The sequence below is a fragment of the Coptis chinensis genome, chromosome 5 (genome assembly GCF_015680905.1).
Source record: "Coptis chinensis isolate HL-2020 chromosome 5, ASM1568090v1, whole genome shotgun sequence".
Classification (NCBI taxonomy): domain Eukaryota; kingdom Viridiplantae; phylum Streptophyta; class Magnoliopsida; order Ranunculales; family Ranunculaceae; genus Coptis; species Coptis chinensis.
The window spans coordinates 64,679,358-64,751,446 of record NC_141460.1 but is presented as its reverse complement, the minus strand read 5'-3'; the positions used below and the strand labels follow the sequence as shown (position 1 = coordinate 64,751,446).

General features: G+C 38.8%; 2 protein-coding genes and 2 long non-coding RNA genes across 4 annotated transcripts in view; 2 read left to right on the top strand and 2 right to left on the bottom strand.

The window, feature by feature from the left end:
• LOC147498339 (uncharacterized) overlaps positions 1–8,571 on the bottom strand; it is a 9,289-nt gene extending 718 nt beyond the window's left edge. The window contains exons 1-5 of the long non-coding RNA XR_015195440.1: positions 8,406–8,571; positions 7,047–7,142; positions 6,867–6,935; positions 1,189–1,239; positions 1–202 (exon numbers count right to left, since the gene is read on the bottom strand). The exon at positions 1–202 is cut by the window's left edge and continues 718 nt beyond it. This is a non-coding gene — a long non-coding RNA (uncharacterized LOC147498339). The remainder of the gene's footprint in view (positions 203–1,188; positions 1,240–6,866; positions 6,936–7,046; positions 7,143–8,405) is intronic.
• A 13,949-nt stretch (positions 8,572–22,520) lies between these two features.
• Positions 22,521–40,160, top strand: LOC147498338 (uncharacterized). Its single transcript, XM_086563212.1, has 4 exons — positions 22,521–22,933; positions 23,031–23,802; positions 32,196–32,435; positions 40,119–40,160. The coding sequence occupies exons 1-4, from the start codon at positions 22,521–22,523 to the stop codon at positions 40,158–40,160; spliced, it is 1,467 nt and encodes a 488-aa protein (XP_086419338.1).
• Positions 40,161–40,922: 762 nt separating this feature from the next.
• Positions 40,923–41,497, top strand: LOC147498337 (uncharacterized). Its single transcript, XR_015195234.1, has 3 exons — positions 40,923–40,994; positions 41,070–41,141; positions 41,224–41,497. It is a non-coding gene; the product is annotated as an uncharacterized LOC147498337 (long non-coding RNA).
• Positions 41,498–48,971: 7,474 nt separating this feature from the next.
• On the bottom strand, positions 48,972–50,816 carry LOC147498336 (uncharacterized). Its single transcript, XM_086563211.1, has one exon. It carries the CDS (start codon positions 50,814–50,816, stop codon positions 48,972–48,974), a length of 1,845 nt encoding a protein of 614 aa, XP_086419337.1.
• Positions 50,817–72,089: the final 21,273 nt, after the last annotated feature.

Below are 72,089 nucleotides of genomic sequence, written 5' to 3'. Positions count from 1 at the left end.
CTTACCCATCGTCTCGTTCGGACCATTGACCATCATTATTCCCATGCTTTTATCAATATAACTCTCATTGATTTCAGAGACGTTTTCTGCTGAGACCGATTTCATCATCTTTTCGTTGAGACTAATTTCATCATCTTTTCTTATGATGATTCCTTCACGCATATGAATCTTCAAAGAATCACGCACACAAGAACAACTAGCCCTAGCATTTCCAGAGAGATAAGAGATAAGAGAACGAAGATAACAATAAAACAATCATTGAATACCAAAGACACGTGGCATCTTTAATTATTACAAAACTCAGGACGTGATATAGACCAACTAAGCAAAACCTAAACTACACAGAGACAGAAAAATCCTACAAAAATTTTGGCAGAGTTTCCTCTCAGATTTTCGACATTTCATAAATTTAAATCTGTCATAACCTTCAAATCCAATAAAACTACACCCAACTACTAAAAGAAATATCGATTAGCAGAACCGCTACTTAACCATCTCGACTAGTGCCAGTTAAGTCAAGTAACCAATCCTCGAATCAAAAATATCCTACAAAAATTTCGGCAGAATTTCCTCTGTATTTTCAACATTTCATAAACTTAAATCCTGTCATAACTTGGAAATCCAATAAAACTACACCCAACTACTAAAAGATATACTGATTCGTAGAACCGGCTACTTAACCATCTCGACTAGTGCCAGTTAAGTCAAGTAACCAACCCTCGAATCAAATATCGACAAATTCAAGCTAACTAGAGGAAGGAACAGCTTGGTTCAACTCACCTCAGGGCTCAAAGTAGAGGAATAAAATTTCAAAATTGTTACGACTTTCTACTTATGCTAATTTCCACAATTCCAAACGCATATGAAATGATAAACTAGCTAGATTAAGAATTGAAGAAAGCAAATCAAATAAGTGAATAACATTCTTTGGAAAGGTAATTCTTTCAAGACAAGCTATAGATTTTAAGAAACAAACCTATAGATTTCAAGATAACTACTCTTAGAAGTTAAAATAAGGTTGATAAGCTAATAGAATCCTTAAGGGATAAACAAGTAACAGGGGCATCAATCAAGAGCAAACATGCACTGTGCAATTACTAAAATTAGGATAACTACAAATTATAAGACCTTTGGTTACAGGTTGTGAACAGAGTCATAATTACACAACGAGTAAGCATCTTCACTCACCTCTTAGCTCGAGAAACATAAGCTAGTATGAACTTGCAGCAGTTTACTTCTCTGAGGCGAAAAAGTTGGTTCACAGTATCAAAAAGTGGAGAGATGCTATGTTGTTGAAAGCGTACAGTGCGTCAAGAAATTCAAAAAGATGCAATTGTAACTAAGAAATAAGCAAGGCCAACACTACATTAAGAAGAAAACATATGAAATTGAAGGATATAAATATCAGCTCCAAGAACCGGATCAAATCCCCCGGATAATCGATCTGAAATTTGTTTTATATGATTGTCATCTCCTATTCTAGCTTCTCTTGCTGCCAATCCTAAGTACAAGTGTCCATCAAAGACAAAGCTTATCAATATAGCTTCTTTTTTTGTTACTAGACACTTTCGGCTTAATTAAAACAAATAAAACCCCATAGGAAGATTATTGTTTTCTCCTTACGAGGAACAATTACTACGCATTCAGTTTCGCATGGAGCTCTACATTTTTCTTCAAGATCTAAGTGGCTCACCAAAAACATAACAATTACAACTAATCCATAGACATAAAGAACTCACAAAACAGATGATATATTTTGTACTATGACTCAAACTTTATTCAAAACCAACGAGAGAGGCCGACACTCCAAACCATTAAACATGATAAAACTCGGATACCAATACAAAAATACTTTAACTTTATTCCAAACCAACAGAGGGTCGACACTCCAAACCATTACAAAGAAGACTCTTGGGAATGATTTGCGACCTTCTTGTATGCCTTTGACACCATGTAATGCCGATTCAAAAAGAAAATCATTACAATCTGGTTCCAAGTGAGGGTTTGGCTGAACCAATTCTTAAAGTTTTTCCATTACAAGTCATACGGTTGATCCAAGTTCTTGCCACACAATTGAAGGTAACCAATAATCGGATACCGGTTTCCTCAACAACGGGTCGACTCGGAGGTTCCCATACAGTTCCCCATGCAGGTGGAGGCATGTCCACACTATGGTCCGAGAATGACTGAACATCTTCCATACTTTGGTCCCTTTCATTCCGTCCTCCATAAGAATGACGAGGAGGTGCATATTGTTCTGAAGGTAGCACAAATGTAGATTCAGTAGAATACTCGCGAGATGGAGCATTCCAATCTCCATAAGACTGAGGGGACGCATATTGTTCCGAAGAAGTAGCATAGGTGGAAGTAGTAGAGTATGCTTGAGGATCATTCCAATTCCCATAATATTGAGAACGTGAATATTCTTCTGGAGGATTCGCATATGAAGAGTCTGTAGAATATTCAACCATATTTGAACCAGTAGAAGAATATCCATAAGGCTGATCGTAAGAAAACAATCCACCAAATTGGCCCGCCAACGAGTCCACAGACATCTCGACCCCAGTAGATGACCCTTGCCCATAAAAACAATTGCTGGAGTCCGTGCTTCGGTAGGATCTGCTCTCCTTTGTCGACCTTTTCTTTGATGAGATCCTCGTCATGGAGGAAGCACCATGGTCGAGTCTTGAGTTGCATGGTCAAACCCATCCTCTTCATTAAAAGTATATTCCTCTATTATCACGCAAGACCGTGAGGAACCACCAGTTGCTTGTTGAGACCCAACAACAGTGCATCCACCCTACCACTTGGTGGTGGGATTTGTGAGGACCCACCCCTTGATTGTTGTGGAGGATCCACCCCTTGGCTGCGCGATTGAGGACCCACCCTCGATCTGTGACTTTGGTGTCACCCGTTGTGACCCAACACCACCACCAATGGAAACTCTAGGTTGTTGTGACTGAACCCCATCATTACCATCAAAACACGGAGGACCACCACCACCACCTACTCGACTCGGACCACGCCATCTCCACGACCACCACCACCTCCTCGACTTGGACCCAGCGGGCACGAACCCGAGCATGATCATCATCAAAACCAGAGGAGGACCACCACCACCTACCGACTCGGACCACTACCATCTCCACGACCACCACCACCTCCTCGACTAGGACCAGCGGCGCGAACTTGAGCATGATGATGATCATCATCATCGCTATATCGTTATCGTTATCGTCATCAACAACATTGTAAGCATTATCGTGCTCCCCATCACTAGGCATTCTCCATGCATCGGGATCATAATATGTTTCACCATCAAGTTGAGTGTCATTAGGAGATTGAAGCTGCTTCAAAGTTATCCCGGGATTGGGATTCGACGGGTTCCCAATTTCCATCTATTGGCACACCAGATTGCTCTCGCAATGTATGAATTAGGGCGACCGCTTTCATCTAATAATGCCTCGGGGTTCTCTCACGTCATCGATCCAATCAAAAATAGGACCGATCCGAGTCATTATCGGTACAATGATGTGAGGTCCAAGATCTTCTTTCTTCTTGAATTGGTTCTTTAGTTGGACATGCTTGCTTTTCGGTCGAAGGTTGTAGTGGACAAAGACTTCGATCCTCCAGTGACTCGGTTCTCGAGTTACAACGTTTCGCCGAGTGTATGAATCCAAACGTGCTCCAATTCCTCTCACATCCAGATGATGAGGTAGTTTGTGAGAGGATCCGTATAGCTAACGTTTTCAAGTGGTCGACATAACCGTCTTCAACATTCATCCACCAATCAGCTGCGTCAATGACAAACAATGTAGACCATATTATATAATTTTGTATGGACTAAAACTAAAATAGGTCAGTTACAAGTTCGTAGTGGGTTAACAATGAAACTAACCCGGCATGACTTTGGTTCTTCCATATACAAGAATTGGCGCAGAGAATACCCCATAAGCCTCTCGATAAGCTTTACATTCATTTAAGCAAGCCAATTGATCCGATAGGTTTGGGATCAATTGGTTAATGAGGTATGCGATTGCTTGAGAGGAACTCCCCATTGTATGCAACACTTTCACTATCGGCCGTAAATTACGGCGGGATTAAGGTAGTGTGCTACAAGCAAATTTGTAGCATATTAGCTTACAACGATTCTACGGTACAATTAAATAAACCTCGAAGTTAACAAAAATATTACCCACTTTGTGTAATGGGTGCCCCAATTGGTTGTTCCACCTCCTCTTAATGATTCCAACAATCCATTCAGCGGCGAATCTTCCTCGAACTTGCTCAATTGTTATTTCTACCCATCTCATTGTAAAAAATGGCATGGTCGGTTTATCATCCCTATCCACCTTTCCAATAAAACCACAATAGGTTCTAATACATACTACAATCCCTTCACATTCATTCGCCAAAATTCTCGGTCGTTTATAATATCCTCGACCATCATCATCCGGACCGTAGGATTATCATTCTTGATTTCAAGATATCCTTGGAAGTAAACATTGACCGAGCTTGTTCTTTTTCTTGACAAACTTTTCAATGCCATGTAATTCTTGGCAAATCTAGTTGGACCCATTTCGGACTAAGTCTCCACCACACACTTCCCTCATAAGGGAAACAACTTCGAGTGGTTATAAATGAAAGACGTGATATCCTTCACCGATCAAGGATTGCTTTTCGTCGGCGGGCTCGAGAAAATTCTTTCAAGATAAGGTCTATAGAATGAGCCGCGCATGGGGTCCAGAAAAGGTTATACCCTATTGTACATGAAGTAGTTTAGTAGACAGTTCATACAAAAAACCTATTTGCAAAAGGAATCTAAAATGGGAGAATAAAACTTATTTGTAAGTATACCATTTTCTCTTGCAAGCATCTCTCCAGCTTTCTTAAAATTCGCCCCGTTGTCCGTTACAATCTGAACAACATTCTCCTTGCCAACCTTGTCAACAACACGTCTCATGTGTTTCAGTAAGTGGCGGTGATCTTTCTTGTGTTTTCGATAGATCAATGGATCTAATCAAAAGTCATGAGCCCATCACAATACACCATGAAGTTCATCAAGCACCGTCGCGTTGGACCGATCCCAGAATCACACATAACGGTGACACCATATGTAGACCATTTTATTTTCATATGGTCAATATACAATTTTGCACTCTGCCTTAAGCCTCTGCAACTCTGAATTTTGTAGTTGATACCTGAAGGAGGGGTCACTCCAAGACCGGCGCGACATGCCTCATCGAACATCGGCTTGTAATACGGGTTGTTGGCCACTGCATTTGGAGACAAGTTTCCCCAAAGTACAAATCTAGCCACAACTGTTCTAAACACCCCAGCTTTTGACTTACCAGCTGGCGTCATCTGGTGGACAGATGGTTGATTAACATCAGGCCTTCTCGGCGAATCGACATCAATAAGCTCGGGATGCCTAGTGCTCTTCGAACGGGAGAAGAGAGACATAAGACCTTTGCCTTTGCGAGAGCTTGTGCTTGCAACATTGGTGTTCTCTCTGGTTGGAGCCTTCTTATCCCACGAGCCCGTCTCGCAGAACCTCTGGTACTCATCCCTAGATTGTTGCCGTGCTATCTCGAACTCGTTGTCATCCTCGTCTGAGTCTTCTCCAGGAGGGTGTGCATGCATGGCAGCTCTATAATGTTCTTCAGCTATCTTTTTTCCATTTCTCTTCTCAATTCCGGACTCAATTATTTGTCGGAACATGTCTCGAATTACCTTTCCACACTTTAAACATTTCTCAACATTTTTGTTCCCTCCGCCAAGATGTACTTTCAGCCTTGTAATGCCACCTCCAGCTAAAATCTTATCACAGTATTTGCACTGTGTCCCCTTTTTATTTCGAGGGATCTGGATAAGCGTGGTCCCACCCGATATCAAATCCCTTTGGCATTTCTATCCTCATTTATCACAAACGAATAATTTAATATATACATCAAACCAAAACATAATTAAATTTGATGATTCCTATTTAAAAATACATGGATCAAGTATGTGGTCCTATAACTCAAATCCAATGTTGCCTTAAGCGTAATCGGCGTTTTTTCTACATTTAATTATAATAGTCAAGCATCCAAATATTAATAATATCAAACAATTACTGTCAAGTTCAAACCGGCATCCGGCTTGTGATCGAATTAACCAATCTTTAAACAAGTAGGAACTCTCGGATGGAGGTGCCGTGTTCTGGAACCAAACTGTACTTTGAGTGATATCAAGAATATTCTAATGCTAACGTGTACTTTTATTGATATTCCAATGTTGTCTTAACGTGGAGGGCTTTTCCAACATCTAATTCTAATATTCATGCCTCTACCAATGCTAATCATATCTTCCCCTGTACTTAGAAATAACGGTATAAATCATTTAGACAATTTTACCATTGCATTATATTTTTAACACTAACTTGCTTGTTTATAAAACAAAAGAGTTAAAAATATTTTGACAAAGTTTCCTTTGTTTATTCAACTTTTGACCACTGTATTATGCCTAAAACACTCATATAGTAAAATAAGAAGAAAAAAATAAAAAAAAGACAACAAAAGACAAACATAAATTCTATAACTATCGGTTCATCAATAGAATCTGAATACCAAGTTAAATTACATTAGCTTTTCAAATTAATTTAAAGTCATGTAAAATAAAATATAAAAACATATAACCCGCATTAATTTGATAATTAAACCAAGAATAAATCCTAACACTACCCTAATATACAAACCAAATGACTTTACCATGGCACACAACCAAAACATATCCCTTATATGCATACAAACACCCACAATTTCAGTTGTTGCAAAAAATAACAAACAAAAAATAAAATTAGTATACGAAATGGGTAGAAGTTTTACCTCAAGAGAATCAGAAGCCAACTCCACTACTACGAATCAAACTCCACTACTGCAAATCAAACTCCACTACTGCACCAACAATGAACAGGTTATTTGAATTATTCTTACTAATAAATGCTCGACTTTCTTACTCAAAATACTAGAAAAATTGATATTTCTTTGGAAAAAAAAGTTTAATGCCCTAGTGCTAACAACCAAAAGTGGGAGAAGAACAAACCATCGAGACAACACGACGTACCTAGAGCACAACAACTAAGTTTTTTCAGGCGGCTTATGCTGCAAAATAGAAAAACAAGCAACCACTGAGAACATACTTATACAAAAGACAAGGAAGAGTTCACGGAAGAGTTTGCTCTACCCTACAAGGACCAAAGATGGGTACAATCCTCTTCTAGATGACTTCAAGAAGACAAAATATTTTATGATATACATAACTCAAATATAAAACCACCACTTAACATCACATTCTAAAAAAAATTCGGCAGAGTTTCCTTTGTATTTTCAACATTTCATAAATTAAAACCCGTCATAACCTGAAAATCATATAATATACTTCCATAACATATATTAAAACCTCATACCTCGTAAACCCAAGTACCCAACTACTCAAATATATATTGATTCAGTAGAACCTACTTAACCATCTCGACCAATGCGGTTAAGTCAAGTAACCAATCCTCGAATCAAAAGAATACTATAAATTATATACAAAAATTAAAATAAAAACAACATATACATCATTTCCACTTATATCATTGTTATACATAAGGGGTGTAGGCGGATATCAAAAAAATTCGACTCGATTTGCATTCAGATTGAAAAAATCGGATATTAATTTTAAGACTCAAGACTTTTGGACTCAAGAGTCAAGATTCATCCAACACACTCAATCAATCACAGAAAACCAAGTACCCTTAAGAGATGTAAGATCCTACTGCATTAAGGGTTTTGCTAGAAATCATGGAACTAATCTGAAAAGGAAATACATAAAATATATCTTCCCTCAAAAAAAAGAAAAATATATGATCAATATATGTCATGAAGAAATAGGCCTCAACTTTCCAAGTACAAAAGTGTACATAAGACGAGTGAAGTGGGGGATTGCCAGGACCTGCAAGTGAGGACTATGTGTATCATTGTCGCACTAAAGGCTAAATCCATTTAAAAGTGTACATGGATTCTACACAGTGAGTCGATGAGGCGAAAAGATCACATTCGGCATAGTTCCCCCCTCCTTTATTTTCTGATCAAGAATTACACAACGTTCTTGTTTAAGTACAACTATACCTACACATACTAAGTAGACCAAAAGTCCTACCACCACCACCCCCACCCCCACCAAATAGAGCATATATATGCAAACGCCAAGCAATAATAGAGACATGAGGTAATCATTTGGCTTGGTCATCACCCAATGCTTCACCCATTCGTCCATGTTAGAAAATGGCATGTTTTACACGTTTATAAATGTATTACGTAAACACTCAATGAAATGCCTAAAAAACACAAATAAGCACTTGTCATTTGTGCAAATTTCACCTTGACCATGTCATTTCAGAAAGTGACCAGCTCCCCTAATCACTTTAGTAGTAGTGAAACATTCTCGGTGCCTACAAAGTGTGGATATGGTTGTCATGGTTCGCCGACATCAACTCCTTGAATGCCAAGACTTTTATTGTGCCAAGAACATCCGGGTCCATCAAATCTGTCCAAATAACATGAACATGTTGTCATGCGCTTGTGAGGCCATACCTACCAAAATATAATGAAAATAACCAAAAAAGGAGAGGCACTAAAAGGTGTATATAAATTGTTTTGTAACCTGGTCCATTTCACAACCCTTATCGATAAGTGAGATTCATTTAAATCTCTCAAATACCATTGTACACCAATTATCGGTTTGTGAAACCGATTCCCTCCTTCCCAAACACCCCATCCTTCTACACCCAAACCAAAGCAAACAATGAAGAACATAAGCCCAGTTGTCATGATATCACACAACTAATCCTACAGTACAGTCAAGATAATGAAAATAAACATGGAAGGACTCTCAAATCACCTCCTTCAATATCATCAAACCGAATTCCAAAACAATTAAACATAATCTGAATATTAATATCTCAAAAGAAAGCTAATTAGATCAAAAGAAACATTATAATAGTACCTTTTTTAGAGGGAAAAGACCTTGCCAACTCACTAAACTCTACGACAATTTCGACTAAATACTGTGCACTCCGTCTCGGACGAGCGATCAAAGATATCCTTGGGGTATCACGGGCTTAATTAGCAAGGAACGATATCCACATGGCTATGTACAAAAGAAAAATAACCAAAGAATTCCTTTGCAGACATTGAAGAGCAAATACCAACTTAAGTAACTATTCAATTGACAAACTCAAAGGGCCATGATACTAAGTAGTAAGTACTGCCCTCATCGTCATGTGAGAACCTGCAGGTCTTGTGCGGGACTGAACTGCTGTCGACTAAACTCAGTCATGGGCGGAACCTAACCAATGTCGACTACACTCGGTCTTCCTCCGGAACCTAACAGCTTGTCGAACTAAACTCCTAGTGCAACGTCGGTTCGTCACCCTATCTATATTGGTCAAGGTGCCTTTCAAGCATACCCGAGGGGTATCATAGTTGCCCGTCTTAAAGATGAGCGTAACCTAGCTCTATTACCAGTTTGTAAGGACCCACTCCATCACCATGTCGCCATTTTGGTAGGGGCTGGATTATGTTAGGTAAATAACTAAATATGGGTCATGAGTCAAATTAAGCACTTAAAAAATAATACTAATGCTAATCGGTGATTGAAAGGAGAACATTGATCAAGCTTTCAGTGATTTAAAGTCAATCAACTTAACAATCAACTTAACTCAACTCAAATGCTTATACAATAGACCTCCTTTAAAACACATTTCACGGTATAGTAATGGTCACAATTTCATCCGGAAACAAGTTATTCTAATCAATAATTCTCGACACTTTTATTTGATGCTAAGCCATACCTTGGCAACACATTGAATATTCATCACCCAGAGCATCCGATCGGTCGTGTAGTCCTCAACCTTGTTCCTACCACTCGTTCCTACCATCAAAATTCGCAAGTTCGCAAGCTCTTGTGCGAGAGTGGAGAAGAAGGAGATTTTGTAGCCATCAAAATTTCGCAAGCTCGTGGGAGAGGTAGAGTAGCTCGCGGGGAGAGGAGGAGTAGCCTTTATTAATTTTGTTCGTGGGTTTGCAATTGTTCGTCGGTTTGCAATAATTCTCTCCTTTCAGCACCAATTATCTCTGATAATATCGGCATTAAAGCATATCGTCGATATATCACGATATATCAACAAATATCGTCGATAAATACATTGGTATTTATCCTAATTAGTATCGCGATATTTATATATCCATCTCTGAAATTTCGATATTTATCGCGATATATCGCGATATATCGCGATATTTTGTACTATGCATTAGACTACCACAAAAAGCAGTTGAAAGAGGATTGCTTTACTGCAAATTCTGCCTGATAGGAAGGTTAGAGTTCCAGAAAATAAAGCTAGAGGAAGTGAAAACAATAGCTCAGGAGAAATGGCACCCGCAAGGGGATTGGAAAATCGTTCCTTTGGGCAAGGGGTTCTTCATGATACTCCTAATTTGTGAAGATGACTTGAAAAAAATTTGGGGTGGAGGCCCCTGGAAGTTTGGCGACCAAATTCTGCGACTTTCGAGATGGACGCCTGACTTTGATCCAGCAATACATCGAACTTCCACAGCAGCAGTTTGGGTGAAATTCCCAAAGCTTGGACAACAATATTGGGACTATGAAATTCTGATGTCCATAGCAAGAGGTCTTGGGAACCCAGTAGGTGTTGACAAGCATACGCTAAACCGAGACTTCGGCTTCTTTGCGTCAGTTTTGGTGGAAATCGATCTCGCCAAGCCTATCCCTGGAAAAATATTAGTGGAGGAGGGGGAAGGAAAATCTTTCTTCTAGGAGGTGGAAGTGGAGAAATTGCCGAAATTCTGCTCCCACTGCAAAGTAGTAGGACATATCATTGCGGAATGCACGGTGATGAGAAGGATAAGGGGTGGAGAAAACAGAGGCAGGAATGCTGCATCCAAGCCAGATGATCAATTGCCTGAGAGTAATAACGGCAAGGAAGCAGCAGAGACTGATCAACCGGCATGGCAGAGGAAAAAAAACAAAAGAAATAGAAGGAAGAAGAATACTACTACCCAAGCCCCGAATGCAGGAGTGAGTGGCACCAAGGATGCCCTTGGGAATTTGATAGAGGCTTACGCAACAGAGTCGGGGGAAATCTTTCAGGACTCTATTTCGGAACTAGAAGAGATCACACAGAACACAGCTGAGATGGAGGTAAAGGACACAGTGGACGCTGTTTCTAATCGAAATTCTGGAACGCTTGGCTCAGTGGAGAATGCTAGGAAGTCAATAGTGGCAGTTAGTAATGGTGATCAAGCTATTGTCTCCGAAAGAGCAGATGACCAAGTTGGGGGCAATCTTCAGGAAGGTGAGCACACTGGCTGTGGGATACGCTCATATGACGATGGCCACTCGCTACAATTGGTTGTTGCAGCAGTGACCGACCCCATTGCGTCACTCAAGTCAACCACAAATACTCTCAGAGCTCTTAACAAAGCAGACTCGCTATTGGCAGCGTCTTGTTGGGCGGACATGGCTGAGAGGAGTAAGAACCCGAGAGCTGAGAATGAAGGAACATGGAGGACACAAAAGAAGAAGGCAACAAAGTCCAAGTGGATGGAGCAGGACCTCCCACCTCCATCTACAAGGGCCAGACTAGCCTCCATACCTCAATAATGAATATAAGCTATTGGAACATCAGGGGAGTGAAACAGGAAAAATCAATCACTTACCGAAGGATGTCATAAATCATAAACCAGACATTATATGTCCGGGCGGAACCTCATGTCTCCGCCTTCTAGGGGCCTTCGAAGTTTCTTTTGCAGGTTGGGGTTCAATGAGGACTTTGTACATAATAATATTCTCAATATGATAGGGAATCTATGGGTTTTTTGGAGGAAGGGAATTGTAATAAATCTGGTTGATATGTCGCATCAACATATCTCTATTAAAACTGGTGATCTCCTTATATCGTTGGTTCATGCCAGATCAGCTTATGTGCAAAGACGAGCACTATGGGACGAGTTGTCGCAGCTGGGTTTGAATGTGGAAGCTTGGGCAGTGGCAGGGGACTTTAATGTGGTTACTTCGAATGAAGAAAGAAAAGGGGGAAGGCTTCCTTGTCAAATAGCAGTAAATGAGTTTGTTGAGTTTATAAATGGGAATGCGCTGATAGATACTACAAGTCTAGGCTTCAAGTTTTCATGGTCAAACAAAAGACACGGAGATAAAAGAATGGTACAGAAAATTGATCGCATTTTGGTTAATCAGAAATGGATAGATGCAGCCACAGAATGGCGAAGTAAGATCCTACAACGGAGGATTTCGGATCACTCCCCTATTGTAGGATGGTTCACCGCTATTCCTAAGCCTCACAATATCCCTTTCAGGTTCAAGAAACATTGGATAAAGCATGAGAGTCTCAAAGAGGTCGTCAAACAGAGCTGGGAAGAACGCCTCAAGGATGCGCCTATCAGAAAAGTCATGAAAAAACTCAAAAGGTTGAAGGAAGTCCTAAAAACATGGAGCTGGGAAACTTTCGGGGATTTGAGCAAAAAGAAAAAGAGAGTGACAGAGGATCTGGAAAGGATAATGAAGGAGCAAGAGGAAGACCCTTTTAATGTCCAGCTTCAGGAAAGGGAACGGAATAAAGAAGAGGAATTAAATGGCATTTTGGACACAGAAGCGGCACAATGGCGGCAAAAAGCTAGAGTTAGTGAGGCCTTTGAAGGGGACAGGAACACAGCTTATTTCCATGCGCTTCACAAGCTGCGAATGAATAAAGCCTTGATCCTGGAAATTCAGAAAGGCGATGGAACCATACTTAAGCAACAACAAGACATAAAGCAGCACATAGTCTCAGTGTTTGAAGCCAAGTACAAGCCGCAAGCAGTCATACCCAATGTTGGACTGATGGAACTCATACCGAAGCTTGTGACTGACGAGGAGAATGCAAATCTCTCAGAAATCCCTACCATCACAGAGATCAAGCATGCTATTTTTAACATGGACGCTAATAGCTCACCAGGTCCGGATGGATTTCAAGGTGCATTTTACCAAACTTTTTGGGATATAGTGGGACTGGATGTCAGCAAAGCCATTATCTTTTTCTTCAAAGACAACAAGCTGCCGCAGGGTATGAACTCAAACTTTTTGGTGCTCCTACCAAAGGTATCTAATGCCAAAGCTGTAAATCATTATAGACCTATATGTTTGAGTAATTTCCTTTTTAAGATTATTACAAAAATCTTGTCTATAAGGGTTAATCTAATGGCAACCAAGTTGATCAGTTGTGAACAGCTCGGCTTCATCAAAGGCAGGAATAGCTCCACGGGCATCTGTTTAGCGTCAGAAATGATGAATGAGCTTGAGCACCATCGAAGGGGAGGTAACATTGGGCTGAAGCTGGACATAGCGCAGGCGTTCGACACTCTTAGCTGGGAGTTCCTTGCCGAGGTTATGAAGAGATTTGGCTTCTCCAAAAAGTGGTGTGCTTGGATTGAGACAATTCTCAGCAGTGCAAAGCTATCGGTTATGATAAACGGAGGACCATGTGGGTTCTTTGTAGCTGGAAGAGGGTTGAGGCAGGGGGATCCCCTGTCCCCGTTCCTTTTCGACTTGGCGGAAGATGTCCTCAGTAGGAGAATAAATCACTGTTTTCAGGTTGGCCTCGTGAAGCAGATGGTGACCATCGGAGATACTCCTGGGCCTACTCATATTCTTTTTGCGGATGATCTCTTCCTGTTTGCAAATGGTGACATCCGAGGGCTCAGAAGACTGAAGGAGGCACTTTCAGAGTATCAAAGACGCGAACTTGGCCAATTTTTAACACCGCGAAAAGCAAAATCTTTCTGGGGAATATGGCAGGTGTTAAGAAAAGGAAAATAGAGGAACTCTTGGATATCAAAGAAGGAGAGCTCCCGGAAACTTATCTTGGTGTCCCGCTTTTTAAAGGCAGAGTTACAAGTAGATGTATCCAACCTCTAGTCGATAGAATCAAACGGAAAGCTTCTGGGTGGGCAGGCAGGTTGCTATCTTTTCAAGGGAGAGTGATCATGGTACAGGCTATCCTCTCAAGTATACCGATACACAACATGTCGGTGTATAAATGGCCCAAGAAAAGCATCAAGGACGGAGAAGCGGCCATAAGGAATTTTATATGGTCAGGGGACCCTATGAAGAGACGAATGATCACTCTTAAGTGGGAAAGTGTTTGTAAACCCAAGGATGAAGGGGGGCTTGGAATACGAAGGTTGGAGGAGCTGAACAAGGCGTTACTCAGCAAGTTAGCATGGTGCTTCTTAAATAAACAAAATGATTGGAGTATCTTCATGAGCAGGAAATTCACTAAAAAGGATGGAAGCTACCTCACTTACCACAAACCTTCATCGGTTTGGCCAGGTCTTCGAGGTGCACTGCAGGATGTACAACCTCTCACTGGATAGATCATCGGCAAAGGCGACAAGGTGGATCTATGGAGAGATAATTGGGCAGGGCAATCGGTCATGGGGCTGCTCACCGAGGTGAATTGGTCTGGTTTCAAGGCAAAGGTCGCAGATGTTATAGAAGACAATAAATGGAAGTTCCCAGAGGCAGTAGCTGAAGTATTATTCATGCGTCTGGGCATATACTTGTCTTCCATCCCACAACCTAGTAGGGGAAGAGGATATTCGTATTTGGAAACCAGAAATAGATGGCACTTTCACGGTTCAGTCTACGTTTGAAGCTATTAGACGGAAGAAGAACAAGATCTCATGGCATAAGAAGCTTTGGGCAGTGCATTTACACCCCGTAAATCGGCTTGTATGGCGTGGAAGTCGCACAATTCGGCGGTACCAACAGAGGAAAGGGTGAAAAAGGTAGGGTAAATCTTGCATCACGATGTCACCCGCCATCAAGAGGAGGAAAATGTTCAAAGATATGCTATGGGACCTGGCAGTCCAAAGGCAAAAGGCTCGATGAAATTTGGGCATGGGGGCAGCGCAGACTTGTTTGAACTGAATATTCGGGATCATAGCTTTAAAGCTTTACAGAGAATAGCAAAAGGGAGAAGCTCTATCGTTCAAGACTTGTGGAACGCGCGCCATAGTCCACATTATGGTGCGGTATGTAAAACCGGAACAAAGAGCACTTCGAGGACATACCTATCCGAGGTTTGAGTTTCATTAAGAGAGAAGTGCCCGAAGGGGATCAAGGTTTCGGGCTGGCTGTCCAAAGGCAAAAAAACGAATGACATGCAAGAATTTCGTGATTCTTGATAGGCTTGTCTATAAGATGTCCCTTTAGGACATATTATTTGGGATGTAACTTGTATTACATGAAAAAGCGCGTGCAAAAAAGACTAAAACCGATCCAAGAAGTGCACGGGTCGCATATCCATTTGGCAACGTAATCAAATGCAACATCGATGGATCAGCCCGGGGAGTTCCTAGTAAGGCGGGGCTGGTATGGTATCTTTGGAATAAGGAGTTAGCTGTGGTTGGGGTTCGGGCCGTGGGTCCGGGTCGGGTAGATAGCTACCATGCGAATGCAGCCATAGTCATGGCACAAAAAAATTCCGAGAAAGCGGTGGAGATGGATTGGGGTTGCATATGGATAGAAGCCGACTTTTAAGCCGCGACCCGAATTTGTAAAAGCATTCAATGGGCGCAGGCAATCCCATGGAGGTTTCGAGCAAGATGGAAAGAGCAAGCAACGCCCGTTTACAACACTGGAAGCTATCACATGTCTGGAGAGAATGCAACTTTAGCGCGGATGCAGCAGCAAGGAAGGGATCCACTTTATTGATGGACACTTCAGTATGGTACTCTAGTAGACCAGACTTTGTCTATAAGATAGAATGTCCCTTTAGGACATATTATCGTTTTGGTTGATACAGTATGTAACTTGTATTATCTTCGACAATTCCTTCTTTAATAAATTTCCTTACTTGCGTGCAAAAAAAAAATTGTCTTGATGAGCTAAAAACCACAAATTAGCTCTATCATCCACATCAAAAGATTTTCCCAACTTTTCTTTCTATTATAAAACATATAAATAGGAAGTCCAATTATTTGTAGTATATGTTACATTCAATATATAAATTGATATTTAAAAGATTTGTGCAAGTACTTACCAATTTATCTTCTTGGCCAGCAAATCCAAGCCAATTTCTGGTTTTTGGTTCGGGTGGTTATACTTATTCATTTTCCTTCGCGGCTTTGATTGTAATTTGCTTCTCTCCTTTCAAAAATGGTTTACATGCATTCTTAGTATATATATCTCACAAGTACGCATGAATAAACACAACCAATTTACTGAAAATTCTATTCTAATAAAATTTATGATATACCTCGAACTCTCCCGTTATCTCGATTTCACAAATGCATGCCGGTTGGGTTTCCGATCTTATATTTTTTAGGTGGATTGTGTTTATCTTGATCATCTTTAAAAGGGAAGATGAACTTCTTCGTAAGCATATTCTTGAAGGTCCTCCAACGAACTCCAATTGATTTCAAAACTGCCTTCCTATACTTAACATCTATATTGAATCTAATCTGAGTAATGAACAAACAAAAAAAATTCAAGATATAAGCATGATAAGAAACAAACCAAAAAAAAGGAACTATACAAGATATATTTACCAGAATGCCGACCCACAAAAGATTTAGAAGCTCTTCAAGTGCTTTTTTCCATGTTTGAAAAGCACTTAAAGGAATTAGGGCCCTCGCAAGAGCACCTTCCCAACCAGAAAGCTTGTTGCGCACCTTTTGACCTATATGCTTACCTTTTCCATTAAATTCAACAATAATTATTATGCCATCCCACTTACGAGACAAGGCATGCATTATGGTCGCACCTCTCTCACTTAGTGCTTCAGTGTCACTTAGTGTTTCAGTGTCACTTAGTTCTTCTTCGTCTTCGGAATGGACAACCTCTTCTAGATCCATCGCTGAACTATGAAATAATATATAATAGTAATTAGTACGTAAGATAAACCATATTATCTACATTCAAACCATATTACCTACATTCAAACCATATTATATAGAGTAGTAAACTGAATGTAGTAGTAAATAGACGATTAAAATGAATAAATACGAGATGGACTAACCACTTTTAAAAAAAAAATCTCAATCACTTGAAATTATTAAAAACACTTAATAAAAGTCTTACAACCAAAAAAATTGCAATAAAGAGAGGAAAAACAAACACTAGGTTTTAGAAGAATCATTCTCGACATATTCCCTCACAGTCTTTACGTGAGAAAATTGGTTGAGATTCATCATTCACATCAAATGAATCAACACTTGGCACGACTTCAGGCTGAACCCTATCTCCAATATCCCTATCAAACATATCATTACCAATATCGCTAACATTATAACATCTTTTAGGAGTTGTTAGAGCAATCGACCATTTAAGATCAAGTTGATCGGGAACATAAAAGATTTGCTTGGCTTGAGAGGCTAAGATAAAGGGATCAGATTTATGCCTAACTTTACCAAGATCCACTAGTGTGAAGATCATCGGTCTTTATGCCATTCCTGCTGTCATCCCAATCACACTTGAACATTGGAATGTGAAGCTGAAAATAATCAAGAAGCCATATTTCAACGACAACACCATAGAAGGACATGTTGGAAAACTTTGGATTTTTGTCCTTTGCACTTGCAACTTGCATTGCTCCTGCCACCAAGCTTACACCACTATTTTGATTCACTCGTGAAGCATCACGACCTTTTGTGGAAAACCGATAACCATTGATGACATAACTCTCATATTTCAATGCATGCATTCAAGGTCCCTAAGGTATCCAAGTTAACACACTTGAGATTTTGTTATTTGGGATGCTTCGCTCTTCTGAAACCTATATTATGTTTAAAGTTAGTAACCAAGGCGTACACAAAATTATTACTTAACAATAGTTTATCTTACCCTTCCTTTCAGCCAATCACTAAAAGTACGGATGTGTTCTTCTTGTAACCAAGTTGGTTTCTTTGAGGAACGGGGGTGCTTTTTCTTTAGGTACTCCATGTGCTCCCTATTAAGTTTTAGAATGAATTAGTTATAGAATTTCTAAGCCAATGGAATAATCAACACGGAAACACTTAAAGAAATTTACCCAATGTAAGGTTCAACAACTCTTGTGTTTCGCAAGACATAAAGATGTGCTTGCTCTAAGGCAGTACCATCAACTGCAGTGGCAACACCCCCTACTGGAGTGATTCCTTCGAGAAGCATATCATCAGGTGTGATTTTAGAGTTGGCAGGAACTCCAATTGGGTCCAAATCAGATAAGAATTCACTACAAAACTCAATTGCTTCCTTTGCAATATAATTTTCAGCCATGCAACCTTCTGGACGATTGCGATTTTGTACATAACCCTTCAACACACTGATATACCTAATACATTATAAGACAAAAGGATAGGATGATTCTCCATTTTTCATACATTATAAAGACAAAAAGGTGGGATGAAGTTTTTTTACCTCTCAAATGGGTACATCCATCGAAAGAAAACTGAACCACAAAGTTTAACCTCTCTAACGAGATGGACAGTGAGATGAACCATGATGTCGAAGAACGACGGTGGAAAGTATTTCTCCAACAAACATAGTGTGACGACGACATCCCTTTGAATTTTACCAACTACGTCACATCTATTACTTTCGCACAAAGTGCATTAAAGAAGAAGCACAGTCTAATAATTGTATACCTCACATGTTTTGGCAAGATAGACCGTATTGCCACTGGAAGCAATTGCTGCATCAAAACATGGCAATCGTGTGACTTCAGCCCTTGTAACTTCAAGTCTTCCATTGAAACACGTGTCTTGAAATTAGAAGAGTATCCTTCTGGGACTTTCATCTCATGCAATGTTTGGCAAACCCTATGTCTTTCAGCTCTAGACAATGTGTAACAAGCTGGGGGTAAGAATGTCCTAGTTTTACCAATCTTTGGTGCTAGTTCATCCTTTCCCATGTCCTGAAGGTCAAGATGACCATTAACAATGTCCTTTGTTTTCGAGGGAATGTTAAGCAATGTACCAATAATGCTGTCACACACATTCTTCTCAATATGCATGACATCCAAAATGTGTCTGACAAGCAAAAACTCCCAGTAGTCTAATTAAGGGTAGGAATATTGATTTAAGCACTTATTTATGTCGTGTATGACACAAGCGTCACGAAATTATAATAAATTTATGACGGCTATTGCAACATTATGTTGTGTATGACACAAGCGTCAAGAAAATATATTAAATTTATGACGGCTGTTGCAACATTATGTCGTGTATAACACAAGCGTTAAGAAAATATAATAATGTTATGACGGCTGTTGCAACATTATGTCGTGTATGACACAAGTACAGAGATTGCTAGGATTGGTTAGGGATCAATAATAAATTGTGGCTTTTGTTGTTTTACCTTGTGTAGATTAATAAAGGTTAAGATTAATTAAAACATAAGAAACTAGTTAGAATAATCATAGCTTCACATAGATGGATTAATCCTTCCTCTATGTTCTTCCAATTCATTAAATTCACTTTTTAATTGCTTAGTTTAAATTAGTTTAATTTATAATTAGTTTATTATATTGTTAGTTTAAATAATTTATAATTAGTTTTAGTTTAAATAAATCACAACACTACTCTCATTGTTCTCACTATTGTTTTCTTGTTTTTGATTAATTGAATTCGTTTAGTCTTGATAGATTAAGAGTGGAACGAATCCTGACTCTCTATATTGTATAATGAATTAAGGGTAGGAATATTGATATAAGCACTTATTTATGTCGTGTATGACACAAGCATCGAAATTATAATAAATTTATGACGCTATTGCAACATTATGTTGTGTATGACACAAGCGTCAAGAAAATATATTAAATTTATGACGGCTGTTGCAACATTATGTCGTGTATAACACAAGCGTTAAGAAAATATAATAATGTTATGATGGCTGTTGCAACATTATGTCGTGTATGACACAAGTGTCAAGAAAATATGACAGTGTTTCCTAAAACAGTCAAATTAGCAATAGAATAAGCCGTCAACATTTTCACAATTTTTTGGGCACTGGCTAGGTTGGACCATTTTGGCATTCAATTAAACCTTAAACCATCAACAACTTAACAGAAAAAAGGAATACCAAAATCAATACTCCTCACTTATGGAAACAGCTTTATCAAAAAAAAAAAAAAAAATTATGGAAACAACAATAATGAGAAATCCAAGTTCCACTCGCGATGAAAATTCTCCCGCTCACCCCAATTATTTTTCCCTCTCGCCGGATATTAAGGGATTGATGTTAGGGTTTCGCCTATTTATATTTCTTCCCCTTCCATTGCAAACCCTACCAGTTACGTTTTTTTTTTCTTTGTCTCATTAGTTTCTCGCACGCTTAAACTTGTTTGAGAAGCGATACTACTACAACAAAAGGTTTCTGAAATCTAAAAGTAAGTTTTTTTTTTTGTTTATTTCTTTTTTCTTGTTTCAAATTTGCTCGCATGTTGTTGTGTTTAAACTGGTTAAGTTTTGGTTTACATGCTTACTTCCATCATCTTAGTAAGTTGATACTTTCATACTGTGATATAGCTCTTTCAATGTGTGTTAATCTATGTTCGTATTTATTTAGTATTTTGCCTTCTAGAAACTGAAAACACTAATGGAGAACACTAACTTCAAGAGAAACACAGTTGCACCCAACACATTTGTATTTGACTCTACAATTAAACTTGCCGAATGAACTTCATCGAAAAAAAAAATGTAGTGATTCATTTTATTTAACGAACAGATAGGATATGCATGAATTTGTTAACTTGATCCCAACTCTTCATGGTGCAATTTTTTCCATGTACATTGGTCTTGTGAGTTTATTAATTTGTCTCATCAAAATGCAAAACTATGATCTCTAAAAAAGCAATGTAATAGACTATGGACTAATAGATGATACCACAGAAAAACCAATCCATTAAGATGTAAAAAAGGATCCCATGTGAGTGCCAGCTTTAGCTTTTCGGCGGAACTATAAATCATAGAAGGCTGTAAAGAAGGTGGGGCTGGATCATGGAAAGATAGAATCTCTTTAAAATGTATGTAATGTCGGGTTCAGTTATTATTGCCACTAAAGCGCCTTTTTCTTACTTTAATGCGCATTATGAAGGGAAACATGTCTGCTACCCTGTGCCATTATATATAGTTAGTCTATTCTTCACATGGACTAGTTGTTGTATACCTTGGCATCTCGAGACCATTTGAGAGAATGCAAACCACTCGCACTGTAGATTGCCTAACTCTATAACTTTTGGTAGACCAGCCAATTTCTAGCATATATAAGAAGAAATTCTTCAGTGCAGTTGCTTCAGCATTGTCATGGGTTTATGTCCTCGAATCTTAGTAGGTGTAGACTGTAGTTACTCCACAAAAGAGAGATTATGCAGACAAGGAATGAGCAGAATCAGGAGATGATGCACTAAATTTCCAGTTTATAAAAAAATGGATACAGTAGCAACTTAAAGAGTACGAACGGTTTGCCCAACTATTCCACCCTTTTTTTCCAAACACGAAGTATAAAATTTGGTTTTTCTTCAACAACATGTCATCATACTTTCAGCCAAATGTAGGCATGTAGCCAAATGAAATAAAAGGGAATTAACTTAAGTAAGATAAACCTCTTACATCCTAACGATCAGTTCTTTGCCTTAACAGAGTTGAATATTAATTGAGTATGCTTAGACTTTGTATTTTACCTTCTAGTTATTACTTATGTGTATTGTCATTTACTACGTATAAATATTTTCTTATAGTATGGTCATGTTATTGGGATTCCTCGTATGTTTTTTTTAAATGTATGTATGTCTAGTGTAATTGGGATTTCTGAAAAGGAACTGCTTTCTCTTGTTGATCACCACGTTCGTTCATTTTGCTTGGAATTCCCAACTATGGTGTACTCTCTCTTTCTCTACATATCCTTTTCTCCACATGAGTAACAGTTAATGAAGTGATAAGGTACTGATATTATTAAGCTTTAGTTTAGGTAGTGAGGAACTTTTTCACCTTGATAGAGAAATCCTTTTTTGTTGTTAGCTTTTGTGTGACTCTAACTTTATCATAAAAAATTGTATTAATTGAAATCTATGTCCCCTATACCATTCTCCCTTGACTCTAAAAGTAAGGTTTCTGAATTTTGACTAATTGATAACTTGTATTGTATACTAGACCACACACATGGAAAGATAAATTGTTGATGCTGCTATTGTATATCTTACTTGAGGTTGATTTTATTAACCTTTTAGTTCTTAGTGTTGGTTTCATATTTAAGCTAATATGGTCAATTAAAATTGTAGGTGAAACTATCCTAAAACATTTAATTTAAAGGTCATAATTCATCTAAGTTATTTCCTTTATATACTTTTGCATTTTTTATTTATTTATATTTTTAGCAAAATTGAGTGCTCTGTTTGGATGTCTTCAAGAATTTCTTGTCACATACTTATTAGATACTAAATGGACAAATCGTGGATGTCCAAGGATAGGTTGTTAGATGAATATATTCAAGGGGTTGCAAATTTTCTTTTATTTGCAAACCACACAAAGAATCAGGAGACTTGTATGAGATGTCCATGTGAGCACTGTGTCAATCTGTGTGAGTTAAGTCAAAAGGTGGTTAGAAATCACCTTTTCCATCACGGTATTGATAAGCAATACACGAGATGGGTATTTCATGGGGAGCAAATTCTTAGTGCAGCTCCTTGTTTTGATAGACAGGATGCCTTCCTTCACGGGATGGAAACTCTAGACAATGTAGTGAGCACAAAAAAATTGCTACAAGTTGGACTTGAACAATATCCAAGGGATCCTGGAGAGTTTGGAAAACTGCTTAAAGATGCTGAGGAACCATTATATGAAGGGTGTTCCAAGTATACCAAGTTATCAATGGTTGTGAAATTGTACAATCTAAAAGCCAAAGGGTGGGTGGTCTGACAAGTCTTTTTCTGAGTTATTGAGATTGTTTAGAGACGGGCTTCCTGAAGGTAATTTACTACCATCTTCAATGGGGAAGGTGAAGAAGATGTTGTCCGTTTATGGAATGAAGTATGAAAAGATACATGCATGTCCTAACGATTGCATACTATATAGAGGTGATGCTAATAAGGATCGCACTACGTGTCCTACTTATGGAGTGTCAAGGTTTAAGGAGAATAAGAATATGACTGTGACAAGCAAAGGTGTGCCCGCAAAAGTTATGTGGTACTTTCCACCCATCCCGAGGTTCAGAAAGATGTTCCAGTCTATAAAAACTGCTGAGGATTTGACATGGCATGCTAATGAAAGAGAAGTTGATGACAAACTTCGTTACCCAGCAGATTCCCTGGCATGGAAGTCTGTAGATGCTATATGGCTTGAGTTTGCAGCAGATTCAAGGAATCTTCGTCTAGCCCTTTCTACAGATGGATTCAACCCACATGGTTCTATGAGCAGTCAGTACAATTGTTGGCCTGTTATGTTGATCACTTACAACCTTCCACCTTGGTTGTGCGTGAAAAGAAAGTTCATGATGTTAACTATGTTAATATCAGGTCCACGACAACCAGGAAATGATATAGATGTGTACTTGCAGCCTTTGATTGATGACTTAAAAGTTCTATGGAATACTGGGGTTGATGTTTATGATGCTTACCGACAAGAAACCTTCACATTGAGATCCGTGTTATTATGGACAATAAATGATTTCCCCGCGTTTGGTAATCTATCTGGTTGTTGTGTTAAAGGGTATTATGCTTGTCCTGTATGTGGTGAAAAGACACGTTCATTTAGATTAAAGCATTCTTGTAAAAATGTATACATGGCCACCAGAAGATTCCTCCCAAAGAACCACCAATTTAGAAAACAAAGGAAGGCGTTTTATGGCAAGCAAGAGTTTGAGTTATAGCCAAAAGTGTTGGATGGTGATAAAGTAAAAGCAAAGGTTAGCGTGATCAAAGTCTCTTGGGGGAAAAAAGTGAAGAACACAGGTTTAAGCAAATCAGTAACGCCAAAAGGGGGGAAAAAGGTCACAGGAGGAAAATCAATAAAGCGAGTGGGTAAAAGGAAGTGACAAGGTGTAGGAGGACAAGCAAAGAGGTCAACCACACCAAGGTCAAAACATGTTGATGATGGAGTCGACGAAGTTGTTAAGAAATGTTGGAAGAAGAAGTCAGTGAGAGAGTCAAGATTCGTTCAACTCTTAATCTATCAAGACTAAACGAATTCAATTAATCAAAAACAAGGAAACAATAGTGAGAACAATGAGAGTAGTGTTGTGATTTATTTAAACTAAAACTAATTATAAATTATTTAAACTAACAATATAATAAACTAATTATAAATTAAACTAATTTAAACTAAGTAATTAAAAAGTGAATTTAATGAATTGGAAGAACATAGAGGAAGGATTAATCCATCTATGTGAAGCTATGATTATTCTAACTAGTTTCTTATGTTTTAATTAATCTTAACCTTTATTAATCTACACAAGGTAAAACAACAAAAGCCACAATTTATTATTGATCCCTAACCAATCCTAGCAATCTCTGTACTAAGATATGATTAGCATAAGAGAAATTCTCATCCACAAATCTCTTTGTGGAGTTTCCTTTCTCTAGTTCAACTTCTATAATCTCTATCTCTAGACAACTATAAAACATGAACTTGAAGCACATAAGACAATAAGAAAACTAAATAAGAACAATCATAACCCTCACATAGACTTCATAAAACTCCTCTAATGGAGTTTTTAGCCTAGTTTCATTGGGTTTATTAACAATTAACAATAATAATAAGACATAATTAAATTAAACTAAACTTGATTAAAATAACTTGAATTCAAATTTGAAGATTGAAATATAAATTAAGTATTTTATTCTAAAATTCAAAACTTGTTCTAACAACTAATAAAATTGACAACTAACTAGATTAGTCTATAAAAACTAAGTTAATGAATTAAAACTAAGTATTTTAATAATTCACTAATTAAAAACTAACTAAAACTAATTGACTAAGTAAAAACTAAGTACTTCTTGTTCTTAAACTAATTTTCATGAAGTCAAACTAAGTAACCTAAGAGCTAAGCTTTTGTCTCTTGATATAGAAGAGACAAGATCCACAAATTCGTGCATGGGCTGAGGAGCCATGTTTTGGGCCAGAAAATCGAGCCCAAAACCTCAGTATTTCAGTCCACAAGGTTTTTTCAGTTAGATTTGACCTCAACAGCCGTTTCATCCACTTTTGCTCCTTTGATTGGGTTAAGGCTGGGACCATTGGAAAGATCTTTCCAAGCCGGTTGTTTTGACATAAGGTAGGCCCAATTCCGAGGTCTGAGTCCAAAGATATGGCCTTTGGAAGTTCTGCTGACTTTTATGTGTTGTTTCTGCCCGCGTTGACTTTGACTTTTCAGCTTTGACCGGGTTTTTAAAAAGGCTTTTTTTCCTTGAATCTTGGCCTTTTATCATAGAACTTCTTAGCAACCAACCCTTACTTCTTTATCTCGCAAAAGGGGCGCATTTCTACACATATTTGACTCCAATGCCTGAAATACATTAGAACACGATAACAGTACTAACTCTTACTTATTAATCACATAATTGGTCAAAAGTGATATTGTTAAAGGGGTTAAAACTATAGTTTTGGACTCTTATCAAACCATCCCCAAATAGCATTTTGGTTGTCCTCAAGCAAATATGAGAAATTAGAATAAGTGACCAAAAATGGAGTTCTAACTAATCTCGTTTCGCCGAGTGCGATTGCATTGACCATATACAACAAGGCCTTAAACCACTACGAATTCCCTAGTGGACGAGTTTTAGCCTTGTGAGAGTTTTCCAGTTAAGGTACTTGTTTCGACCCCCACCTACGTGGCAAACGTCCATTGGTAGGAGTCTCCACTTTATTCGTTTAATCGACAGGGCTAAAGCCCAATTCGCAATATCATGGATCAATGTACAGGCCCATTAACTCACATGGCTTGCCACTAATGTACGTTGATTTATGTCCAGATTTGTTTCTTATCAAAGAGATAATTATCAGTTGAAAGTTATAGTATATCACAATTACTCAAGCTACAAGATTACTTGAGCTACAAGAACTCTCTACTCTACCTATATAAATACCAAACTATTTTTCATTCAGAACTATGTTCTTGAGACTTGATCCCACTGATAATTTGGGTGCGTGCGTAGGCAACCGCAAAGGTGATCTCATCATTCCCCGATCACCATTATTTTTCTAATTACTTTTCTACGTTCTTCGTCTCTTTTATCAACACTTGATGTTTTGATCATATCTGGTCGAAACATAATTGGCGCCGTCTGCGGTTCTTATACTACACCCTCGATCACGTTCTACGAAAGTTATGATGCATACTCGAAGAGCTCAAGGTCCCGATGTGATTACTGACGATCATCACGAACATGATGGTCAAGGACAATTTGGCGCTGACAGCATAATACCTTCAAATACTGTCGTTCCACCAATGCGCCAAATTATTCAGCGTGAGGTTATTGCTTCCGACGATTCTCCAAGATCGATCGCGGATAATGTAAGTCATATGTCTCGAGAAGCACTTCTTCAAAAGTTAAAGATCGTCCGCGCAAAACAGAATAATTACTACAGCGTCATCTTAAACGACGCTCTCCACTCGTAGATGATGTTGTATCCGTCACACCACAACGCCACACACGCCAACGACATAATAGTGTGTGGGATCGTTTAAGTGGTGAGGATGAGATTCACAATATTCGTAACAGCCATCAACGAGTTAAGAGTAATGGGCTTAATTTAATTTCCCGACCTCCGTAGAAATCTCCACCCACTTGGTCACGTTCTCGGTAGGCAAGGTAATCGCTAATAATCGTCCGACCGCACCCCACGATCCTACAAATTATCGGCAAGTCAGGAATTCGAGTGGTGAACGAGTAATAATGATCGCGACTCATGATCGGAACCATCGGTATGGTGAAACACTTCAGAACGAGGTTCTTATCATTCGAACATTATCGTCTCGAAAGCCCAACGCATACCATCCACAATCATCTCGACACGGAAACGATGAATCTTCGCCGTTTTCTTCGTTCTGTTCGCTCCCATAGGCGTCATTGTGACTATGATCACAATCCAACAGATACGGATCTAATGACTCCTCAACGTGTCAAAGAAATGATTAAAAAAGCTCTTCTGGACAGCGATCCTTTTGAATCGACACTAGAAAATCTGGCAGTTGAAGATGGTATTTTGGACAAATTTTCTCTCGCCGTCCAAAGGGCTACTCATAACAAAGACTTCAAACAACCAGAGTTTGATCAATATGATGATGTCGAGGGTTGCCCTATGCTTCATGTGATTAATTTCACAAACAAACTGGTTTTATCGGGAGGTGATGATGCTTTAAAGTGCAAACTTTTCCCTTCTACATTAAAAGGGGAAGCGTTGGTATGGTTTAGCGAATTACCTCCGCGCTCTATTCATCGATTCAAGGACTTAACCGAAAAATTTTCAAGACGTTTTCATTATAATCTCAAACGTCCAAATGGAGTCCGAGTTCTTTTCAACATCAAGCAACAACGTGAGGAAACTCTCCGTAGTTTTATCGCACGTTTCCGCCAAGCTGCAGCTGAGATTTCTGAGCAATCCGATCTAATGGTGGTTTACGCTTTTAAAGAAGCTATCTTGTTTGATAAAGATGGGTTATACAACTCTCTTGTTCGGGATATTCCATCTTCCCGACGTGCGTTATACCAGCGAGTTCAACAATTTATCAATGTTGAAGACGACACGGCTGCTCGAACTTCTCGTGACAAAGATAATAAAGGAAAGGATTTCAATGATCAGCGAAATAAACAGAAGAATCCGACTTTTGATCAACAGCAACCCAATCAGAAGCCTCCGTATAAGAAAGAAGACTCCACGAGCAGGACTGGAAAGCCTTTTACTGATTTTGAATTAACTCCGCTTAATACCAAATATGCGGTAGTTTACGACAAAATCAAGGATAAGAGTCTGCTCACTCCGCCGTTTCCCTTGCGCGACGACACTAAATCAACTCGCGATAAATCGTTATGGTGCAAATTTCATAATGATTATGGTCATGAGACGGAGAATTGTCGATCTTTGCGGGGAAGAATTGAAAAGCTTGTGCAGAATGGGAAACTTGATCAATATGTGCAGAAGAAAGTAACAACTCAAGCTTTAACTATCACTGATCACAATGTCATTAAGGTTGGACATGCCATCATTGATTCATTGTCCAATACTCGGTGGGAAAACCGCTTTCGTCGTTCTAAAGTCAAAATATGTCTAATTTGTAACGGTTAACGGGATCAATTTCGTGGAAGGTTTTCGCACGGAGACTATTGAAGATGAACCATTATGTTTCACTGACCAAGATCTAATGGGCGTGCATGTTCCTCATTATGATGCTGTCGTGATAACTGCGTATATCAGTTGTATGCGTGTACAACGTATAATGATTGACACTGGTAGTTCAGCTAGCGTCATGTTTTCTGGGTGTTATCGCAGTATTCCTTTTATTGATAACTTGGTCACCCCTGAAAATGCGCCTATCGTTGGTTTTGATGGTACCGCTACTCATTGCGTTGGAAAGGTGTCTCTCCCGGTCACTCTTATGCAGAAGGAAGTCAATATTGATTTCTTATTGATGGATTGTAAATCCCCTTACAATGTCATCCTTGGTAGAGATTGGATTCATTATATGGAAGCTGTCGTCTCAACATATCATCAAGCCATCAAGTTCCCATTCAATAAAAAAGTATGTAAGGTGCGCAGCGATCAACTGGCATCTCTAATTTGCCACGACAATGTTCTTGATGATTATAAGAAGTCTGAAGTTGTTGGACGAACTATTCTGAGTTCCAATGCCGTCAAATAGCAATTACAGCATCCGGGACCTTCAGTTTACTATGCCAATAGAAATGTTGAAGGACCCCCGACAGTCGATCCACTTTTAGAAGTTCAAATTGGCCAACTCCCTGAAGAGACTACTTTTATTTCAGCCGAACTTCCAGAAGAGGAGAGACAAGAGCTTATTTTGTTATTGCGGAAGAATAATCATGTGTTTGCTTGGCGAATAGAGCAAATGCCTGGTATAGATCCTTCGGTGGCTTGTCATAAACTTCGACATTGATCCTAATGCAAAACCCGGTTCGACAAAAGCCCGAAGGATGGCCCCGATAGAAAGATGAAAGTGAAAGACTAAATCGACCGTCTCTTGTCTGTTAACTTTATAAGGCTTGTGACTTATCCAACATGGATGTCAAATGTTGTCGCAGTGCCTAAAAAGAACGGCAAATTACGTGTTTGTATCGATTTCACAAATCTCAATAAGGCTTGTCCGGTTCATCCATATCCATTGCCTCGTATATCTGAAATGGTCGATGCAACATCTGGTTTTCAGCGTTTGTCTTTTTTGGATGCTTATTCCGTTATCATCGATTCCGTTATTCATTGAGGACCAAGAGTTCATCTTTGATTCATTACGAGACCAAGGCATTTCATCGTTACGGTAATGCCTTTCGGTCTGAAAAATGCTGGAGCCACATATCAAAAGCTAGTCAACACTATTTTTTCTGACCTACTTGGAAAGACAGTCGAAGCATACATCGATGACATGGTTGTCAAATCTACAAAAGCACCTGATCATCTTACTGATTTGCAAGCTATTTTCGACAGACTCTCCAATGTCAACATGCGTTTGAATCCGGCTAAGTGTTCTTCGGTTTATCATCGGTAAATTCTTAGGATACATGATGACTAGACGCGGAATTGAAGCAAATCGGATCAGATTCGAATTTGTCCTTGAAATGCCTTCTCCGGCGTCAAAGAAAGAAATTCAACGACTTACGACGGACGCTTTGGCTGCCCTAAATCACTTTATCTCTCGATATTCGATCGATGCCGCCCTTTTTCCAAACATTGAAAGACGATCAATTTTGACGGAGGATTTGTGAAGTTGCATTTCGCCATTTGAAAGCATACTTAGTCCAACCTCCGTTCTTGCCAGTCCAAAGAACGGGCAGCCTATAGGTTCAGTATTTAGCCGCCCCGATCATGCCGTAAGTGCCGCCTTATTTGTCAGCGGTGGCGATGGGCGCCCCTATATTCTTTGTTAGCAAGACTCTTACAACTGCTGAAACAAGATATTCTCGAGTGGAGAAAATTGCATTGCCTTTGGTTCATGTTGCCCGACGTCTTAAACCTTATTTCCAGGGACGAGTCGTCAAAGTTTATACGGAATATCCACTGCGAAAGCTTTTTCGTAATGCTCAGGAATCAAGTCGCCTTGCAGAATGGGAAAGTTACCTTAGCGCTTATAGCATTGTGTTTGAAACTCGCATACCTGAGAAAGGACAAGCTTTGGCTTCGGGCTTAATGGCTGATTTTCCAATTGAGGATATTCTTATGTCCGACGACATTACTAGGCGAAGAGAATGTCGCCGACAACACGCCATTACCTCTCGGGGACGATGATTTGCCAAACTTATCGGATGTATCTGGCGATTGTTGGATTGTTTACACCGATGGTTCGCGATAATAAGTATGTCTCTCGGTATTGGGTGTGTAATCTTGCAACCGAATGGAGAAAAAAAATTGAGAAGTCGGTCGTTTGGGTTTTGCCGCTTCAAATAATGAGGCCGAAGTCTGAACGGTTGTCATTTCGCGGCTTGCGTCGCTTCTTCACTGGGGGCGACTAAACTACAATTATTCACAGATTCTAAGTTAGTCGCTAGCCAGTTTTGGTGGATCGGGATGATGCAGCTCGTGACGATAGAATGGCAGCTTATGTGGACTTAATTCATCGGATTGCTTTCGAAATTTTGATTCTATCAAGATTGCGGCGTCCAGCGTCATGGCGTCGCGACATCGCGGATTCTCTTGCTTATTTATCCGTGGGCGTTAAGTCGGATAAGCCTCGCCGGATAACCATTGAATTTCAAAAGGAACCGAAAGTATCGACCGTCCATCGAGGATGTGCGCCGATATGTACATCACTCGAGTTGTTTTTCATCAAGACATTTTTCGAGGAATCACGTTATGCCAATTTGATATCTCCCCGCGGCATTTCGAGGCGCCAAAGCGTGATCTTGATAATCAAGCTATCATTGCAGAAAACGTTTGATCCACAACTTATGCTATCGATGACCACAATGATCCCATTAATGATATTGTCTCGGTCCATACCGACGACGATCATGAAGCTGACAATGCTCCAGAGGTTCCTGATATAGAGCTAAGTTTTCCACTTACACCTTGTGACGAAGATGATTGGCGTCTTCCTTATATCACATATTTACATGATCACATCTTGCCTCCCGATCATAAAGTGGGTGATCGTGTCAAACGCGATGCTTGGAAATATTGTCTCATATCGACTTCGAACGGTCTGTTGCAACTTTATCGCAAAGGCACAAGTCTTAACCCTATGCTTCGTTGTCTCAGCAGAGCTGAAGGTTTGCTCGTCCTGGCGGAAATTCATTCAGGCCTATGTGGGAACCACTCCCGGGGGCGAAGTCTCGCTCATAGAGCAATGACACAAGGATACTGGTGGCCGTACATGCAAAAGGATGCTAAGCGTTTGTCTGAGAAGTGCGTTCCTTGTCAGAAATATGTTAACATGGGAAATCTTCCAGCAATGGAACTTCATCCAATCTTGAGCCCTTGGCCGTTTGCAAAGTGGGGTCTTGACATCGTCGGTGCTCTTCTTAAAGCTCCCCGGCGGTGTTAGTTTTCTTACGTCGCGAATCGATTATTTTACCAAGTGGGCTGAAGCTATGCCCTTAGCCCAGATCCATGCTTCAGATGTTAAAAAATTCTTATGGCGAGACATTGTTTGTCGTTTCGGTATTCCAACATCATTGACTTCCGACAATGGCAAACAATTTGATCTTTGAAGAAATTCGATAATTTTGTTCTGACTTGAAGATTAATCACAATTTCTCGGCACCATACCATCCTCAAGCTAATGGACAAGCTGAAGCTACTAACAAATCCATTCTTGCAATGCTCAAGCGACGACTTCAACAGGCCAAAGGAAATTGGGTTAAGGAACTTCCTGCGGTTATGTGGGCTTATCGAACCACACCTAAGCATTATTTGGATTTTCTCCGTTTAATCTTGCTTTTACGATGGAAGGCGGTCTTGCCTACAGAGTTGATGACACCAACCACACGAACTTCTAATGTGGAATTGGAGTCGAATGATCAAGCACTTGCTCAAGCCAAAGCCTTGATAGATGAGACAAGAGATGTTGGTCTTCAACAGTTAATTCGTTATCAAGCTGATATGAAACGAAAATATGATAAGAAAGTTCGACTTAAAGTGTTTGAGAAAAGATGGATGGGTACTCACGAAAAGACGAGGTTGATAGATTCCGTAAATTTGGAGAAAATCTGGGACAGTCCATACATCATAGATCACCATGCCACCAAAGGATCTTATTTTCTCCGAGATTTAGATGGGAATGTTCTCGATAAGCCGTGGAATGCGTTTCATCTGCGCAAGTTCTATAAGTAGATTTTAGTTGTGTTTTTCTGTTATCTTGGAGAAATAAAATAATACAATATTTAATTTGTTTCAAGTTCAGGCATGTATTTTCCGTTGTTATCTTTGCATTTTTTAAGACTCGGTAATCAATAAAGAAGCAGTTCTTTCACTTCAGTTCCAATGATATAAATTTGGTTTTAGCGAACCTTATAATTGCTACAACAAAATCTGGCGAAATTACCACGTTTAATTTCGTCAGTCTAAGTTGAACGCTTTTACGCTCGCTTAGTCGTTACTAGCGCTATAACAAAAAATGGCGAAATTACCATGTTTAATTTCGTCAATCTAAGTTGAACGCTTTTACGCTCACTTAGTCGTTACTATCGCTACAACAAAATCTGGCGAAATTACCACGTTTAATTTCGTCAGTCTAAGTCGAACGCTTTTACGCTCGCTTAGTCGTTACTATCGCTACGATAAAATCGTGAAATTGCCGCGTTAAATTTCACGCTTAATTTCTAAAGTTGAAGTTGAACGCTTTTACGCTCGCTTAGTCGTTATTATCGCTACGACAAAATCTGATGAAATTACCACATTTAATTTAGATCGGGTCCTAAGTTGAACGCTTTTACCCTCGCTTAGTCGTTACTATCGCTACGATAAAATCCGAAAAATTACCCGTTTAATTTCATCGGTCTAAGTTGAACGCTTTTACGCTCGCTTAGTCTTTACTATCGCTACCACAAAATCTGACGAAATTACCGCGTTTAATTTTGTCAGTCTAAGTTGAACGCTTTAACGCTCGCTTAGTCGTTACTATTGCTACGACAAAATCTGACGAAATTACCACGTTTAATTTCATGGAGTCTAAGTTGAACGCTTTTACGCCGCTTAGTCGTATTATCGCTCGAAAAAATATGGCGTTTAAATTACTACGCTTTTAATTTTAGTCAATCTAAATTGAACAATTTTAAAATTACTTAGTCGGTTACTCACGCTATGTCATCATCCGATGGCGTTACCCGTTGTCATCATCGATGACGGTTACCCGCTTCGTTTTGGTTCTGCGTTGGAGCATTTTTTAGCTCAATCTAATTTTGCAAGCTTAAATTTAGCATTGGGAGCGTTTCATTCTATTTCGTGTCATCTATATAATTCAACAACATTGTCAGTTTCCCACAGGTATGTTATCTAACAACACAATGACATTCAATAACAAACGCATACTTTATTTTTATTTATTTTTCATCAAAAGAAGTTTTAGCTCTATGGTATTACATTCACACAATTACTTAATCAATTGTCTCTGTCAATTATCTTACGGTCGCTCGATTAAATCTTCGTTTTCTTCTTCGAAATCTGCATTCGCTTCGCTTAGCACTTTCGGTTAACTATCTTCCGCATTCATTATTTTTTCTAAGGCATTGCGCCACTCTTTCTCAACGAAACTTTTCGTCAGCTTCATTATTTTTTCTAAGGCATTTGGGCCGATACTTCTGAGAGACACTTTTCGTCAATTTTTCTGAGCAAAAATTTTCTCCGACTTCTTTATTTATTCTACGGCATTGTGGCGCGATCACCTTAAGGAAAACCTTTCTTCAATTTTTTATTTTTTCTAAGGCATTGAGATCTTTCCACTCGAAATTTTTCGTCAATATCTTTTGCTTGTAATTCATCCGTTCAACCTGCGACAAAAATACAAATCTTTTCATCAATCTCTAAGACTTAAACCAAACTTGTAAAAAAACTAATAAGACATATGACATATTTGTTATATGTTATCACGTGAGATCTTATTCGCACCTCGCCCAACTAATTGGGAATAAACCAAGTTTAACTGGGACACTACCAGCTTCTATCCCAATTAAGCTTCTATCCCAATTAAGGGTGGACACTTACGTTCCATGAGTCATACGCTCATACTGTGTGATCCTTGTATACATCAAATACACGTTATCAAAGTCTTTTTTCACCCAATTCCTAGTTCTTACCGTGTTCATATATATAGCTTATTGTGTGCACATACTACGTGTTTATTTCTAACTTCTAAATGCTTTATTACTTCCTGTTCTGGCCAGCAACCAATTCTATACATGCCACACCCCCCATACCCCATATACTTAGTAACTGGATGACACCATACCTTGCTTTTTTGGTCACTTTCATTGCTTCATATAGTTCATATGATTAAACCTTGTTTATTTCCGCACATAACCAAGACAAAGATCTACCATTAACGTCCTTTAATATTCTATTGAAAGTATGCGTCGCCTGTTTTTTAATATTTCATCGCCTTTAATACTAAAACGTAGACAGATAGCTGATCCCAATATTCAAAATTAACAAAGTTCTTTTCATTGAACCAATACAAACAAAAATTCTCAAATAAAATATACAAAAGCAGCAGCAACAACAACATCAGCCATATTAACAAAAGAAACACGTGAAATTCCCTGTACTCCAACTCAAACGCACTAAACATCGCAGATATAAAAGAGTCCAATTGGCACAATTTCAAACAATATAAAATTCATAATCATACTAACCTTTTTCTTTTCGATGTCTATGCATAAACGTTTCCACCGTTTCGAAATTTGGTTTCCTCACCCTTGTATATCTTTCTCTACTTAGTTTTTTTCCATCTACTGTTTTGTTACTTATATAGTGTTTCTTCGATCTAGTTTTACATTGCTGGTGGGATTCTTTGCTAATCCAACTTCATCCCTAATCTCAATTCTTATGTCCTCCACACTCTTATCTCATCCCGGACACTTTAAGTCCAATTAGTATTTAACTTTCTTTTATTACTATTATTACTAAACTGCCCCTATATTTAATTTTTAACGATATAATCCAAGTATCGCTATTCCGCTGGCACGCGTCGTCGAATTCAAATTTCGTATTATTACGTGACGCGTTCGGTACAGTTTTCACCAATCGATTTTTTTTTTTAATTTTTTATTTTTTTTGCAATTTTATTTTTGTGCATATTTTATTTTTTTCTGTGCATTTTCGGCCATCTTTTATTTAACTACATTGCGTCCCGTATACGTTAGTTTGACATTATTTCGTTCCCGATAATTCACGAATTTTTTTCGACAGTCAATTTTCCAATTATTTCTTTTCGCACGACACTTCGTTATACATTCCGCTTCATTTTTTTTCTTCTTTGCCATATGAACTTTGTTCGCATCCCAAAGAGGGGGCGGTGTTTCGACCCCCACCTACGTGGCAAACGTCCATTGGTAGGAGTCTCCACTTTATTTGTTTAATTGACAGGGCTAAAGCCCAATTCGCAATATCATGGATCAATGTACAGGCCCATTAACTCACATGGCTTGCCACTAATGTACGTTGATTTATGTCCAGATTCGTTTCTTATCAAAGAGATAATTATCAGTTGAAAGTTATAGTATATCACAATTACTCAAGCTACAAGATTACTTGAGCTACAAGAACTCTCTACTCTACCTATATAAATACCAAACTATTTTTCATTCAGAACTACGTTCTTGAGACTTGATCCCACTGATAATTTGGGTACGTAGGCAACCGCAAGGTACAGTCTCATCATTCCCCCGATCACCATTATTTTTCTAATTACTTTTCTACGTTCTTCGTCTCTTTTATCAACACTTGATGTTTTGATCAGATCTGGTCAAAACAGTACTCATAAACTCTATCTATACTACAACGACTAAGAAATAAAACTGTTGTTTTCTTATTTATTCTCAAATATCTATACATCTCACTAGCAATAAATACAGAATAATCAAGTCGAAACCTACGCTAATATATGAATAATAATCAAATCATCTTAAGATAAACAACTATACAATGAACTATGATATGAAATGTAATGGCAGGTCTGTTTCTGAAACTTTTGGGTAGCGTGCCTAAGTAGGTTCTCACAAGGAATGTGTTAAAACACATAACACTTTGATTTTTCCACTCAAGTTTGCTAACTCCAGTGTGCAGTGGGCAAATGTTTCCTCACAATCTCAATGACAATCCAAGGAAGTCGAGGTCGATCAAACACATCTACCACTTACTATCACACCAACCTATTCTTAATTGAGTTAGAGGTCTTTATTAGGTGATACGGGGCGTAGGTATTGGTTAAAGAAGGAAGAAAATGGATATTCAAAAAGACAAGTCTGAGAAAATAGGGTCTTCATATTATGTAACTAGAGAAAACCTTGTTCTTTTGCTTCTACACTTTGTTTCCATCCTTAGCCTTTTTATTTTGGCTTTTTGACTCCTTTTATTCTATTTTTGGAGTTTTTATTTTATTTTCTTTGGATGAAAATTTCTTTTCCTTTTCTTTTCTGAAGCAACTAACTAATTTTTGTTTACACAGGTTTTTCTCTTCTCTTTTCTTCACTCATCCTATTTCTCATACTTATCCATATAGGTAGGCTAATTTTTTTTTTATTTATTTTGTTTTATTGGGTAAAGAATTTATGTTTTGTGAAAAGGCTAATAAAAGGCTCAGTGGGGCGACTAGCGGATAATAAATTTCATATAGGTGTGAATTTCTGGCTATATCGATCTAAAGAGGGCCTAAATTCTTGCTTAGGATATGGTGTGGTGATCAAGCAAGTGGATGTGTGATTTCTCTACTCGGATTTGACTTCTCTCTTGTGTCATCACTCAGATATTTCACTCTTATGCGGCTTTTAGGCTAGATGCTCATAGGATATGTATTAAGTATTCTAACCTAGGTCTCAGAAAAATACTGCCAAGTACAATTTAAGATGCTAATGCAAGATGTTCGTGAAAAGATGCAATGACTATTACCTATATATTAATCTATGTTTCAAAAATTAAATCCTAATTCAAGTACTACGTGAGATTTCTAGACTAATATCATCATGGAGAAGGGAACAATACTATTATCACTAAGTGCCTAGTTTAAATAATATTTATGATTTTTAATTTTTTACAAAGAAAAGTTTGTAATTTACATCCTAAAAGTGCCTAATATTTGCAAATGTTTCTATCCCACCCCCAAACAATCGAACGCTTTGTCCTCAAAGTGTAAAGAGATAAGAAAAGAATTTACCATAGAAACGTGGCAATAATTGGCAGTACCTATAATATAAATACTGTAAAGATGATATGATAACATGAAGCACAATTAAATTGTTACGTACTAACTAACACAAATTCTACTAGAGTAAACATGACAGGCAAAGGGTGGCAAAAAGATTTGTAATGAAATACCTAAATACGCCACCCCCAAACAAAATTGGAAAACCCTTTTTAAGTTTGAAAATGTTTGTTTGGCCTATACTCCAGAAAGGTGGTATGTTATAAAAAATTATATGGGTCTTTTTAATTTAGATTCCCTAGACTTAATGTGATATATATGTATTAGCATGCAGTTTACCATACATCAATAATCTAAATAATTGTGGATCTTTCCATAAATAGTTAACACATAATGCACCACCAAACAGAATCAAGCACCAAGACTTTCTACAACGCAACTTAGTGGAATGAGAGCGAGATCTGATGGACCTAGAACCTAATCGAGCATGTACTCTCTTCTTTTTTGAACAAAAGGGTGTCTAAGTAAATGATCTTGAAAAACAAATGGTTGTGAAAAATACTTGGAATGTAGATAAGTGTTAGAAGAAAAGGGTGGAAAGAATGATTAGATTCTATGAGGGATTAGCTCAGGTGGATGGTGGTTAGGTGGTGCTCTAGGTAGTTTTTGAGAGGGTGGATCATCACAGGCTCTTAGAAACTCATAAAATTCCTTATCTAACTTGGTCGCATTTACATAATTATGGTATTCATTTGTATCTTTGAAAAAGTCATCAATCTCGTCCAAGGAGTCGAAATTATGATCTTTGTCTTCTTCCATAAGAGGGGTATCTACTAGTGTGGGGACGAAAACATCGGCCACACTAATATGAGATACAAAACTCTCAATGTACTTCACTTCTCCTTCTATAGGCAAACCTAGTTGTCCCTGCTTGAGTCTAAAGATGTTAACCTCCACATAAAGATTTCCAAAAGAAAGAGTCATTGAGCCATCCCGACAATTCATTTGGGTATTGGCGGTTGCCAAGAAAGGACGCCCTAAGATGATGGAAATAGAATCATAAGCAGTTTCTGTGTCGAGAATAACGAAGTCAACTGGGTAGTAAAAATCCTAAACTTTAACGAGAATGTTTTCAACTACGCCTTTAAGATACTTAATAGAACGATCGGCTAACTGCAAAGTCATTTTGGTTGGTTGAAGTTTTGTTAGACCTAACTGTTTATATAAATAAAAAGGGAGTATGTTAACACTCGGCCCTACACTACACCATAACTGTATTTTTGTGACATTGGGCTTTTTCAGTTTGTGACACCAGTAAGGTGTCAGTAAGCTTGTGACAGCAGATAGGCGTCAGTAGTGAACTAAAACCGTCACTAGTAATCAGATAATTACGAGAATTAAATTGTTAGAGTTTTTAAAAATAAAGTGACGGCAGGCCAGCGTGGTTTCTGAAAATAAAGTTAACGCTTTCAACATGTGGGGACATCTAAGTATTAGCTCCCACGACTTCATCTCTCTCACCTGTTCTTATCCCAAAGAAAAAAAATCTCTCAACTTTACTCTTTTTCCCTAATCATGGAAATGGCAAACCCTACAAACTCACCCGAATAAGTTTCCTACAAACTGATCTCTGCCATCTCTTCTCACAACAAGTGCGTTTTATCTGCGAATTTCTATGCTTATCTTAAGCACAAGTAAATCTCAATCCTTCACTTTAGTTATTCACACTGGGGCTTTTTTTTAAGAAAATATTATTTGAAATATCATGTACATCTTTTGCTTTGGTTTCTTGTGAAATTCAAGTGCGCATTTTGTAAGATGGAATATATGCTTCGCTAAAGAGCACGAAAGAAGCATTGAGGACATTGTAACTATTCGAATTCAAACTGTATTTTCGGGATACAAGGTAAGTCACGATGTTTTCATCAACCTCCATTCCTTGCATTACATCCTATTAATTATTCAAGTCTCTTTACTCAAGCTGCTAGTTCATTTATATTTCACATTGTGTGGTGGAGAACTGGTGGTGTGCATTGTGTGGATTGGTGGTGCAGTGTGTGAACTGATGGTGTGTAGTGTGTGGTGGTGGACTGGTGGTGTGCATTGTGTGAACTGGTGGTGTGCAGTGTGTCGTGGTGGATTGGTGGTTTGTATTGTGTAGACTGGTGGTGCAATGTGTGAACTGTTTGTGTTCAGTGTGTGGTGTTGTACTGGTGTGAAATGGTGTGACTGGAAACACTTCAACGAATATCCACAAAATTGGGAATCAGACAGTGGAATGTGAACCAGAATTCTTGCCGAATAGGCCAAGGTTTTAGTATAACCACACCAGGGTCGTCGTCGGATGCCTTGAGCAATGTCACTTGTGATTGTACTTTCAACGCCTCCACCATTTTCCACGTCACAAACATGTTTGCAATTTTCTTAATTTACACAAGATCAAATAATTCTACAATGTTTTCAATTGCTACATAATATGTTCTACATTTTTAATAGTCATGTTTTTGTTTCAATTTCAGTTAACTCAAGAGTTTGAGCTTAGAGGGAGAATTACCAGTTGAGTTGGCCAACCTCACTTATTTGCGCGAAATGTAAGCCTGGATCATTTTTCCCAATTGAGTTTTACCAAGGCCAATTATGGGCTATACTATCTGAGGCCGAGACTCAAGTTTCATGGGCCTCACTGTATTTGGCCCAACAGCTCTTTCCCTCACATTTGAATATTTGAGAATACTTGAAATGGAAGTTGGGTCTTGATTTTTCTCTCTTGTGCAGAGACTTGACTCGAAACTTTTTGAATGGGTCTATTCCAAGAACTTGGGCTTCACTTCCTCTCGTCATTTTGAAACTACTTTAACTTCATAGGCTTAACTTAAGAGTTGCACATTTATTTAACTGTATTATACTAGTCAAGTATAATAAGTATCTACATTACATTATCAGGTTTTTGTTGGGAAACTTTATCAGTGGAACCATTCCAAGAGAAATTGGTAGTATTGCTACTCTGGAAGAACTGTAAGATTCCAAAATGAGTAAGAGTAAATTTGTATAATGCCAATTATACTATACTAACCCAACTTAAATTATTTATAGGTTCTTGCAAGACAATAATCTTGGAGGACCCCTTCCTCCAGAGCTTGGAAATCTGTGTAGACTAAGAAGAGCATATGCTTCTTTCTTTTGTATTTTAAAGTCAGCTTGGTTGGTTCATTACTCATTATTCATTTTAAAGACTAAGAAGAGTGTATGCCTTTTTCAATATCTCTTACTTTTGTTTTGAGAAATGTTGCATAATTTACTAACAATTATGTGGACCATTGCAGAGATATGCAAGGAACAAATATGGAGGGTCCTATTCCTCCTAACATTTATCTCTTGAGAAACCTAACAGAACTGTAAAGCCTTTTGCCACTATATGATAGTTTTAATTATCTTTTTAACCATTTTGTTTGATCAAAATTTTGTTTTAGGAGGATATCTTACCTGAATGTATCGAGTATGGATTTTCCTGATCTGCAAGAGCTGACAAAACTGGAAGAATTGTAAGTTGAGTTGTGGATATATACTTCTTGTGTAATCTTACTATTAGTCTCGTAAAGGACTAAGCTTTACCTTCTTGTGCAGGGTTTTAAGAAGCTGCTCAATTACTAGCCCAATCCCTTCATACATTGGAGAAAGAATGCTAAACATCAAGAAACTGTAAGTTTCTTTGTGTCTCCGCTAGTTTAGGTTTCTTTGTGTTTTGCTAGTTTAGGTTTATGCTATTCTTTTTTCTCTATTGTTTATTTGTTTTGTGTGTATCCTTTCTATTACTGCTAATGGATTTTGACTATATGGATTCATGTCATTCGAATGAGTGATCCATAGATGTCAAAAGAAGGGAAGTGTGTAAATAAAGTTTTGTATATTGGTAACACTAAATGTAAAAGTGCATTTGCTTCTCTAAACATCATTTCTTGGCCCTTAAGAGTTTATTAAGTTTTCAACATATCTTATGTCTTGTCCTTGGTTAGCAATTGTCATATTCAATATATATACTTAGGTGAGATATATATTTTCTCGTTTTTATTAGTTCATTAATAAAGTTTTCTTCGTTTTCTTCTTTCTTTGTGAAGGGCAAGTTAAGAGTTAATTCTTTTCACTTGATGGGAGCTTTGAAGGTGCTTCATTTATGCTAGACCTTGGATACTTGCAAAGAAGATGTACCTTGTAGTTGTATATTGCAGAAGTGTGAAAATTATCTGATAATAATTTTGAGAGATATAGAGTAAATTGTGACTGTTCATCTTTATGTATTTTGTAGACTATTTCTGAAATGTGAAATGGATTATTTGACAATTTTGAGTTATAGTAAAATTTTAATTGTTAAAGGTATACTTGTGTATTTTGTGGATTAATTGGATTGTTTTTAAAATAAGTTGTCTTTTGGACAGTGCTACAGTGCAAAATGATTGATCATATAGCAAAATAATAATAATTATTTTTTTTAAAACTAAAACACATTTACTGATGCCAAAACGCCGTCATAAAAAAAGTGACGCCAAAATGCCGTCAAAAAAATTACTGACGCCAAAATACCATCACAAATTTTTGTGACACCAATTGAGACGCCAAATTTCTAACGCCAAATAGGCGTCACAAAAATTATTTGTGACACCAAATAGGCGTCACAAAAAAGGTGTTATGGTGTAGTGCTAGGTCTAATAAAGCAGTTGTTATGAAGGTATCACCTAAGGTGCATTGTATAGTAGGATGACCAAGTTCAGATAAAGAGGGATATTGTTTAGTTAAAAAGGCTTCATTGGGTATGTTGGTTTTCCTCTTCTTGGTGCACAACTCTTTTAGAAACTTAGCGTGTCCAGATAGACTTTTTATAACATCTAGAAAAGGTAGGTTTATAGTCAGATTTTTAAACACTTTCCTAATCTCATCAAAATTCTCGTCTTTTTTAGACACAAATAGTCTCTGGGGATATGGTGGTTTATCTTTATATTTAGCATAAGGTTCAAAAGTATTATTAGTCTTTGCGTTATTTTTAGCTGTTTTCCATCTAGGTGTCCATATTGGAACCTTTACAGGTGTAGGGTCTTCAATTTCTATTATTGGGTCTTGTAAGGTTTTCTATTTTGGTTGTGGTTTAACTGGTACTTCTACAGTTGTAGGGTCTTTAGTTTATATTATAGTATTTGGTATGGTATCATTTTTAGTTTGCTGTTGATCTTTAGGCATAATCACTTGGTTATCAACTACTTGCCCTGAACGAAGGGTAGTGACTGCCTGTAGGTCCCCTAGAGTTATATTACCATTACACTGAATACTTTTTATTTCAAAGGCAGTGTTTGTTGACTTAGGATTAAACACTACTTGACCTGGAAACATGCCTGTTTGGTTATTATTTTGGTTAGGAGATATGTCAATAACCTTTTGGCACAAAGACTACATCATTTGTATTATTTGTTTCATCATATTAGAGTTTTAATCCTACTGATCTTTCATCAAGTTGGAGTTTTGTTGCATAATTTGATTTTGTTTTTCCAACAAGGCGACTACTACTTCGTCTATAGATGGTTGAACTGAAATTAAGGCTTGTTGAGCATTCATGTCTTGATGTTGATAGTTCTGGGTCATGGGCACTAAACCTCTATTCTGGTCACCTAAGTTTTCTTGTCCTTGAGGTTGAGTTAACTGGTTGAAGTTTGATGGTTGTGGTGGTGGTTGTGCATAAACAAGAGGACAATAGAAGTCGGAATGCTCTAGACTAAAACAGACATTACAACGAGTAGATTTAATGTTCATGACAGGAGTGGGTTGTTGTTTAATAAAGATGGCATCTACCTTTTTAGTGAGGACATCGATAAGAGTTTTAAGCTCTGGATCATGTTTAACCTCAAAAGGAGTGGAGCGGGTAGATTCGTTACCTCCCCAATTGTTGTTCTTCTTAGATTGATCTTCTAAGAATTTATAAGCATCCAAGGCTCCTTTACTAAGAAAACTACCCCTAGTCATGATATCTAGAACCTCCTTATGATGATGTAAAAGTCCCCTTGAAGAAGGCACGGACAAGCGTGTCTTTCGCAAGATTATGATGCGGGCATTCAATGAGAAGATCAGTGAAATAATTTCAGGCCTCTGAAAAGGATTCATGAGGATTCTGGCGGAAGAAATGAATCTTTTGAAGCATTTCATATGTCTTTAGTGGTGGGTAAAACTATTCCATGAACAATTGAACAAGATTAGCCCATGAGTCCACAGAATTAGGCGCTTGGGCAGTTAACCAAGACGTCGCCTTATCGGCTAGGGTGAAAGGGAACACCCTCAGTTTAATTTGTTTCGCACCTACAGTATGATGATGGAATGTGGTAAGAACTTATTCAATCTTACACATATGTTCAATCCTACGCATATGGTCTAACCCATAGCTGGTAACAAATTAAATATATTTGGGGGGATTCGGAAATCCCCCACTGGGTCTTTAATATCAAATAGTTAGTTTACAAGAAGAAGCCTGAAGAGAGACTTTGGAACTAGAACCAGTGTCACACAAAGCATAAAATCCTCTTGACGATGTTGTTATAAAAAATGTATCAAAACCTTTAACCAAATTGAAGCAAACAAGGGATTGAAGCTCCGAATCAGTATCTATCACAATACGTTTTGAATCCCTTACAAAAGACAGTTATATAGACAATGGACTAAGGTTTGGCCACGTTTCAGAAATCGTACGCTTCAAATCAGCAATTATACCGTTAGTCCCGACACTGACACTTATAATTTGCGTCTCGTACATAATAGCAAAAAGAGCAGTCCCATCCATGTCTTCATTTGCCAAAAACAACAAAATTAAATTGATGAACATATGTAAATGTATTTGTTTCACCCCTAACACTGGTACAAACACTGTTCACTATTTCTCTGACACTACCACCACTCACAGCACTGTTCACCCTTTCCTATCTTGGCCGCCCCCTCTCTCTTTTAGGTATTCTCCTCTTAGACTAATGAATCTCCTCCCCTTTCCTCTCTCCTCTCCTTTTCCTTTATATCATTCCCTCCCTCCATCCTAGCCTTCCATCTGTCCCTTCATCTCGCGGCTCTCATCTTTCCACGTATAGGGTTTCGTACCGCGACCCACTGTCCTTCCTTAGATCCTGTGCACCATGGCTATGTACCTTACGCTGACCTGGGCGCATACACCCGCTGATCTCCTTGGGCTCTTATTCTACCACCACAGATGCCCCTCTCGAGTCCGCGATCCTCCTGCGACGGGGGTCGAGTCCGGCGTATTCTAGATGTCGGCCGTGGCCTTCCTCCTCCCTTGCATTGCTGGATTCAGGCACTCCCCACGTGCCTACGGCTTGCGCCTCTTCGATTCTAGTGTCTCCACGCGTCATCCCCTGGCTAGTCCCTTTGTGGTCTCCTCGATTTCAGCTCCTCTCAAATTACGGTTTTACCCTTCCCTTTTTATAAAAGCCCACTCGATTCTTCCTTCTCTCTCATTTTACTCTCCTCTAAATTTATTCTCACCCCCTTACTCATCTCATCTTTTGGTTGCTCTGATCAAGCGCGTGGTCGTCCCCTGTGTTTTCTTTGTGCTCCAGCTCTTGTGTCAGCCACTCTCCTTCCTTCCCAGGTTGGTCTTCTTCCCTCTCTATTTCCCTTTTCTTTTTGTACTGTGTATTTCCCCCTTAAATTGCGATTTTCTCTTTCCTCCCTCTCCTACCTGCTGTGACTGTGTGTTTTCTTCCTTGAAGTCCTCCCCAAAATGTCGAATTCCAGATCCGACGACTCTTCCTACTCCCCTTCTCACAGTGTTGCATCTCCCCCTCCCCTTGATCCGACTGAGGCCCCCTCCACCTCTGGACAACCCCTTGCCCTTCAGCCGCCTCCCCCACGCAGCCGTAGACCTAACCTAGAGGTGGTTAAGGCGGCCTACGGTATTCCTGCTGACGTCACCTTAGAACATGTGCCTGACCTAACTTACTATCCCCATTTGGTCCCTTACAAATCGGGGTGTCTCATGGCCATGGTAGGGCAAATCATTGATGGGTTTTGCTTTCCCTTCACCCGTCTAGACGCCGAGGTGTATAACCATTTTAACATCCCCCCTTGCCAAGGCATTGGCAACTTCTGGAGGGTCATGTATGCTGCGAACCATTACAATAGATTCGGGATTCCCAAGATAACGGGTCGCGACATGATCGCTCACTTTTACATTAAAAAGAGCACGAAGGATGTCAGTGTGGGCTACCATTCCTTCTGTGTCCGCCCTAGAAAACAACATTTTGTCCTCCGTGTCACCTCTTCGGACAAGGTGTGGCACCATTATCCATTGTATATCTCATGAAACTTCCTATCCGCGGATCTTCTTCCTGAACTGAACCTTAATCATATGGCTGTCCTTCCTAGTGGTGAGTCCCTCTTTTATTTATCCTTCGATGTGTATGTACCTTGGTTCCTCATCTGATCTTGCGACTCTTTGTTGTAGGTTGGCGCCCAGACTCGAAGTCGCGACCCTACGACCATATTTCCTCCACCATTTTCCAGAAGTTCCGCGATCTTGGACCCTCTCAATCCATAGTCCTTGGAATTTATCCCAACACCGCCACTCCGCTGCTGTCTGACCCCCAACTGAAGGTCATTGGAGGGTATACTACCCCCTTTTTCCGCCCCCTCCACCCAAGGAACGAAAACCTCGAAATTCACCGCCCTTTAGAAAAAGATGCCATCCCAAGAAATCCCAACACCCTACAGTCACTACACACCAGCCCCCACCTCATTCCTCCAACTCCCCCTCTCATTCCGCGGCTCACCCCTCTTACCAATCCCTGACCACTTGGGAAGATCAGTACCTGTCCCCTCATTCTCCATCTGCGGCTTCCCTTCCTTCCGACATGGGTGCTAACAAACGGAAGCTATTTGACAGCAATTCGGATGAAGATGCTGTCATCGAGGTTGCCCCCTCCACTGTTGCCCGCTCATCCCCTGGCCCGGCTTCAAAGCGTCCGCGGCATTCTGCATTTGATGAGCTCCCCGCCAATCTACCTACTACAGTACCTGCTGCACCCGCCCATCCAAAACAGCGGCATGGTAAGGAGCCAGCTCTCAGGTCTAGTAAAAGGGTTGCTGACCCTATCCCTACTTTGTGCCCCACTTTCAAGGTTCGAAATCGCATCATTAATACCAATGATTCGGCCTTAGAGAACCCCGCAGTGGCCTCCTCCCTGTTCTATGGGTCTCATCTTCCCAAAGACCTTGCTTATGCAGAAGGGGGCTCCTTTGATCACCACAGAACCTCATTCTATACTGGCTGGGAGAAGGTATTCTTTTCCTCGCACTAGATAACTTTCCTCCACTTTTCTAGGTAACCTGACCCTTGTTCTCTCTTTCAGATGAGTCTGGATATCTTGTACATGATCCACGACCTCTTTGGCACTAGGTCCAAAGTTGAATAGCTGGAGATAGAAGTTGCCCGACTTGGACAACTTAGTGAGGTTCGTGGAACTGGATAAGCTCAGAGCCCAGGACAAACTCAAGTCCGCTGAGGCCTCCCACCTGGCCTATATGGATAAGGTTAATGACCGCCTGAGTCATCAGTGTGAAACCCTCCTATCGCAGCACAATGCAACCATCTCATTTCTCTCCCAGAAACATAAGGAAGATACAACAGCCCTCCTCAAACAACATGAATCCGACATGGATGAACTCCAGGATCACTTCAGGGCCCAGGCAGACAAGAGGGTGGCTAAGAAGATCAAAGAGGAGTATGACAGGCTTATCAAAGAAGGCCGCCTCCTTCCCAAAGCCCCTGGATCTGTCCCTGGGTCCGAGGTCGCGGTGGCACTCATGGATCCTACCCCTTCTACCGCGGTCACCGTTCCCGAGGTAGGGAAATTGGTAGCTGGGGCCATTGATGCGGCTGCGGACGCTGTTATTGAGGAGGCCGTTGATACAGTGATTCAAGAAGAAGTTTAGATGTCCTTTGTCTTTAGAATAGTTTCTTTGTGCCTTGTATTTGTTTCTACTGCCGTTGTTTTTTTGCCACACTTGTTACGCTACACTTTATTCCCTCTTATTCCCCCTCATGATGGTTGATGAGGGCTTATTGCCTCCTTTTGCTTGTGATGGTTGTGTTATTTGCCTTGTATAATATGTTTTTATGTATGCTTTATCTCTTTATGGGCTCACTGCACAGTAATGCACTTTTCGTAGCAAAATTCATGTTCCCACATCTACTTCTCCTAAGGAAAGCAACTCGATTTGCCTTTTCTCTTTTGGCTCAGTGACTTGATTGCCCCTGCCTGAGCCGGGCCCCCTCCCCTTTTACTTAGGCCGGACCCCTTGCCCGCGGCCGGCGAAAACCCCTCGCCGCTACTTTCCTAGGATCTCATGTCTGCCGTCCAGGGCCACTCATTTTGCCCCGGTTCGGTTGGGACCTCATACTCATCATGGGGCAACTCATTTTGCCCCAGCTTAGCTCGAACCTCTCGTCCGCAGAGGGCTCATCCCCTCCATCGCCTTCACTCTGAAGGGCAAGCACAGTTCATGTAACAATGTCCATCCCAAAAGTGCTATGGTTTTATATATGTACAAATAGCTCATACAGCTGATGGCCTCTCCCATTACATTCACTCGTGAAACTTTTTCAATAATCTTACATTCCACGGTCTCTCTACCATTTTTCCTTCCAGGGTTTGAAACTTGTATGTTCCTGTCCCTCCAACATCCACCACAGTATAGGGTCCCTCCCAGTTTGGACCCAATTTCCCCTCACTCGCTTTCTTTGTGCTGGGGGTCACTCTATATAGCACCATATCTCCTATCTTGAATCTCCTCAATCTCACCCTCTTGTTGTACTGCCTTTGGAGGCGGCGATGATACTCTTCTAGTCTTATGCGCGCGGTGTCCTTTCTTTCTTCAGCCAAATTCATGTCCCTGGACAGGATGCCCCAGTTGGACCCCTTCTCGATAGCTCGAGTTCGAGTGGTAGCCGCCACCACCATCTCGACGGCGGTATCCGCGACCTCTACGATAAATGCGACAATGAAAAGGGAGTCTCCTTGGTGGTTGTCTGTGGTGTAGTTCGATAAGCCCACAACACATGGTTTAATTCGTCGGCCTAGGCCCCTTTTTTATCTTCCAATTTCCTCTTGAGATTGCTAAGTATGGTTTTGTTGGAGGACTCAGCCTGTCCATTGCCCTCGGGGTTGTAAGGGGCAGAGAATCCCTGTTTTACATGATAGGCTTGCAAAAACTTCTTCACCTTAGAGCCCGTGAACTGGGTTCCATTGTCCGCGATAATGGCGTATTGGCAGCCTGGATTGACATATTATGTTTTCCCACAAGAATTTGATCACTTGCACCTCTTTCACTTGCTACAGCGGCACGACCTCAATCCATTTTGTAAAGTAGTCGGTCATGGCCAGCATGAATCTCCTCTTACCACTAGCCATGGGTAGCAGTCCTACTATGTCGAGGGCCCACATTGCGAATGGCCATGGACTAGACACGTTGTGTAGCGGCTCTACTGGGGCAAATATCAGTTGAGAAAATCTCTGACATTTCTCACATTTTTTGGCAAACTCCAGAGCGTCTCTCTTCATGTGAGGCCAAAAGTATCCTTGCATTAACAGCCAGTGGGCCGTTGTCCTGCCCACTGAATGGCTCCCACAATCTCCCCCATGTAACTCCCCGAGCACCTCTTGCGCCAGCCTCGATCCCAGACATTTCAATAAAGGCCCATTGAAATTCTTTCTGTATAATTCCCCTCCCAACAGCATATACCTCTGGGATGCCTGTTCTAGTCTTTGTTTCTCTCTCGGGTCAATCACCTCAACTCCAGACAAGAATTGCTTAAGAGGCTCCATCCAACCTTCATCCTCCTCCGCGGTGTTCAGTATCTCCAGAGGCTCCTCGATACTCGGTCTTTCCAGTTTCCTCACTTCGATAATCCTTTCCTCAGATCCTGGCATGGCTGCGGCCACATAGGCCAGAGCATCTGCATGGCGGTTTTCCCCATGGTTTAAGTGTATAAATCGGATCTGTGTGAACTTTGCCGCCCACCGTAAGATTCCCAAATATTTCGCCATTCTAGGGCACCTTGCCATGAACCCGCCGTTTGCTTGACATACCACTAAATTTGAGTCAGAGTAAATGGTAAGTTCCCTCACTCCCAAACTCTCAGCCATCCTCATGCCCGCAATCACTACCTTATATTCTGCCTCATTATTTGAAGCCGTGAAGCCTAACTTCATTGTTTGTTCCAGTCTATTGTTATCCGGCGTGACCAGCACCACACCTATTCTGTTGCCTGCATCTATTGCCGATCCATCCGCGAAGACCCTCCATCCATTCCTCTCGTCCCACAGATTCAAACAATCCACTTCCTCTTCTCGCTTAGGTTCAAAGACCATCTCTTCCCCCCAAGTAGGATCTTCCACAGGGAACTCAACCAAAAACTCCTCCACTGCCTGGGCTTTCTCCGCAGTTTTGATCTGATATTGGATCTTATATGAACTCAACATCATGACCCATTTCAGCATTCTTCCTAATTTCTCCGCTCTCAGAGCTTGTTTGAGGTGCAAATTTGTCACCACGACCACTGCATGAGCTTCGAAATAAGGTTTCAACTTAAGGGCCGAAAATACCAAGGCAAGAGCATACTTCTCCACTCGGCTGTATCTAGTCTTCGTATCTAACAAAGTCTTACTCTGGAAATACACCGGTTTTTCCATTTTATCCACAACGCGAACGAGGACCGAGCTGATAGCATACTCTGTGACCCCCAGATACAAATATAATTTCTCTCCTAATTCGGGCTGCGATAATAGAGGTGCTACCCCAAGATACCTTTTTAGCTCTTGAAACGCTCTTTCACACTCTGCTGTCCATGCAAAATCTGTGGTGTTCCTCAGCAATCTGTACAGCGGCCTGCACTTGTCGGATGATTTTGAAATGAATTTGTTCAGGGTCGCGACTCGTCCTGCCAACCACTGCACCTCCTTCACTGTCTGAGGAGATGGCATCTCCACCAATGACCGTATCTGTTCGGGGTTTGCCTGTATTCCCCGCTGTGTCACAATATACCCCAGGAATTTCCCAGTGGTGACTCCGAATGTGCACTTCTCTGGGTTGAGTTTCAAATTGTGTGCCTGCAGTATCCCAAATGGTTCCCTCAACCCTTCCAAGTGCTCTGACTTTGACATGCTTTTCTCCACCATATCGTCTATGTATATCTCAATTCCCTTTCAAATTTTACTCTCGAACATTTTCTCCCCTAACCGTTGGAAGGTAGCTCCTGCGTTTTTTAACCCGAACGACATTCTCGTATAGCAGTAAGTACCCCCTTCCACCACGAATGACGTCTTTTCCTGATCAGGTCCATACATCATAGCCTGGTTGTATCCCATGGACGCATCCATAAATGAGAACATTCTAAACCCTGCCGTTCTATCCACCAACTCGTCTACTCGTGGCATAGGATAACTGTCCTTGGGGCACTCCAAGTTTATGTCCGTAAAGTCAACACACATTCGCACCTTGCCATTTTTCTTTGGGACCGTGACTATATTGGACAGCTAGTCTGTGAACTCCATCTCCCTTATTATCCCCGCTCCTTTCAACCTGGCAACCTCCTCTCGGATTCCTTCCGCATACTTAGGTCTCACACCCTCATCTTACGTCTTCTTTGGTTTTGCATCCTCCCTCATATGCAGTCGGTGACATGCGAAATCAGGGTCCAGCCCAGTGATATCCGCTATTCCCCACGCAAACACATCTCTGTTAACTTCTTCGACAAGCATTGTACCAGCTTACTTTTCCACTCCTCCATCAAATTAGACCCTACTGATGTAAACTTCTCTTCTTCGCCCTCTCCCAGATTCACTATCTCAACCTCATCTAAAGTTTTCGGACCCACCGCGACCTCCTCATCCCCTTCCATTGCCCTGCACTGTAATTGCTATGCTTGCCTTTTCCTGGGGTGGAATGGTTCGCCTCCCGGCCCATGGACCATCCTTTTAACGGTATCCTGATGACTGTTCTTCGATGCCACCTGATCTCCGCGGACTTCGTACATTCCCGTTGGGGTGGGGAATCGAATAACTTGGTAATATGTCAAAGGCACCGCTTTCATCTCGTGGATCCACCGCTTCCCTAGGATCGCATTGTATTGAGAGTTGGAATCGACCACCATAAATCTTGAAAACACAGTCACAGGCCCTGTCGTCACTGGTTATAAAAGCTCTCCCATAGGCTCCGTGACGCTTCCATTAAATCCATACAAACTGGACTGCGGCGGCCTTAGTTGCCCCGGATCAATCCTCATTTCCTCCAACGCTCCCCTAAACAACAAGTCCACAACACTGCCACAATCAATCAATACCCTTTTGACCATGTAATTGCCCATCGCCACCGTAATGACCAACGCATCTTCATGTGGGGTATCGATGGCTCGGAGATCCGCACAAGAAAATGTAATCTTGTCTCCCCAACTACGAACCTTATCCTCAACTTCCCATTGCAAAAAAGGATTTTCGCTTTTCAAATATGAGAGAAATTTATGTTTTAATAGGAGATGAAGTGGAATTTTAATAGAGCTAGAAAAATACCCTTGTGGGAGCTTTAATATTAAGACTAGAAAGTAGACCCGTGCATACGCACTGGCTCTTTTAAAAATTTGCTCAACAATCATAACAAATCGTGATTCCTGTTTTCGTCGCTAACCTATTTTAATTTCCTAACAAATTATTTTAATCAAGTCTTAAAAACCCGTTTTAATTTCTTAACACATTGTTTTAATTATGTTTTAAAAACCCATGTTTTTTAATTGGGGGAGGGATACCATTTTAATTTGGAAATAAAGAGTTTTTATGCTACTATTTGAGTTTTGGGTTTAAAAAGAAAGGAGATTCCCGTTTGAATTTGGATTCTAAAAGGAAAAGAGTTTCCCGTTTTAAGTTAACTATTAAGTTGATGACGTGGAATTTTAATAGAGCTCGAAAAATACTCCTTGTGGGAGCTTTAATATTAAGACTAGAAAGTAGACCCGTGCATACGCACTAGCTCTTTTAAAAATTTGCTCAACAATCATAACAAATTGTGATTCCTATTTTCGTGGCTAACTTGTTTTAATTTCCTAACAAATTGTTTTAATCAACTCTTAAAAACCCGTTTTAATTTCTTAACAAATTGTTTTAATTAAGTTTTAAAAATCCGTGTTTTTTAATTGGGGGAGGAATCCCATTTTAATTTGAAAATAAAGAGTTTTTATGCTACTATTTGAGTTGTGGTTTTAAAAGGAAAGGAGATTCCCGTTTGAAGTTGGATTCTAAAAGAAAAAGAGTTTCCCGTTTTAAGTTAACTATTAAGTTGATTAAGTGGAATTTTAATATAGCTCGAAAAATACCCCTTGTGGGAGTTTTAGTATTAAGATATAGATAAAAATAATAAGAATAAATAAAATAAAAAAAAGATAAAGATTAGTGGAGATAGGAAAGGTAAAGAGATAAGCCTTCATCTCTGTTTTACGGGGGGTTTTTAAAAAAAGGGACACAGAGAGGAGTTTACATAGGAGTTCATATGGAGAGTTTTTTTAACACAGAGAAGAAAAAAGACAGTTTTATGCATAGAGGAAAAATGAGGCTTCTTGCTAGAGATCTACTGATGGTAGAAGCATATCATGAGTGAGTAGATATTTTTATCTTTCACAGAACTTAGATTTTTATTATGTATAGAAAACTTTGCTGTCAAATATACAAGGTTTATGCTCATTATTCTTTTGCTTGTTTCTACGTTATTTGCTGTCGAATTTGGAATACATATTGTTAATTGTATTGTTGAATACTAATTGATTTGTATGATGTCAAATTTGGAATACATATTGTTAATCGTATTGTCAAATACTAATAATTATTTTTCGCTAGTCGCCCCTTCGAGCCTTTCTTTAGCCTTTCATAAACCGCAAATCCTTTACCCTTTTACAAAACAAAATAAAAATAAAAATCAGCCTACCCATCTTTGAATGAGTCTGAGAATAGAGATGAAATGAAGAATAGAAAAGAGAAAGACCTGTGAAACCAAGAATTTGTTAGTTGTTTCAAATAAGAAAAGGAAGTATCCATCCAAAGAAAAGAAAAAAAAATAAAAAGTTAGAACTCCAAAAAATAGAATCAAAGGAGTCAAAAGCCAAAAGAAAAAGGAAAAAAATGGCTAAGGATGGAAACAATGTGTAGAAGAAAAGTAAGAACAAGGTTTTCTCTAGTTACATGATAAATGTAAAATGATTAGTCTACCTACGAAATGAGTGATGAATTCACAACGTAAGTAAACTAATTTGTAGTTTGTGAGTACCTTCACTGGTTGTATTGCATTTGACTTAGTTTAACCCAATAGAACTACGAAATATAAGGGATTTAAACTACAGTTTTGGGCTCTTAAAACTACGAAATAAAAACAGGTTGTATTGCATTTATCAAAGATATTTTCTACTCTCAATCCTATGAGATATAGTGGAGTAGAGTGATTCGTTCCACTCTTAGTCCTTCCGTATGCTTCTTTTCTAGTCTCAATACTCTACTTAAAGTCAATGAGAGCTTTACGAAAAGGGGACTAGACTACGATGCAACTACCCACGAAATGCACTAGTAGGTTATCAGAATACTAAGGGAATGCTACGTTGATTCGATGTTAAGGAGTTAGAGGGGGATTGATTCCACCTTAACTCAACTTAATCCACTAGCGACGAGTCGTAAGTAATCGAATTGAACTGCTAAAAGCAAGAGAACAATCGGTTCTTCCTAATCCCTAATTACACATGGCATTTCTACCAATTAATAACTAGCATGTGAACAATTAAACCCATTCTCATGGTGAACTAATTATTTTCGGCGTGGAATAGAATTTCTGACGACTCTACGATAAACGGAATCAAGCTTTCATCAAGGCTTCTCAACCCCCTCTAATGGAGGTTTAGCCTTGAATCATTCCGCAATCATTTCCATTTAAATTTAAACTAAACATAATATAAAGCATTGAAATTTACTTAATGAAACAATAATGGAATCTAATTAATAACTAAGAATTGAATGATAACAAGAATTGAAATTAGATCTAATAAATTGTAAATGACAAAAACGAAATTGAATAATAATAACTATTTATTTGTCTAATGAAATGAAGAACAAAGATTCAAAGGTTTTATCTAAACAAGGATTTGAAACTAATTAAATAAAACAATTAAATCTAGATCTAGAAGCTATTTTAATGGTTACTTTCTATTCTAAGCTATCTACCTAACCTAACTGCCATTGACTGCCATTAACACTGAGTTAAGCTTTTGTTTTTATACATCCAGATCCAAAAATCGTGCATGGGCTTGGAGCCATGTTTTGGGCCAGAGAATCAGGCCCAAAACCCAATTCTTTCAGTCCAAAAAGGCCTCTTCAGCTGCAGTTGGCTTCCACAGACTTTTCGTCCACTTCTGCTCCTCTGATTGGGTCAAGGCTTGGACCATTGCAAAGCTCTTTCCGAGCTGGTCGTTTTGACATAAGGTAGGCCTCATTCCGAGGTCTGAGTCCAAAGCTATGACATTCGGAAGTTCTGCTGACTTTTGCTCCTTTATCTCGCTAAAGTGGCACATTTTACGCACATAATGGACTTTGAAGCCTGAAATGCATAAAAACACGTAATCAGTATTAACTCTTACTTATTATTCACATAATTGGTCTAACAGTATGATTATTAAGGGGTTAAAACTACAGTTTTGGGCTCTTATCAAACCACCCCAAAAACAAACATTTTGCTTGTCCTCAAGCAAAAGATGAGAAATTAGAATAAGTGACCAAAAATGGAGTTCTACCTAATCTCGTTTATTTGAGTGCGATTGCATTGACCATATGCAACAAGGCCTTAAACCACTAGGAATTCCCTAGTGGACGAAGTTATAGCCTCGTGAGAGTTTTCGATGAAGGTACTCACAAACTTCATCTATACTACAACGACTAAGAAAATAAAACTATTGTTCCTTATTCATGCTCCAAATTATCTATACATCTCACTAGCTATGAACAAGAATAACCAAGTAAAAAACCTAAGTTAATATATGCATAATAATCTATCATCTACAATAAACATATACACAATGAGTAGTACTATAAAATGTTTAGCAGGTTTGTTTCGAGAACTTCGGAATAAGCGTCCTTAAGTAGGTTCTCACAATAATAGTCAAGAAACAACACTCTGATTTTTCCACTCAAGTTTCGCTACTCCAGTGTACAGTGGGCACACTTTACCTTACAATCTCAATGATACACAGGAAGCCGGAGTCGATCAAACACATCTGCCACTTACTATCACACTAACCTATTCCTAATTGAGCTAGAGGTCTTTATTAGGAGTTCTGGGGGATTAGGAGATGGTTTTAGAAGGAAGGAAACGGATATTCTAAAGGACAAGTCTGAGATAATAGAGTCTTCATATTATGTAACTAGAAAACCTTGTTATTTACTTTTGCTTCTACACTTTGTTTCCATCCTTAGCCATATTTTTTTTCTTTTTTTTTTTTCTTTTCTTTGGCTTTTGACTCCCTTTTATTCTATTTTTGGAGTTTTTATTTATTTCTATTTTTTTTTTTCTTTTCCTTGGATGGAAACTTCTTTTCTTTTAAAGCAACTAACTAATTTTTGTTTACAGGGTTTTCTCTTCTTCTTTCTTCACTCATTCTATTCTCGGACTTATCTTCATTGGGTAGGTTGATTTATTATATATATATATATATATATATATATATATATATATATATATATTTTTTTTTTTTTTTTATTTTGTTTTTGTTTTTGTAATAGGGTAAAGGAATTGTGGTTTATGGAAGGCTAAAGAAAGGCTCTGGAGGGGGCGACTAGCGGAAAATAATTCATAGGTTTGAATTCTGGCTATATCGATCCAAAAAGAGGGCCTAAATTCTCGCTTAGGATATGGTTTTAGTGATCAAGCAAGTGGGCGTGTGATTTCTCTATCGGATTTTACTTCTCCCTTGTGTCATTTCTCAAATGTTTATTTCATATAAGGCTTTAGGCTATATTCTCCAGGATTTGTAGAATAAGTACTCTAGCCTAGATTTCAGAAACTTCTTGCTAACAATCATAGATACTCATGTAATATATTTATAGATAGATGCAAAGATTATTACCTACATATTAACCTAAGTTTCTAACAATTATTACGATGCAAAAGCTATGTGAGACTTCTAGATTGTTAAGAGCATGGAGAAAGAAACAATACCAATATTCCTAAGTGTATAGCATGACTTATTTATTTATATTTTTAAATTTTTGAAATTTTAACTAGAAAACAATGCATATTATGTCTATCTATATCCTAACAGATGTCTTAATTACACGAGTTTCTATGCCCCCCAAACAAGAAGCATGCTTTGTCCTCAAAGCATTTAAATAAAGAGGGTAGGAAAAATACCATTGAAGCGCGTGAAATTCAGGAACATCTGTAAAACAAGGTTAGAACGTACTAATATAGGAAATAAAAACTGACACAAATCTAATACTGAGTTCTACCCATTATGGGGTTAATGAATTAAATTGCTTGGGACATAGCGGACACTAACAGAAACTAAAACTTACCTCCACTCCATTTGTTATTCGTCATCTTCGTCATCCTCCACTTCTATAAAGAAGTGAGGCTCCTTCAGCCCCTGCCATGCTATGATAATTTGCCAGGCTTCACGCCATTTATCATCTATGGTTGCTAACCTATTAAGTGCCACTTGGTGCGATGGGGTGTAGGGTGCAACTGGTGAGGTTGTATCCGCCACCCTTGCCAAGTCATTGCACGGAAAGATCGAATAATACTATTGGTGGGTCGACACCGTGTCTACCCTAATCCAATCCGTGAAGCGTGTACAAAAACAGGAAAGAAACATAGCATAATCACATTGAAACTAGAACAGGCATAAGAAGGTACTTATGCCTCATGGTATGGGCTCGTGCTAAACTAGACATCAAAGTTACGGGAAGGTCATAGAACCGGCCCCGTGGCTAAAGCAAGGAAAAGCGGCTGCAAGTGGCGTCATTCACGAGGAGAAACGTCATTCCCCTAATATGCTTAGCATAATCCAAAACATAACAGTTCCTATGTTCATGGACCGGGCTACCAAGGGCAGCGTTATAGTCCCCTTGGTCCTCAATCTGGAAAATGCACGCCCATAAGCCTCGTGCAAAAACTCATAAGTGTAGACATGCATATTATCGACCCAATAGCACCATGGGTCTTGTATCTCAGCCGGGCATAGCAAGTCCAAGAACAAATGCTAGCAAGAACACGGTAATTTCCATTGGTTCATCGTCAATGTTGATGGAGAACACTTGTTCTCCGTCCGGTCTCTCAAAGAAAATGCGGTTATTATAAAAATAAGATGCAAGTCTTTGGAGAATAAAGTTCAGCCCGGTCTTACCATAAGAGGTTCCCAGCCAGCGTATGTGATCACCTCATGAAACCAAGCACCGTAAGTAGTGCTTTGGAACAAATCTTGAAAAGACTGTTCGGTATCAATGTTGGAGATGTCATCTCAAAATTACGCTTTGGAATAGGCTGCGAAAGATCCGGATACTACGCTGCGAAAAACTGAAAAATTTCTGGTCCACGCGGAAGTCAGGTGGAAAGCTTCAACTAGGCGCGAAGTCGGCTCTTTGTAATTTGGAATTCCAGTAAGTAGGGGGGTGCTTTTGACTTGACTTGGCGGCGCTCTTAGTATTTTGGAATTCCGGTGTTTTAAGCGAAGTCGGCGCTTATATGGAGGCGTAGTCTCGAGTAAAATTTTTCTGTCGGAAGTGTAGAAGGCAGCTACTCTGAACTGGCGCCTTCTACGAGTTTGCAGATTTGCAAAAATGAAGTCGAGGCGTGGGAATCGCGGGTTGGGCCCAAGCCAAAATCGAAATTTTTGATTTTTTGATTTTTCGCGAATTTCAAATCAAAATTGCCGCTTCGTTACCGGTCCGATTTTTGCGAATGAGATATGGAAATGATCAGGAGGGAATTTCCTATCCAATGATCCATAAAACACTCTATTCCGACTTCGGATGACATACGAGATAGTGGAAAACGCCTCGAAGTCGCGTGCATGGCGTAAAGTTATGCGAGCGAATGAACTCTAAATTAATAGATTATGTCAATCCGAAGCGTAATACAATAAAACGGCCTAAGCAACTCTAATGGGACATAAAACATTTATTACGGAAACACGAACACCCCACCCCCAAACAAATTTTTACAACGAAGCTTAGAAAATTTGTTTTTAGTAGTGGGTCTTTTAAAGTCAGATTCCCGAGACTTCCTAGATTACTATGTTTATTTTTATTTTTTATTTTTTTTTTATTTTATTTAGAAGGAAAAACGATAAGCAATAAAGACATAATTCACACCATAGAGAAACATGACTCAAAAAATCCGAGAAAAACATGCAAGAGTGGAAAAGCGTGAACTATGTGAACCGTGGACTTAGGATCCGGTACTTACAGCCACACACTCCATAGGGAGGGCCGGTTACCTTAATGGTGCACTCACCAATATATTAAAGTGAAAGAAAATGCACCAAACACCGAAATTGAGTGGTTTATAGTCGGATACTTTCGAGACTTTATCTAAAACATATGTATGAACATGCGGTTGTTCATATATCAACAACCGAAATAGTTGTGGATCATTCCATAAATAAATATCACATAAAACATATCCAAACACAATGAAACACCAATTTTCCCTATGACTCAACCTAGTGAAATGAAAGCGAAGTCGGATTACCCTATTGTGTAACCTATCATGCACCTTATTTTTCATTTTTGAATGAGTGGGTGTTCTAGTAAATAAGTGTGGAAAAGTGAATGGTTGTGGAGAATATGGTAGATATGGATAAGTTCTAGAAAGACAGCTTTGTACACAATGAGGATGTGGTTTTAGCACGAACTCATTCATTGTGTGTGTAGGGATTATCTCAATTCTGAAAATGAAGGTGTCAAATAGTTTGTCCTTCCAAGTATCCGTTTGCTAGGAGGATTTAAAAATTATGAAGCCGGGGAGAAACAAAAGGATCGAGTGCAAACTCGAGGTTTTTCTTTGAAAGGGTGGAAGGAGGGGAATCGAGGTGGATGTTGTGCAAGTTAGTTCTTGATAGGGTGAATTTTCACCTTCTCGAAGAAACTCATCGAATTCCTCATCTAGATTGGTCATATCCACATTACTATGGTAGTCCTTTACATCTTTGAGAAAATCCTTTATCCCTTCCTCATCAATAATACGTGTATCGACTAGTGTAGGGATGAAAATGTTGGAGTCTGACTTTCCAAAGGAAAGAATTTTGGTAATATGATTATCAGGGAACGTGTTGTTGAAATAATCTCGAGCAAAGCTCTCGATCATGCTAACCTCTCCATCTATAGGCGAATCGGTAATGCTTGTGTCCTTGTTTTAAAAACATTGACTTCAACAGCAAGATGGCCAAAAGACATGGACATTGAACCATCACGGCAATTAATGGCGCATTGGCGGTTGCCGGAAAGGCGCCCTAAAATGATCGGGATAGAGTCGTTAGCGACTTCTGTATCGAGGACTACAAAATCACCCGGATAGTAGAAATCCGAACTTTTACCAACACATTTTCGACTACACCCTTAGGATACTTAATAGACCGATCAGCTAATTGCAGCGTCATTTTAGTGGGTTGCATCTTGTCTAGACCTATTTGTCTATACAAATAAAATGGGAGTAAGTTAACACTAGCCCCCGTGTCTAATAATGCGGTCGTCGTATAGGAATCTCCTAAGGTGCATTGTCTGATAGGGACTTCAGGGGTCCTTGTACTTAACAATTCCATTATGTTAGGATAAGGTTGGGAATTGTTACGTTAAAAGGCATCTTTTGGTATATTTGTCTTCGCGCCTAGTAGTACACAATTCCTTAAGAAACTTAGCATGATGTGGTAGCTTTTTAATAGCTTCGAGGAAGGGAAGGTTTATAGTTAGATTCTTGAAAACGCCCCTAATCTCCTCGTAATTTGTATCCCTAGTTAACATGGCTAATTTTTGTGAAAGCGGTGGTTTACGTCTATATTTAGCAATGGTATCACTGGATGTTTAAACATGGCTTTCTGTTTCTTAGGTTGTGTTGTAAATGGTACCTCTCTTGGTAGGCTCTTCAGTTTCTATGTGGGTATCTAGTAAAATAGTAGGTGTAGGGACTCTTGGTGGGGTAACTATAGGCATAGTTACCTTGTTATCAACCACTCTGCCCGAGAGCGGAGAGTGGTGATGGCATTTATCTCACCTACATTTTCAAATTCATTACTAGTATTATCCGTTACCTCAAAAGGCTGTGTTTGTTGTTTTAGGATTAGGTATTGCGTGACTGGCAACACACCTTTGGTTTGGGCTTTATCTTGAGCCAACTGTTGGGTTAAATTATTAACGGATTGTAGAAGTTTTGTTGGTTAGATTGAGCCATGGTTTGGAAAAGTTTTGGCTCACTTGTATGAAGGTGTCAAGGCGATCCGGTTGTGTGGGTGTAGTAGTAGTCGGGTGGTGTATTTGGAACTATTTCCGCGTGAATTATTTATAGGTGGATTCTGATAATTATTATTGACCGGAACGATACCTCTATTAGCATTATAATTATTATAATTACCTTGACCTTGTGCTTGACCTTGTCGAGGTTGCACTTGGTTGTTATAATTATTAAAATTACCCCGACCCTCGTCCCTTGTCGTAGTGGAGCTTGGTTAAAAGCCGTGCGTTGGCCTAACATATTGATTATTGTACCCTTGAGGTGTGACTTGTTGGTTATTTCTCCAACCGAAGTTGGGATTTTGTCTCAAAGGGGCGTTAGGTTCACTATTAATGGAATTTGTTCATAGGCTATAGGACGATCCGGGATGCTCGGGACTCCAACGAAACTACATGGATTTGAATTTACATTCATGGCGGGGATAGGCTTTTGTTGTACAGAAATGGCCTCTACCTTTTTAGTGAGTGATTCGATTAGAGTTTTAAGCTCGGAATCGTGTTTAATTTCAAACATACCGTGGCCTTAATCGTATTAGTAGAACTAGCGGGCCGGGGATATCATCACTACCCCAATTATTATTTCGCTTAGTTTGGTCCTCTAAAATTTATAAGCCTCAGAGGCTCCTTTACTTAAGAAACTACCCCATTTATAATGTCAAGGACTTCTTTATGGTGATGTTGAAGTCCTTTGAAAAAGGCCGCGAACTAACGTGTCTTTTGCTAGATTATGGTGTGGACACTCTATAAGCGGATCGGTGAAAGCGATTCCAAGCCTCGAAAATGATTCATGAGGATTTTTGTCGAAAAGAAATGAATCTTGGAAAGCATCTCATCCGTCTTTAGGGGTGGGTAAAATGTTCCATAAACGGTGAACAAGTTTAGCCCGAGTCCATTGAGAATTAGGCTTGGGTGGTTAACCAAGAGCGCGCTTTATCAGCTAAGGTGAAAGGGAATACCCTTAATTTAATTTGTTCCGTACCAACCGTAGGATGGTGGAATGTTGTTAAGACTTGTTCAATCCTACGCGTAATGCCGATAAGGTTTTCATGGTCTAAACCTTAAACCATGAAAAGCGGGTAACAAATTAAAATATTTGGAGGGATTAGAAATCCCATTTGGGTCTGCTAGAGCGATGCAAGATTTGGGGCTATCGCTCAAGGCTTTGTAGAAGTCGAGAGAGAGTCTCTCTTTCTTCCCCATTATATCGGTGGTGTGTGTGAAATAGTAGCTAGAGGTATAATGTGTGGTATACTAGATAGACTTGTTTGTTCTTTGTTGTTGTGTATTTCGTTAGGTGTTTTTTGTTCTACGGACCTTAATCTCATGCAAGACTAAGTCGAGCTTAACTAAACATGCAACACTCCAAACAATTCGATATACTAGTATAAAACTCTAAGAGGAGATGCGAGGTGTGGAAGAAAGGAATACCCGATTTAGTCCTTGCCCGGCTTATGAATAAGCGTCTTGTTTACGCTTGTTAGGTGTATATAGCGAGGTTAGAACACTGAAAAAATATGGAAGAGCAAAGTTGAATCAAAACTGCCGAAATCCGAAAAATTTAACACAGGGCGCGCTCGCGCTCCGAGTAATTTTCAAATTACAGTGTTTTTAGGGCGGGTTGTGCTCCACATGGGGTGGTCGCTTCGGTGTCGATAACATAGGGGCGGGGTCGCTCAAGGAGGAGGATACGGCCTTCGGTAAATTTTGCTCGAATTTTTCAACTCTAAAATGGACAGCCACAGTATGATTCAAACAAGGGTGGGTGGGTGAAATGAGACTTTAAAAACAGTACTAACACTATGAAAACAATACGAAAGTGAAACTAAGATGGCAGCGACGCCATTTGATAAATGTAAAATGATTAGTCTACCTACGAAATGAGTGATGAATTCACAACGTAAGTAAACTAACAACTATTTTGATGCTTATTTATCAAAGATATTTTCTACTCTCAATCCTATGAGATATAGTGGAGTAGAGTGATTCGTTCCACTCTTAGTCCTTCCGTATGCTTGTTTTCTAGTCTCAATACTCTACTTAAAGTCAATGAGAGCTTTCACGAAAAGGGGACTGAACTACGATGCAACTACCCACGAAATGCACTAGTGGGTTATCGAATACTACTAAGGGAATGCTACGTTGATTCGATGTTAAGGAGTTAGGGGATTGATTCCACCTTAACTCAACTTAATCCACTAGCGGCAATTAAAGTAAGTAATCGAATTGAAATGCTAAAGCAGAACAATCGGTTCTTCCTAATCCCCTAATTACACATGGCATTTCTACCAATTAATAACTAGCATGTGAACAATTAAACCCATTCTCATGGTGAACTAATTATTTTACGTGGAATAGAATTTCTGACGACTCTACGATAAAGCGGAATCAAGCTTTCATCAAGGCTTCTCAACCCCCTCTAATGGAGGTTTAGCCTTGAATCATTTCATAATCATTTCCATTTAAATTTAAACTAAACATAATATAAAGCATTGAAATTTACTTAATGAAACAATAATGGAATCTAATTAATAACTAAGAATTGAATGATAACAAGAATTGAAATTAGATCTAATAAATTGTAAATGACAAAAGCGAAATTGAATAATAATAACTATTTATTTGTCTAATGAAATGAAGAACAAAGATTCAAAGGTTTTATCTAAACAAGGATTTGAAACTAATTAAATAAAACAATTAAATCTAGATCTAGAAGCTATTTTAATGGCTACTTTCTATTCTAAGCTATCTATCTAACCTAACTGCCATTGACTGCCATTAACACTGAGTTAAGCTTTTGTTTTATACATCCGGATCCAAAAATCGTGCATGGGCTTGGAGCCATGTTTTGGGCGGAGAATCGGGGCCCAAAAACCCAGTCTTCGATCCAAAAGGCCTCTTCAGCTGCAGTTGGCTTCCACAGACTTTTCGTCCACTTCTGCTCCTCTGATTGGGTCAAGGCTTGGACCATTGCAAAGCTCTTTCCGAGCTGGTCGTTTTGACATAAGGTAGGCCTCATTCCGAGGTCTGAGTCCAAAGATATGGCATTCGGAAGTTCTGCCGACTTTTGCTCCTTTATCTCGCTAAAGTGGCACATTTCTGCACATAATGGACTTTGAAGCCTGAAATGCATAAAAACACGTAATCAGTATTAACTCTTACTTATTATTCACATAATTGGTCTAACAATATGATTATTAAGAGGTTAAAACTACAGTTTTGGGCTCTTATCATTACATAATATGAAGACTCTATTATCTCAGACTTGTCATTCATTTCCTTCATTCTCAAACCATTACCTAATCTCCGCAACACCTAATAAAGATCTCTAGCTCAATTAGGAATAGGTTAGTGTGATAGTAAGTGGCAAATGTGTTTGATCGACTTCAGCTTCGTTGTATGTCATTGAGATTGTAAGGTAAAGTGTGCCCATTGCGCACTGGAGTGAGCAAAACTTGAGTGGAAAAATCAGAGTGTTTTTGTTTTGACATATATGTGAGGACCTACTTAAGGACGTTATTCCAAAGTTTCAGAAACGGACCTGTTATTGTATTTCATAGCATAGTTCATATATATATATATGATATATATATGGATAAACATATATGTAGGATAAACATATATATATATATATATGTTTATCCATAAATGATTGATTATTATGCACGTATTAGCTTAGATTTCGAATTGGTTATCCTGTATTCATTGCTAGTGAAATGTATAGATATATGAGAATAAATTAGGAAACAGTAATGTTTATTTCTTAGTCGTTGTAGTATAGATGAAGTTTGTGAGTACCTTCTCTGAAAAACTATCACGAGGCTATAACTCGTCTTCTAGGGAATTCATAGTTGTTTAAGGCCTTATTGCATATGGTAAATGCAATCGCACTCAGCGAAACGAGATTAGTTAGAGCTCTGTTTGGGGGTGGTTTGATAAGCGCCCAAAACTGTAGTTTTAACCCTTAATAATATTACATTTAGACTTATTATGTGTATAATAAATAAGAGTTAGTACTGTTTAAGTACTTTCATGTATTTAAGGTCTTGGAGTGAAATATATGAAGAAACATGTCACTTTCGCAAGAGAAAGGAGCAAAGGTTGGTTGCAAAGAAGTTCTATAACTAAAGGCCAAGATTCAAGGAGAAAAAGCCTTTTTAAAGCCTGGTCAAAGCTGAAAAGTCAAAGTCAATGCGGGCAGAAATAGAGCATAAAAGTCAATAGAACTTCCGCAGGCCGTATCTTTGGACTCAGACCTCGGAATTGGGACGATCGGCTCGAAAAGAGATTTCTAATGGTCTAAGTCTTTATCAAATCAGAGGAGTAAAAGTTGACGAAAAAGCTGTTGCAGTAATTTCCAACAGAGAAACCCTTTTTGGACTTAAGTAATTAGGTTTTGGGCTTGATTTAAGGGCCCAAAACATGGCTCTAAAGCCCATGCACGAAATTGTAAACCTAGCCCTCTCTTATATAAATATGACTAAGGTATAACTCTCAAGTACTTAGGTTTTAATTCATATAACTCTTTCATTACTTTTAAGTTAGTGGATTATTCAATACTTAGTATTTAATATATTTTTTAATTCTTAGACTCTCTTCCATTAGATTAATAAAAGACAAGTTATTGTTATTATGATATCTTCTTCTTATTATTCTATTAATGATAGTCTAATAAATCTGAGCTAAACCTCTATTAGAGGGGTTTGATGAAGCTTTGATGATGACTTAATGTGTTAGTTAGAATTATTGCTTATTCAAGAGTTTCACTCTTGAGGTTGGTTTATTCACCATGAGAATGGGTTAAATTTCCTCACCTACTAATTATTAGTTGGTAGAGATTGCCATGAATAATTAGGGATCAAATACTTAATCTTTATTGGTTAGGATTGCAATAATCTACACTAGCATATCAGGAATTTATCTAAGTGAAGTCAAATCCCCCTAATTCCTTATCCATATTCACATCTTAGTATTTAATTGCCATAATATAAGTTAGAACATTTTAATCAGTTCAATCACCATATTAGTATAATCACAATCCATTACTCTCATTGATTTTGTTAGAATAGATTAAACTAGAGAAACCTTACGTCTAAGAAACTAAGAGTGGAACGAATTCTTTACTCCACCATATCGCAAGATAATCGAGAGTAGAAAACTTTGATCTTCTAGTATAAATCCTTTTAGTTTTACTTATTCATAGCATAATTAGTTAAGAGTAGGTAAAACTATAGTTTTTACCTTTATCACCCCCCTAGTGGCATACATTATTTCCTCCTATTGCACTAAAGTCCTCCAAGTAATCCTAACATAATTGGTGTTTTGTACGACATAGGCAATAACCATTATGTCAATGTAAAACTATACCAGAATTGTCTATTCCCTAGACCTGTGACTTCATGGAGAGATTTTTCTTTTCAAGGAGGTGGTGAATGGAGAGATTGGGCATTACCTAGAGTCAATGCATACACGGAGGTTTTTAGGAACCTTCAACTTTTGACAGATGCTGGAGTTGAACCCTATATGACATTGATGATGGTGATTGATGTAGTTTTTCAATGAATGCAAGGCTAAACTTTTGTAAAATGATGTTTACTTGTAACTTTTTTTGAATGGTGGTTACTTGTAATTTTTTGTAAATGGTGCAGTGGTTACTTATAATTTTGTGTAAATGGTGGTTACTTGTAATTTTTTGGAATGACGAGAATGTAATGAAAAAAGTGGATATCAAATGATAATCATCTTTAATTTGTTTATTAAATGTTGAATTTTAAGGAAAACACTTGTATATTTTTACGTTGTTAAGTTTAAGAGTATCAAAAAATATATATAGTGTGCATGTGTTTGCAAATGTCACAGATTTAATGCCTTTCACCTCGCTAAGGTTAAATTGTACCAAGCAAACCACATAGGAATTATTGAAATGGAACAATATAAATGATCAAATGACCAAGTGATACTCTATTTTAAGACTTCACGCGTGTTTATGAATTCAAATGTTAATCATCTTTATTTATTTTTTTTTTTTGTTTTAACTATGAAATTTGAAGGAAAACACTTGTATATCTCTACCTTGTTAAGTTTCATTTGTGAGTGTAGGATTTCACTGATATTTGGCCCAACATTTAACTTATTCAGGCAAGGAGATATGGTTTTGTAGGATTGTTCGATTACACTTCTCGGTTTATCATGTAAATGTAAACAAATACTTTAATAAAATTTTCTTTCGTAATCTTAAAAAAATAAAATAGGCACTCACGATAGGCACCCACCGTGTAAGACTGAATCTCACGGCAACTCAAAAACGTGGAAGACTGACTTTCCTGGTCCAAGGGTATCGTGGGTGTCTATTTTCCTAATAGAATTCCATGATAGACAAATTCCGCTAACAGAACAGACCTGCGGCACAAGGGTGCCGCCAAACGACAACACTAACGGCAACAAACTATCGTAGCTCATTTTTTACTCGAAAATTTCTTTTCCCCTACTGGAATTCCACGACAAACATATGCCACCAACATACATAATAACACACGGTATAATGGTGCCACCAAAAGGCAACGACCACGGCATCCCGCTGTCGAAGCTCCCTTTTTTCTTGTGCAATTTTTGATCAAATAACAAGCTCTTAATCTGAAAGACTTGAGGCTCTTTGATGAGTTTTTTCTAAGCAGAATAAGACCCAACTTTTTAGAAGACATTTTTAAATCAAGAAGCTTCTTATTGGTTTATTCAATTAAGAGTTTGGATTAGAATTTTTCATGGCGGATTAGAATTTTTCATGTTTGGTATTTACACTTCAAACACTTTAAAAGGAATTGGACAATAGAACTATAAAAGCTTCTGTTGGAAAATGGGAAATATCTGGCTACAGAAGCTTTGTTTAGTGGGAACCCACTCTGTGGCGGCAAGAGCCTTCCGTGGGAACCTCTCTGTGGCAAAAACTTCATGCCGTGGGAATCCAGAAACTTTGATGGGTGGCAGCAAGAGACTTCCATGAGAAACCATCTGTTGCGGCAAGAGACTCCCTTGGGAACGCCTCTATTGCGGCAAGAGACTTCCATGGGAATCCAAAAGCTTTGATGGGTGACGGCAAGAGGCTTCCGTGAAAACCCCTCTGTGGTGGCAAGAGCCTTCCGTGGGAACCCCTCTGTGGCGGCAAGAGAACCTAGAAGCTTTGATGGGTGGCGGCAAGAGACTTCTGTGAGAACCTCTCTGTGGCGGCAAGAGACTTATGTTAAAGCCCTTCTGTGGCATCAAGAGGCTTTCGTGGGAATCCAGAAGCTTTGATGGTTACTTCAATACTTTGGAAAGAGAGCATTCCGTAGGATTTTTTTTTTAAAACTACTACGCGGCATTAATACTATATTTTCCTTTTGTTAAATTTGGAAAGAGAGCATTCCATTTTTTTTTTCTTTATTTCTTTTCTCGATAATGAGTGTATTCTATATATTCTCCAAAGGAATCAAAATTTCAACAGAGTTTTTTTTTTATGTATTTTCAACATTAAATTATAAAACCTGTCATACATGTAAAATCAAATATTACTTTTTTCATATCAAGAACAAATTTCAGCAAAGTTTCATCTTAATTTTTAACATTAAATTATAAAACCTGTCATATGTACAAACAAGTTTCACAAATATTTGAAGAGCCCAAGTTTTGTACACCATTACATATTCCAACACTCATTAGAACTATTTCTTTCTACGTACTACTGGCCTCGACTTCAACTTCGACCTTGAGTTGGATTTGGACTTAGACCTGTAGTCTTTCTTTTCTTCACATTCACAGGACCTCTATCATCCGAATCAACTGCAACACAACCTTCAATTTCAGGACCACCAACCGGATCTGTAGATGCAGAAGCCGCAGAAGAACCATCAACCGGATATTTGGATGCAGAAAATGCAGAAGAGTCATCAAACAAACGTATTTGGTAAGCTTCGGTTATTTCCACAATAGCCCAAGCATTGCAATGGGCACTTCCCCCATCCATCATAGTCTTCAAAATGCTCTTTGCTTTTGATATATGAGAGATCTGCAATTTCATCAATTCATATACTTTAGAAAAAAAATCACGACAAAAATAGGAAGTAAAAGTCATGACAAAAATCCGAAGATATGATCGATAAAAAAAAGACACAAACTAAAAGTCTAGGCCAAGCATATATTTCTCAAAACACAAAAAGGTAAAAGTTGTCCGTAAGCCAACTTCCAAAAAAAAGACATGAAACTTTCCTTAAATTCAAATTTATCTCTATAATTCACAATTGTGTGGGTAAAAATTATATTAGAATCTAGACTCGAAATATTACAATTCCTATTTAGATTTCCAAAGCTGATTCCCACTCAAAAAATCTTCATAACACCCTTGAACTTACAACAAAATTTGAAATTTTCTGGCCAACCACCCTGAACTAAAATAGGCATATCATTCTCAATATAGCTTGGAAAGAGACAAATCCAATTGGGTCTGAAACTAGACTCATAGAACTACAACTTACATCAATACCTTGAAAGCCAATTGTTATCCAGAAAACTATAGGCATTGATGGAACTTGCTACGCAGTAAGGAAAAGCACTAGTTGACCACTCTAAACTAAAACAGTCATAACTTTATCTCTGTAGCTTAGATCGGAGCAAACTAAAATGGATATGAAACTACACTCGAAACTCTATAGCTTCTATTCAGATCAATACAGCAGATTCTGTAGAACAGATTCTAGAGAAGTCGACTAAACACAGAACATGGACAGGAAAATCCTAGTTAACGTATATGTACTAAAACAGTTGCATCTTTTCCTATATCTATTGGATTCAAACAAATCCAATTGGGTATTAAAGGTGAGTAAGAACTCTACAACTTCTATTTGAACCTCAAAACTTGGTTCCTACTCATAAATCCACACAAGCAAGTGTAACAGGCCAAAGAATGAGAGACAAACAAAACTAACTCATTCTATTTATCATAACATCAACTCCTATATCATAACATCAAACTCTCCAAACCCAAGTTCCTAAATTTTTAGCAAATAAAACAAAAGAATCCACTCATCTGAATCAAGTTTTGCCAAAACCGATTTGGCAAGCATATACACCCAAACTGACATGGTCTATTACTACTTGATTGCATTCACATGTTAAGCAAACACAAAAAAGAAATTGCACACCAAGCACAGAGGTAAAAAAAAAAGTTACAACACATACCAACTCATCATAGGTAGGCCGAGCAACCATGGAAGAGAGTTTGAACAATCCAGAGCACCTAACAGGATTTTGGACGCGAGGGTGGCTAACTCTATAATACCACTCGATATATTCGGGATCACAGTTTAAAGAATCAACAACAATCATTCCACGCATTGTCTCGTTTAAGACATGGTTAAACCACTGTGACCACTAATGCCCCTGAATGTTTAGGGTAAATGATTTTGTAATTTCGAGGAGTTCTCGTGTCAAGCTACAGTATAAGTGGCTCGAGTGGAATACCTTAAACCCTACCAAATTGGTGCAATACCCGATCTGGGTGATAAGCCACCAAATCATCAAGACAACAAAGGCATCCACTGAAGAACGAAACCTCATCAAAAGAAAAAGATGCTCGCACGTCTCTATAAGGATCCCAAGTTACCTACAAAAGAAAAAAACCACAATTGATATTTAAAAAAAGCGCAACTATACAATCCAACATGATTTTTAATATATATATATATATATATGGAATTTAAATCTTACATCTCTTGCTTCCAACTCATCAAGCTCCTCTTGAACTGAAACCAACTTTGCGATGATATCGCATGTATTGGTCCCAACGAGCCACCTTCTCATGCGTGGCATGTCTATAGTATATTCAGAATTATAAGGGGGCCGGAAGCAAGGAAAATTCTCATACACCCATGCCTGAAAATATTTAAGTCATACCACAACCAATGCTACAAAATACCAAAAAACTAAAAATAGAAAACATTTTAAGCATACCTCAACCAAAGCTGCAAAACCACAAAATTGTCTTACATTATTGTGTTGAGAAGCAAGGCTTAGCTACTTGTACAAATACGTTCCGCCAGACATACCCCCAAGCATAATCTTTCACTTTTTCCAAATTCAACAAAAACTTCATGTATGCCGCATATATTTTATCACCAGACTTATTTGGGAAGAGTACACATCCAAGCAAATATAATAAATAACCCCTCACACAATTATCAATTATTTTGCTATCTTTACTATTTTCCTTTCCTGCCAACCTAGAACGAAGCCAACCCAAAGACACATCCTTACCAGCACCACCACAATCGTCTAACTTTTCATCTATCTCAGCTTCCGTTATAGCTTTGCACTAGTAATTGTTTATCATATGTCTTTTTAATATTGATTTTCCCAACCAACGCTTCACCCTTAATCGAAATCCCAGTAAATTGTTTAATATCGTCCAAACTGATTGTCATTTCTCCAAACGGGAGATGGAAGTTGTTTGTCTCACAATGCCACCTCTCGGTGAAAGCACAAATAACAACTCTATTAAAATACCTATAGGTTAAAATACATATAGACTCTTTGTTTAGAGGACGTTAAGGTTTGTGATGGATAAAATACTAACTTTTGTAACTCTTTTCTCCTACTTGGCTATTGGAATTACTCTCAATCTTAAACTTGTATTGAAATGATTAGAAACTTGTATTGGAATGATTTAGAAACTTGTATTGAAATTAATTAAAACTTGGGTTTACACTAAAGCTTGAAGAACATGAAAATGGAAAATAAGGAAATAACAATTTAATTTAAAAATATTTAACCTACTCCTAATGACCAAAGATTAGATCTAGGGTTCTACTCCTACAAACCAAATGGTTTGGACCCTAAAACTTGGATAAGAAATTCTCTACATCTCTTCGGTTTATATAGGACACCATTTACAATTATGCCTTT

Bases quoted from the DNA above. Each gene is read 5' to 3' on its own strand.
- LOC147498336 (XM_086563211.1), bottom strand. From the start codon at position 50,816: ATGGTGGAGAAAAGCATGTCAAAGTCAGAGCACTTGGAAGGGTTGAGG.
- LOC147498338 (XM_086563212.1), top strand. From the start codon at position 22,521: ATGGACAAATCGTGGATGTCCAAGGATAGGTTGTTAGATGAATATATT. The intron at 22,934-23,030 runs GTATACCAAGTT...GAGATTGTTTAG, and splicing joins TTATATGAAGGGTGTTCCAA to AGACGGGCTTCCTGAAGGTA. The intron at 32,436-40,118 runs GTAAATTTGGAG...TTTCAATTTCAG, and splicing joins AGACGAGGTTGATAGATTCC to TTAACTCAAGAGTTTGAGCT.